Raw genomic sequence first — 60948 nt, forward strand, 5'->3', positions numbered from 1 at the left:
TTTGTTTTAAATGCTTAGTTTTGTTTGCAACTTGCTTCCTATTATCTATACTTGACTAGATCGTAAGTATCAAGGCAAATACAGTAGATATCTAGAAGGATTTACTTATAAGTACCACCAGACAAAAGTTTTTCACCTGTAATTTTCGGAGAATTTAAGCATGAAATAAACATGCTGCTTAGAGTTTTACGCATTTGAGTGACGGAGTATTGAACATAATTATTCCAAAATCGTGATTCGAATTTTTTATGGATATTGACACAAGTACAATTACTCGCTAATATCTTCATCTTAAACAGGTGACAAAGCAATATATAAAAGAAAGATAAAACTCACGCTAAGTTGATGTCCTTGAGATTCGAAAGTTATATTCCATGGTTCAAAACATAATTTTGTATATAGGCATTTTTACTGTCATTTGCGGAAATACCTACGCAATAAACGATCTTTCAACAAGTTTTTTCGTTTCATACAATTTAATAGACAAATGTGATTTCCTTTAAGCAGAATTGCGCCATCATTCCAGGTTAAACGATTTACAATGTTTGATAACCATCGAAATCAAAACATTAAGAAATTAGTCAATTCATGTTACAGTGAAATAATTTTGTCTTTGTTAAAATGAGTAAAAACCCATTGCACGCACAAGAAAAGTTAGTTTATATATTATACTTCAATATATTTAAATGACCGTAACTCATTAAAATGATTACAATCTTTGAAAAAGATTTGATTTAATTATCTTGATGAAATCTCAAGGTTTCCTTTCATAAAAATGTTGGTATAATGTCGTTTATTAAATGTTTGTATCATAATACCCTTTCATAAAGAAGTTGGTATAATGTCGTTTATAAAATGTTGGTATCATAATACCCTTTCATAAAGAAGTTGGTATAATGTCGTTTATAAAATGTTGGTATCATATTATCCTTTCATAAAGAAGTTGGTATAATGTCGTTTTTAAAATGTTGGTATCATATTACCCTTTCATAAAGAAGTTGGTATAATGTCGTTTATTGAATGTTGATATCGTAATACGCAATATCGTTTATAAAATGTTGGTATCATAAAACCCTTTCATAAAAATGTTGGTTTCTACTAAATGCCGTTTTTATACTGTACCAGTCACAATGATGTATTAAATTGCTTAAACTTAACTTAAAAAACTTTTCCAAACTTTGCACCATTTCTAAATTTTGAGAAAAAGTTATTTTATTTTAAAACGAAGTTAAAAATTTCCTGGGGGAAAAAAACGATATGTTTCTAATTTTATAATATTTTTTCTATAAATCAGAAGACAAACATTTATCCAAATTTTTTAAAAATGTATTCAGAAGTAATTATCATTTTATTATTTTTTTGGCCTATTGAATCTAATTATTTTCTTTTCTGTTTATCTTTGGCTTGGTCGCACAAATAAAAAAAAATAGTGTTGCTTATGTGCATGTAAAATTTGTGCAGTATAGATAAAAGAAAAACACTCGATTTTTCTTTTGAATAATACCACTTTAAAAAAAAAAAAAGAATTCAGAAGTGTTCAAACTTAAAATTATAAATTGGATTTATTTACCCACCAGCTGTACAGAGATTTAAACAACCAGCAAGTTCAAAGATTTAAACTTCAGTGGTTAAAAATGTTATACACGCATTGACTATCTTTGAAGCACTATAAAACCTAAAAACGTAAAGATCGCAAAGTTATGTTGCGGAACAATAAGTCAAAAATGTGATATCCCTCTGCAATATATTTACCTAAAAAATGTGTATACTAAATCTCATATTTTCGAAAGCTGTAAGACCAGTTTCGTCAAAGTTTTGAATTCTGCCTTACAGAATTACATAGTTTGACCCTGTAAAATAAATATAGATTAAAAACTAAAAAAAATATTAATTTAATTGAAATCAATGACTTACAGTTTTTAAAAATAATTTTTACATAAATTTGTCTGTAGTTAAACGAGTATTACAAATAGTTGTAGTTCTTATTTTTTAATTCGCAGAATTATTTTCATTGCCATATCGAAAAATGAAAAAGTAAAAATAACGTTAACGGGTCCAACTTTTCCCTAGTTTTCCAGACTGAAGCTACATTCAGGGTCTAAACTGTGCGTTTTTATGCCTGATGTCAAAGCTTTATGAATAGGTAACAGTAATATTAATTAGTATGTTAAAAATGGTTCTCCAGTTATAAAAATGATTAAATTTTTACTTCATTGTGTAAAAGTGTAAAAACCTTTTCATTATTAAATAAAAAAATATTAAGGAAGTGATATCTGACAAAATTACTTGAAGTTTTATTAATGTATATGTTTTTTTAATTTTTTTATGTTTTTTTTTAAACATTTAAAGTATTTTTTATTTCGTATTTTTCGTAGTAGCTTCATGGTTGTCATATTGGATATTCACTTGGTTGTTTTCCCCGATGCTATAGTTTAGTTTCTTCCTGCAGAAATAGGATATAATTTGTAAAAAGTTCCAGAAAAAAATACGTAAGAAGCGCCGGCTCTCTCAGAGCCGGTACTTTTTACTGTAAAACCCATTTTTACTGGAACCTGTGATTGAACAAAAACAATTTGATATTACTGACAGTAATATTAATTAAGACCAAAAATATTAAGTAAGTTCCGTTTTCTTTATTACTCTTTTTTGCCGGAGAGAATGGTTTCTGCATTGTATATCTGACAAAAATACATCAAGTTTAATTAAAATGCTAGCAATTTATGTTTTTTGTAAACATTTAACGTGCTTTTATTTCGTAATTTTAGTAGCAGCTTTATGGTTGCCTTAATTGACATTACTTAGTTGCTTTTTTTAGATATAGACATCTCAGATCAGAATATACACTGTAAATAGTTCCGGATAAAATTACGATAAAAAGAACAGGTACTCTGGGAGCCGGTACTTTTCACTGTAAAATTAATTTTTACTGGAAACTTTGACGGGAAAAAAATTGATATTGCTAACAATAATTTTTACAATAATAATTACCATAAAATTCCTGAATCACTCTCATTAAATAAATATGACCTTAAAAATTACTGTGCAATATTTTACGGTAAAAATGGATTTTATAATACAACCAAAGTGTTCGTACTTTATATTGAAATTTGATCGGGAATTTCTTACAGTGTAGTTGGTTTATTTAGCATAAAGAACATAATTTGTCGATTTTAAAAATAATTGCGATTGAAATTTTGGTTTAAATAAGCTTTTCTCCTGCATAACAAAGTCATCGGTAAATAAATCAAAATATTTTAATCATCTATGAGCTTATATAGAAAGCATTGTAATAAAACAATAGTAGGGGAAAATTGTCTGTTAACCATAGAATAAAATGAATTTAAAACTGGTTTAACCCAGCTTTATATCTCAGCTTAAAATGATTTTGCTATTTCTCTAGCTGTTGTAAGTACTTTTAGACATAGATATTACACAGAGTTAAATTTACCAAACATTAAATAATTTATTCTAAAACATATGAAAAAAATAATTACAATATTTTTCAATATTGTCCACTTTATATAAAGTATGCGATCAATTAAAATCAATACAATGAGCTAGAAAGCTAGAAAAGGTTCTGTAAAATAATGTGACCAGTCTCTTTACTGCGGTTTTCCGCACCAGCCTTGAAGTTGTTATATAATATCAATTGTATTGCGTTAAAAGTAATAGATATGAATCTCGTTGAATAACACTTAATTACCTTGTTAAATAATAGATAGTAATCATACGAAATGACTATCATTTATATAATATTGAGTAACACATAATAACTTCATTGAAAAATAGGCGATTGTATAATGCAAAACAAATATTTAAATAATTGTTTCCTTTGGAGAGATAAATGTTAAACAAAAATGAATAAAATGATTAAATGGATTAGACAAATAGTGATTAAAATGCATTCATAAAAATTAGAATTTATATGATTTAATTATATTTTTATGAATAAAAGAAACTGACTGAATAAAGGAAACTAACGAAATTTATAGTTCATTTGAAAAATTTCAAATAAATGTGTTACGAGATAGTATTAGCAGAACAGAAGTCTCTTTTAAATTTGTTTTCAAAATTTTAACATTTTATCACATTTTGTCAAATTTTAATTTTTTTTTTATTTCAAAATTTAATTCTTGAAACTTCAAAAGAAATAAGCAGATGAAATTAGAACATAATATCCTAACTATTATATTATCGTGAGATATTCCTTTTAAAATTATATTCAAAAATAAATTTCAAAAAAGTCTTTAAGACTGGTTCATAGTTACAATTTATATACGTAATATTGATAAAAAGAACCTATGTTATTTAACGCTTAGCAAGAAATACGTGCTTAAGGTGTAATTACATAGAACTGTCTTTAATATGATAATTAATACCCGTATCAATTCTTGATTTAATTTGAAACGAAGAGCTAAGTCGAAAAGTATATTAAGCGACAGCTTAAAAATAGTCTGATTTTTATATTTATGAACTCTGCGCTACATCAGCTCACAGTTCTACACCAGCCAAACTCTTGACCCTAGGCCCCTTTCTCGTAGCAACTTCAACGTAGCATCTGGCTTGAGCCAGCTACTTGTAGTACTAGCACAGCATTTCCTTTCAGTCGGCTCTGATTTATAATTTTGAACAGAGCTTATAAATTTATTTTAGATGTATTGCCATAGTATTAAACAAAATGAAATGATATCTTTGGTGCAAACGATTTTCCTTCGACAGATCAGGTAGCTGGTACATTGAGGAGAGTGCGAAACATAGGTTATTACCCTTAAACCTAAAAATCAAGAAGCATCGTATGTAGTAGGCAAGACAAGTAAAATAGTACTATAAAGAAAATACGTCAAGAAAGTCGATAATAGGGAAAATACGTCAAGAAAGACGATAATAGGGAAAATACGTAAAAACTTTGTGGGCTTTAATTTAACAGTACGAAAGAGAAAAAACATTCTGAATAACTGTAGATTTAATAATCAAATTTTCACGTCACTCAATCTTAATGGTTCGAATGCATGACCTCAAATACGTTAATTAATTAGTGCAGACAATGTGTTCAATTACCAAATCCTATATAAAAACGTACTTTCTCTTGATAGACATACCTTTTTTTTTTTTTTTTTGACGGATTCGGATTCTTTTTCTCGAAACATGGGAGTTAGCCTTAATTTGGGAAATATCGTCCCTATAGTTTGGTCAGGAGTTTTAGCGGCAATGCGCAAATTGCAGCCTTTATTTCTAAACCGAGCTGGTATCTATCGATAAAAAGTTGGCTGGGCTTCAAATCGCTATTAAACTCTCAATCGGAAAGTTCGAAAATCGGACCGTCGTAAAAAAATGGACCACCCTAAATAACTTTAGATTTAATAAACGGATCTTCACGTTCTAAGACTCATTATTAATTGTTCGAAAAAGTGGTCTCAAATATGCTAATTAATTAGAGCACACGATATTTTAAGTTCGATATTGTACTTTCTCTGAATAAACATATCTTTTTTTCGATGGCTTCGGATTTCGGACCCCCAAAATATGGGGGATAGCCGCAATCTGTGAAATATGATCCCCATTGTTTGATCAGGAGAGTGATCCTAAGTTTAGAAACTTCAATGTTAATTTTAATTCTTGCGTATTTTGCCATGTCTCGGAAACTTTCTAAGAAAATTGACACTTTTGCTCAGTTATAAAATACGTCTATCCAAAGATAAATTCCATGCAAAAAATAAATTTCAGTTATTTATTGCTTCATTAATTAACAGGCCAAAAAAAGTTTGAACTGTAAAGAATACAAAATTTACGTCATTTTAAAGTATGCAATTTTGCATGGAAAAATTTTCAAAAATAAATCGAATTGAGAGAAATCGGTTGATTTCTCTCAATTCGGTTGAATAGTTCCTAAAAAATTGAATTTTAAAGAAGTCGTATATTTGCTTCAGAAATTGAATTTTAAAAATACGACTTCTTTAAAAACCAATTTCTCAGGAACTATTCAACCAATTTTCCTTAAATTTTCAGTTTGCCATGTAAAATTGCATATATTAAAATGCCGTAAAAATTGTATACCTTACTTTTCAAAATGTTTTCGAGAGTTACTTAATAAAATAATAAATAACTAGGAGGCTTCGCCCCCTACTCGCTGGCGCTCACCGACCCCCGGAACTGCTTTCGCAGTTCATTTCGGATTGCTTCGCAATCTAATGCTCGCTTTGCTCGCTCATTGGATACGTTCTTAACGTCTAGTTTTTGTATACTTTTTTGAATATTGAAGTTCCGAAAACTTTTCACTGCAGAAAATTTTAAACCTGTACATTTCAATATTAATTTGAAATTGCAAACAGTTCACATATTTTTCTTAATCACACTATTTTAAATTTCAGTTGTTGAGAAAAGTAACTGTTGTAAGTTTTGTTTTAAAGTCTTTCCCACCAGAGGGCTAAAGCCATGTGTTGTAAAACAATATGAAATAGTAGTCTGCCACTGAACGCCGGATGTAAAGCTTTGATGAAGATAATTTTATATATTTAATTTTCTGAAGGGCGCCACCTTAATAATATGGAATTTGTAAAATAAATGTATGTATTTTTGATTGTCGACGAAGCCCATCATTTTGTCTTTTCATCAGTGTACTTTTCATCAGTGTGCAGAACAACTATAAGTTTTTTATTTCATCACAAAAATATAAAATGTATAAAAAACAAAGAAAAGAGTAAGAAAATTAGTATAGTCATAGAAAAAGTTAAAATTATAATATAGTATTTGTCAGTTAAAATAAAACTTTTTGTTTAAGTCATTGCTAGCAATTCAAATTTCTCTGAGGCAATTCCAAAGTATAAATTAAGGTAGTATTGTTAAGTTGAAACACAATATTTTTAGTTTTGATGTCAACAATACAATTCAATTTTTCACAAAAACGATTGTTTCCATTGCTAAGTTCATTGTCAACAATTCAAATTTTTCTGAGGCAACTCTTAACCTCTAAATATTATTTTATTATGTACACATTTCTGTCAGTATTCAACCACAAAATAACTTAAAGTCCTCACATTTAGCATGAAGTTGTAAAATGTAATGAAAGAGGGTCATAGCAATAATGAAAGTAGAAGTAAAGTTAGTACTGTAAAATTAAAACAATATTTTTAATCAATGAGCCAAGTTCTTCAAGAAGCAGTTGTAGAAGTAGGTTGTTTATTTAAAACTTTTTATAGAATTTCTTTAAGAACGCAATTGTTAATTTGGGCTTTTGGCGATACAACACTTATAGAATTGAAGGACTTGTTACGTCAAGCGCTCAGGCATCATAATTTTGATCTAGTTGCGCTTCTATGTCATTTTGATTTATGTTGCTAAGTTAACTTTCAAAAAATTCTATGGCTGGCAACAGCATTTTTATTTTTTAAGTTGTTTATTTTTATTTCTTTTAGAATTCGTTAATTTTTTAGCGAAATGTTTTTTAACCTAACAGAATTCTTTGCCGACTGTTTTCTCTATGAATGAAGAAAATAAAGTAAATATTTAACTATTGTGAAAAGAATCTTATTTAGTTGTACAAAGTACTTTAGCCAAAGTTTGGGAGCCACGTAAGAGAATTATATATATTAGATCAGAAACACATCATTAAAAGGCAGAATGCTTTGGAGTTTTCAAAACAAAGCAAACGTTGCCACCGGCGGAAAAGAAATGCAGCCAAAATTTGGGAGCCACGTAAGAGAATTATATATAATAGAATAGATTACTGAAATTTTTTGCATGGAATTATCTTTGGATAGACGAATTTTATAATTATGTGCAAAATTTCTTCAATTCGCTTAAAAAGTTTCTGAGAGATGACAAAATACGCAAAAAGTGAAATTAACATTAAGGGGTCCAAACTTTTGATCGCTTTCCAGACAAAAATATAGGGACTTTATTTCCCAGATTGCACTAACTATATTTTGGAGGTTAGAACTCTGAATACATCACAAACAAGATATGTTTACTCAAAGAAAGTTTTAGTCTTATTTCATAACTTAAAATATCGTCTGCACTAATTAATTAGCATATTTAAGGTCACCCGCTTGAACCATTAAGAATGAGTCCTAGAGCGTGAAGATCCGATTTTTAGATGAAAAGATATTTAGAATGGTCCATTTTTTTTGTGTGCACTGTAGGTACAAAGCGTTAACAAAAATGAAACGCCCTGAATAAACTTTACTCCTTCTAATCCTAGAGGATCTCTGCGCCAAAATGGTCCCAGTAGTTTACCAACAGGAAAGTAAAAAATGGCGAAATCAAGTTTCTTATCTCAGAAATATCACTGGCTACACTGCACAAGGCTTCCTTTTTCTGCCGAAACAATGAGGCCGACTTGTTTATTACCTCGACGTTCTACAACTCTATCTGGCTTCTGTACTGTAGTCGATCCTGTCTCAACCATGCTCTAGATTTCGTGAAGCTGGAATTAATAACACTCCTTTTAACTCCACAATTTGTAGAAAAATTTGTTAATGTTAAAGCTTCCAGCTCTTGACAACCTTGTTGTTTGAGGGATTCTGAAAACTGGATCACTTTCAACACTGGATGAACATCTTTTAATGAATGCCGTGAACAAATCTGTGTCTGCAATCTTCATTTTCTTCCTCGACGAAGGCATTTCTGAAGAAATAGCTGCAGCAAATTGATATGATAGAAGTCGAACTTCTTTCGGTGAAAGTTCTAAATAAATTTCAGACGCTTGCATTTATATATACATTGAACTAATTCACTTTATGTTCTATCACTGAAAATTCGACAATTTTTAATGTATCAAATAAAAAGATACTGCAATGATCCGTATTGCGTGGTTATTCTAGAATTATTTTTTGGCTAGTGTTCGGTAATGCCTTGATTCTTTCCAGCTATAATAATTGAAGTCCCGCAGTGAACTGATCGTTAAGACACGGTTCCCAGCAGATCACCGAAGTCAAGCATCACTGGCTACGGTCAGTGTGCGGGTGGGTGACCACTTGGATCAGTCTGCGTAGGGACCGAGGGTGTGCGGTATTGGTCCTCGTTAAACTGTGCTACCGTAAAGTGCTCGACTTCGCACGCAGGTCGTCGGGCTACCGAAGCGGGGGTGCCATCCCCTCCGCAGAGTATCAAAATTGTGATGGCATGTCTTCGGATCATCCTCCAGGGATGTTTCCCAGACCGTCGCCAATAACCCGTTGTGCAGCTCTAGTGCGACGTAAATTAACAACAACAACTATAATAATTGAAGTATTATTTAGCACAACGCTTCTAACAACTTTGTTAGCCTGACATTTTTTGCTTCAACCATCGCCACTTTGTTGTTTTCTTTGTAAGGGCTGGATTTCATAAGAATCTATTGCTTTGGAACAGATCAATTACGGAAAAAAATAGCTAAAGGTGCAGTCTTTCAAAAGTGTTGTCTGCTATTAGAGGCACAATAAAAAAATAATTGGTAGATAAAAAAAAATATTCATCTGCCTAAATATTCGTTTTTGAATTGTTATAATAGCCAAGACGTTAACATTCACTCACTATCAGCTTTAACAATAGAATACATTAGCAAATAATACTTAAGTTCCATGCGAACTCTATCAGCGAAGATACAAAACATGTGACAACCAAAACGTGTGATTTCCAGTCCCGTGTTCCCCTACTTAAATTTCTGTAGTGACATACACTCTTGAGTTGTAATCTTCGAGTAAATCTATAATACTTTAAAAAAGTCTCAATAATTCCGAGAAAAGGAGAAATTTTTGTAATACCTACAATTATTTAAAACAGGATTAGAAGACTAATAAATTACTACTAGCAATGTAGAGAAGACTCCTTTTCGTGCACAATATCTGTTTTACAAATATGTGTAGGTGATTGATATTAGATTTTGCATAGCGTTTTCTAAAGGTTAACGGTAAAATTAACCTTATTTTCTATCTCTCTTATACTTATTTGAAGCATTAACGAAATGTGGTAACACGAAAAACAAGTATTCACATCTATGACGAAATTTTTTACATTATTTTCATTTGTTCGTATCTGTTTAATTCAAAATTGTTTTCCTTATCAACGATTAAAAATTTAAGAAAAATTTATCAATTTCTTAGAAAGAAAAAAATATTTTAAAAAAGTCTTTCGACGCTCATAAAAAAATTAAGCTGTTTATAATTAGTTCTATTACTTTTCAAGATTCAAATTTTATTATTTTTCTTTTTCAGGTCAATTTCTTAGAAGAACACAGATGACTGGCGACTTTAAAAAAAGATTTCGAAGATAAAATTGTTGATGTTGTTTTCTATTCATTCATTTTCGCATTTAATTTATTGTTTATTCATTCAATACTATTAACTCATTCATTTTAATAGTACATAGTATAATACATAGTATAATACGTAGTAGTCATTATAGTACAGTGTATAGCATATAGTTTTTGACACATTCGAAGTTTAGTAAAAAATTATTCTATTTGTATTATTAAAATGTGTATAGAAATAGGCATAAGTGACGCAACTTAATGTCCTAGAGCAGTGATTCTCAACCAATGTGCCGCGGCACTTTTGTGTGCCGCCAAATTCTTAAATTGTGCCGCCTAATATTAGAAATGATACAAAAAAAAAAAAAATTTAATACTTTTTTTTATTACGAGTAAAGTCTAAATTAAAGAAAAGTGTGTGTGTGTATATATATATATATATATATACTTTTTATAATTTTTTCCAGGCTTTAAGCGCGTGAACATTTTGTCGGCGATTGTCTTGTCTCTGGCAATTAAAAAAATAATGAAATCAGTAGAAAATTTATTGACTATTAAAATTATTAATTAACAAAAGAAAGAAAGCTAAATATTAACTTTCAAACGGAAATAAAAGCTAATCATTAAAGCAAGCTACGCAATAATTAGTTATAAAAGCAAATTAACAAAGGATAACTAACAAAAAAATAAGCTAACAATTTGATAATTAGCAAAAAAAAAACTAGATGACAAGAAATCACAAAAAAATAACAGTTAATAACTATAGAAAACAAGTTAACAATTAATAACTAGCAAAAAAAATAAATAACTGTTACTAACTAATAAAAAATTAGTCGGAAGAAATAATTAATCTCTAAATAAATAAGCTTTTGTAGTACATATTATTTTATTTCACATTCAAAATTATTATCACAAACTATTTAACACAGTGTATTATAGGTTAGTAAACAACTCTTAAACTAATTTTCTTCATTGTGTGCCGTCAAATTTCGAAATCGTTAAAAGTGTGCCGGCACAAAAAAAAGGTTGAGAACCACTGTCCTAGAGACATACTTCATTCCTTTTCCCCTCTAATTGCTATAAATTTTCTAACTGTTCGTAAGTTTTAATATGTGCAATTGTATTCTAAAATATTAAACTAAAGTAAATAAATGATAATGAAATGGTAATAACCGAAAAAACTGAATGATAATAAAAACAATAAATTATAAACAGAAAGATAATAAAATTATTGTATGTTTAAGCAAATAAAATGACTAATGGTAAACTAAACTAAATATTGTAAACTGAAATAAAATATATGATATCATATATAAATATCATAAGACATAATGTCATATGACATACTATAATATACATAAATATCATATATCATATATTAATATTATAAAGGAAAAGAGAAAAGAGACATTAACGGAAAAATTAAGAAAAATAATTATAAGTTTCATTTATTGTAAAAAAATAAGTTAAAAAAATCATAAAATAGGTTAAAAATGTATTGGAAACATGGAAAAAAATATAAAAATTTATGAAAAAAGAAGACGAAGAATTATTAAACTAAAATATTTTTAAAAAATATTTAAAATTTTCAAAATATTTAAAAGAAATTAAAATACCGGAATCCAAAATATAAAAAAGGTATAATCTTGTCATCAGCGCAAACGATTATATCCGTAAAAAAGAGTGTTTTCTAATATTGCATTAATATAGTCAAAGCAAAATATATTAATACAACAATTGGGAAAGTTAAACGAAAGTAAAACATATTAAGTGAAATATGCAAAATAAAACATATAAAGCAAAAAATAGAAAATAAAATTCAAGGAAAATACTGAATAAAATATAAAGTGTAATATATAAAGCGTACTTACGCTTACCGACATCTTAAAAAAATGGTTTAAAATATTTTCTTATCAAGTTTACCAAATTAAAAAAATATGAAAATCGAAGCGTAAATAGAGTATACAGAGCTCATATTATGGAGCGTTCTTACTGAAGAACAGAAGCGCGTTTGGTTTATTAGTTACCTCAGTTAAGTCTGAAATTATCCTCCATTTAATCTTCAATTTTTATATTTTGTAATCTGGCAAACTTGTTACGAAAATTTTTTAAATCGTTTTCGAAAGATGCCGGTAAAATTATGTACATTTGAATTCGCTATTCACTTTATATATTTCATTTTGTATTTTATTCTGTATTTTACTTGTATTTCATTTTCTATTTTTTGCTGGATATGTTTTATCTGGTATTTTTTACTTTGTATGTTCTATCTTAGTTTCAGTTTTTTTGGGTGCTCCTCACACTATTGTGTAAATAAATGTTGCTATATTGATGCAATATTAGAAAGCACTCTTTATTACGGATATAATCGTGCGAGCTGATGACGAGATTATATCTTTCCCTAATTTCGTTTTCCTACTTTTTTAACACACACACACACACACACATATATATATATATATATATATATATATATATATATATATATATATATATATATATATATATATATATATATATATATATATATATATATATATATATATATATATATATATATATATATATATATATATATATATATATATATGGGTCATTCTCACGAAAACTGTCATTTTCAGTTCATAAAATCCCAAAAAAGTAAAGTGAATAAAAAGCTCTGAAACTTTTTATATGAATAGAAATATGTAATGGCATTATAAAGAAAGTATATATCCTATAAATTATACTTAATATTTAAATTAATTAATTTTTTAAATAATTAATTTATAATTAATTAATTTATAATAATTAATTGATTAATTTTATAAATAAATTAATTAATTTAATAAATTAATTTATTAATTTTTTAACATATTTTTCAAATTAATTAATAAGGAAATTAATTATTTTCACTATTTAAAAAGTGAGGGAATGATAACACATGTTTTTATCTAAGTTACATCGACCTAAAGTTTGAAAATGATAACATACTAAGTATATCTAATATTTATTATAATTTAGTCTTATATATTTAATAGTTTTTACAGGTTTGGGAAATAAAATTGGCTGGCACGATTGAACAAAAATTTTTTTTTATAATATACTCATCTTGAATCATTCCCTCACTTCAGCGTCATTCCCTCACTTTATACACTAGTGAGGGAATGACGTATTCAATAAAATTTAAAAATAGCAGTTAGGCCTAATTAATTTCTGAAGTCAATCACATACAATTATATTCATACAAGAAAACAACATATAATTATTCACTTTCTCGATGAAGTTGTATTTTATTTTACTCTAAAAAATGACATGAGGGAATGACAAATGTAAAAAATTTTACCTGGTTTGATTCATTCAAATTTATTCCACAGCAAAGCTTCTTTAAGTTGAAGATGGAAACATACTGCAATTTTGTTCTATGATGCCAGTTGTTAACTTCTGAAGTTTTTATTAAAATATTTTTATTCTAAGAAGATTGCAGGTGATAAGAACATTGTTGTGAGGGAATGACGCGAAACACTGGGCACAAAGTTTAAAATAGTGCTGTGTTAATATTTTTATCGGAAATTAAATTTAAAATTGATTTTCTGAATTCTATATTTCAGTATTCTGAAATAAAAAACACGAATTTGTAAAAAAAAAAAATTTTATTTCAGAAACAATTTTTTTCTTTTTTTAAATCAGCAGTGGGGACAAGTGAGGGAATGACATATTGGTATATTTTAATTACCTAAAATAAATAAAAAATGAAAATTGATAATTTTATTTTTATAATTTTGTTAGCTTGCATTCTGAAGAACACTTTCCCTGAATTTTCTTTCTTCGTAAGCTGTAAAACAAACATAAAATATACTGGGGACATGAAAATGGCTGTTTTTGTGAGAATGACCCATATATATATATATATATATATGTCCTGAACTTGTCGGACGATTTTTGGAACGCTCTGTAATTTTGAGATGATATCTAGCGGGGAAATTTAAATAGAAAAAATGAAAAATGCTTCTCCAGCTCTAAAAAGGGGCAAAAGACAAAATTTAGAACTTTTCGATTTTTTTTTTTAATAGCTAATGCTCTAGCTGTGAATCGAAGTCGCCAAATGCGATAAAATTGCAAATTTGGCAAATAAAATAGTGTTCTGTTAAAAGCATTGGCGAATGATTTTTCCACTGGAAAGAAAAATATATATTTAACATGATCCTCAAATTTACGTCAAAATTAATTTTTCTTAACTAATTAGTATTTTTTATTTGATTACAGTATTTCTGGCTAATAATTCGAAATCTGGCTAATAATTTATGAAGAATTCTGGCTTATAATTTATGAAGAATTATTCCAAAGATCTTAGAAAGGGGCAAAGGGCACGAATTTAGAACTTTAACCTTGGTGAATAGAAACAATACGTGACTTTATAATTTTGTGTAAACCTGCACGAAGTTCACTGGGTCTGAGAAGAGTAACTGCGAATCGACCTTCACCCTACTTCACAGTGCCGCAGGAAGTAAACACAAGGCTGTTGTTCTTCAGCTTAGTCAACATAACAAATGTATGCAAACAAAAAAAAAACCGCAGAAGGACAACACCTGATGAGCACATAGAAGATGTACAACACACCTTCATCTGATTCCATTATAACAACTTTTAAGATCTGTATTTTTTAGTTACGAAATCACAAGGTTGAAGTAATTATTCTGCAGTTCCTACTTTAAACTTGACAGTTAGTGGAATATTTTTTCATTTGAGTGAACCAAAATATTATTCTAATATACAATAAGCAGAATCATTATTTCATTTAAATAATGTACGGTTATAATAGTACGGTTTCGAATGAAATTCTTAACTAGAAAAATTAATTGGAAAATTTCGTTTTAAGGAAATATCAATACAGTCAAATTTTCATTTTAGTGGTATATTATCTGCATAATTTAGTGTGTATTAATAGTATCACTAAAAGTATATGATTACGAGCAGGAGAGGAGATTTTAATATTGAGTAGTGAAACCTTGCATACATATTCAAAACAATACGTTAAAATTTGCTCAACATCTTAGATAAACATCATTAACTAAGAGAAGAACGGAATAAGATAATGCTTAACACAACTAACTTTGTTTTCAAAGAATAAGCAGAACTACTCAAAATTAAAGAAAGAAATTCTAAAAGGATGAGTTCTAAGTCAATAAATGTTTGTGTGCCTAACTTAAAAGAAACTTTAATTTCAAAAATTAGATTAATAATTATGTTATTTTCGTAAAATTAAGATTAATGAGTCTCGCATCCTGTTTTCAATCATTTGCCAATGCTAACGACTTATCCACAACGACTTATTTCTAAGTTTTAAAACAAATGACGAAAAGTTTATAAAATCAGCATAATGCAAAAATGTTTAGATTCTACGCTTCAATAATTTTAAAATTAAGCTATAAAAAGCTACCATAATCAGTTAAGTTTCTTCTCATAACTTTAATGCTGTTTTACACTGTGAGGAGGCAGGGACAGCTTGGTTGGCAGGGCGCTGGACTTTGTTTTGTGAGAACGGGAGCTCGAATCCAGCCAGCTGAAGACTTACGGTGTAGTAATTGGTGACTGGTGTTAGCTAAATCTGTCGTGTCACAAAGTCCCCCATGTTCCCATAATCTGAATCCATCTCCATGATCCTTATTACGATCTGTGGATGAATGAATGACTGTATGAATGCAGAAATGTTTAGAATTTATACTTCAAGTAAGCCTCAATAATTATAAAATTAAACTATAAGGAACTACCATAATCTTTTAAGTCTGTCTCTTAACTATATTGCAATTTTACATTGTGTCAAAGCCCGCGATAGCCTGGTTGACAGGATACTGAACTCACGTTCGTGAAAACTGGAGTTTGAATCCAGTCGGCCGAAGACTCTCCGTGTTGGTAACTGGTGCGCGCTAAATCTGTCGGGTGACAAAGTCCTCCATGATCCCAATTACAATCTGTGGATGATTGAATGGATGTATGAATGGATCCGCTCTATAAACGGTTGTGGCATAAGTTGTATTTTCAGCCAGAGATGGCACCACTGGAAAACAAGAACAATCGCGCGCCCCAATGCCTTAATGGTGCACAACAACACTGGCTATTCTTCTCGGGGAATTAATCACTTTGAAATTACCATGCCGGTTTTAATAACACAATTTTATTGAGACAAACAACATGGAGAACTAAACTACTTAATACAGAAAACAAAAATTAATATTTACTTATCACGTGACTTTGTGCTGCCATCTATATTTCATTTTGAAAACTACTTTACACAGAAACACTGTGACAAAGCTTGATATGCATACCATTTTTCAAATAACAGCATCACTTGCCAACTGAATATATTTTGATATATTTTAATAAATTTACGTATTTTTAAAATACCCTATTTGATTCAACTATCTATTAAGTATATCAATAGTCAATAAGAAAATCCTTTAAACATATTTTTATTCAAAATAAAATTTTTTAACCATACTTAATATAAACACCATGTCCTAAGGTAAACCATAAATACTATTCATATTGAAACAATTATATATTATGTTTAAAAAGAAACAATAATATTCGTTATGGTTCAAATACGTAGAACAAAACTAATTACCTTTGATTCCATGAATCCAAAAGAAAGCTGTAATTATATTCTAAGGTTAAATATTCTTGAAAAAAATTTAAGTAATGTGCCTGAGTGTTCTTGAGCATCTCTTTCAAAGCCATTACTGTCATAATGCTTGTCTGCAAGGAACAAAGAGTTATGTGTTATGCAAGGGAATCACATCTAACCACTTTACATGTAAATATAATTAGTTCTTTCACTTACATTGCAGAGGATTTTTTTCCTTAAAATTTTTTTAATATAACACTTGAAAAGGGATTTAATATCAAAAGAATAAATGTGTCAACTATTTCAGTTAGTTATTTTAAAGAATAAAAATAAAATGAATGTTTAAAATATCTTTTTTAAAACTTTTGTACATTTCTTATTTTTTCTGTATCTTTTCCATAACAAAACGCAATGAAGTCTACATTAATTCTGCACAAAACAGTTTAACTGAATTAATGTAGGACTTTAATATTATGCTGATTTAAAACTCTTTATATCCCAAGTGAATACTTCGTTACTGAAATCATTTGTAATACTTTGCACAAGTCAAAGCTTTATTTGCAAAATAATCTTCATTTTAATATCAGATTTCATACTTTTAAGTGTTTTTTATTTTTTTTAATATTTTTTCAATTAAACTTTTGAAAAAATTAGCTAATTTTGCAATGTTCTTGCACTCAAAAATTTTCAGATGCAACTCCGAATTTACTACAACAGGTATAATTTCAAACAAAATAAAAACAAACAATCATTTCTGGAAAATAATTTCGAGATTGATTCTTTTTATCGTCTAAAATATAAAAACATTAACTTTATACTCATTAATAAATATTAATTATAATTTCAAATTACTTGAAGCACAAGATTCCAATTATCATTTTGTTTTAGATTTATATTAGTTAGAAAGTTACAAATAGCATTCGAAACATACGTTTTTGTATAACGTGTTTTATGTAAAAGACAACATCTGCTATCGACAACTTTTTTTTGTTAAATATTTAAAGTTTCAGTCTTAAAAAAAAATTTATATTGTTTTTTTTCATCAGAATATCAAATAATTGAAATAACATTACCTTATTTCCTTATATTAACAAAATAAATGCATAAATATAAACTATTTATAAGTAATAATTAATTTATAAAATAAAATAGGAGAAATAAAGTAAAAATTTATAACAAAAATTCTAGGAAATTTCAATTTTTCATAACAACATAGCTGAGTAGAAGTAATATAGCTGAGTCTTGTTCTCCAGAAATACGTAACTCATCTCCTGACACTGGTCAAACATTTGCATCATAGCTTCAAAAGCACAATTGTTCAGCAGACGGTCGCATTCCACTAATGTAATGACGCAATCAAAATGATCTAAAACCTCTTCAATCAGCCACGACAAGAAGACGCTCAAAATTCTAGTCAATTTAAAAATCTTCATCAACAGATCAAGATCATATCCGAACAACTAACTGAAATGAAGAGTCCTTGAAGTAGTCTCACTTACAGCGAAGTTCTAAAGAAACCACACTCACCTGCCCCCATCACCATCTCCACAGACGATGGCAATAATCCAGACGACATCATGAAAATCATCAATGACTCAAACGCAAAGCCAGTGGTGAAAAAAGTGTACAAATCAAAAAAACTAGTAGAGATAAAATTCCACAGCCAAGAAGAAAATGATAAACTGGCAAACAGCATACAAACAAACTCCAGTTCCGGGACAAACAACAATGACTCACTCCACTTATAATCCTAAACGTACTAGCACAATTTGAAGGAAAAGACATCGCCACCGTTCTCCAAAGAAATAGGGATTCACCAAACAACACTGATGTTATTCAATACGTGAAATCCATCCCTCACAAGAGAGCAACTGACAAACATCACGTAATAGCCAATGTATCTCACAAACTTGCAACTCATCTAGTTAAAACAGGAACCATCTTCATAGAGCTTAATAGATGTATCATCAAGAAAAGGATTCTTCTAAAAAGACGTTCCTGGTGTCAGGGACTCGATCACCAAACCAGCCAATCCTTAGCAGATTTAGCTACTTGTGCTAATTGTGGCAGTGAACATCATACTAATGATTGTAAATATGACCATCATCATTGCATCAATTTTTGACATTGCAACACATACTTTGGCACAAATTACAATCCTCATCATTCAGCTTACGCAGCAGATTGTCCCAGCTATCGACATGCTCTCTCACTCCTCAGATCAAACTCCATTGACACTTAAACTTATCCTCCTTTCGGAACATTGCCAAAATTACCGACTCTCTGATACTTTAAATTCAAACTTTTGTGTTCTCCCATGACTTTAAAAGAAAAAAAAAACTCATTTTTCTACCTACTCTAAATTATCACAGAGCTCATTTTATGCGTAACAAAATTTATCATCTACATCTTCTTAGAAAACTCCCCATGCTATTGTCTATTGCAATAACTGTCATTTCACTTTATAATGTTTTCCACCTGTATTGTTCAAATTACTTATTTCATATTGAACTTTATATTTTATAAACCATTTTTTTGTATGTATATATCAAAAATTTCAATAAAAACCTGCTTTCCGGACTCGTCCCTAGGCTGGGGTGGAGCCGGACCAGTAGCCAAGCTTTGGGCTACATGTTAAAGGGTCCATGACGACCTAGGAACATGTCCAAATCTTGGAGGAAGAAGAAAAAAGTCCCCTTGCCGCCAGACTAACCGTGGGAGGTTTCCTCTCCATGTAACGTAAATGAGAGTTAGTTCAATCAAAAAATCCTCCAAGAAGGGAAAATATCTCCCAATACCTGCTCCTGAAGTTCCTTTGTCTCCTGGATTGGGTTCAAAATTACATGGCTTTGGCGTTGAACAATGACAACCGTAAACTCATAATTGAGTCGGCTGTTCAACGACGGTTATAAAATAAAATATAAAATAAATTTGAGGTTTACGACTACTAATGTTCAACTCCGTAGCCTAGTAATTTTAAACCCAATCCAAAAGACTAGGGAACTCCTGGACCAAGTATTGAGAGAAATTTTATCGTCATGGAGGATTTTTTGATGACACTAACCCACATTTGCGTTACATGGAAGGAAAACCACGAAAAAAGCCCACGGTTAGCTTGACTGCAAGGGGACTCTAACCCATGATCAGTCTACCACTGAGGATATTTTAGATCAGCACTGTGGTTGGTGCAGAATTCGTATCTACCATTCCTCCCTGGAATTCGAACCCAGTCTACCTCATTGGAAGGTGAACGCTCTGTCACTTGAGCCATCACGGCTCTAAATACTCAAATTTCCGAATCGAAGTACATGATATGATAGTCATCTATCATACACAGGACCTATGCTAAGCATTCGCCAAACCTGGCCAAATGCGATAAAATTGTAAATTTGGGGAATAAAATCGTGTTTGGGTGAAAATAGTGGCGAATGATTTTTTCCACTTTCAAGAAAAATATATATATTTAACTTGATCCTCAAAATTGTTTCAAAATGAATTTTTCTAAACAAATCAATATTTTTAATTCGATTGCAGGAATTTTCCGCATAACCAATTAGAATTGGGTCAGAATAATGTAAGCCTGAAACAAATTACCTTGAAATTGTTTCCGATGGGAAAAAAACTGATCATAACAAATTGTTAAGATTTGCATTTTGCGAAGTTTTTCTAAAATTGGTGAATACTTTTGATATTTGGCTAATTTACTGGCTAATAATTTGAAGTCCTTAACACGAACCACCCTGGTACTTAAATTAAATAGGACCACACGAGCTTCGAAGCATACTCGGAGACACATAGGAGAACGTCGCATGACCCCCATCCCGAACATTCAAAGTTTTCTTTTCTTTTTTAAAAGGCTCATGGGTCAGCTGTATAAATTTAAATTATTTATTTGTTCCGCTACGAGTCTTTAAATAAAGACATTTTTCAGCATTAAAAATAACTTATGAATTGCTTCTTGTTGTTCGAATTCCTCAAATGTTCTAAAAATATAACTCAAAATTTTCTTACGCAAAATATTCTATTTACATGTAAAGATAAACCAGAAATTATGGTTTTCAAAATTATGGTTTTCAAAATTATAGTCCTAATTCCACACATTTAGCGAAGAATATAAAACTGATAGGTAAATTTAACCTAATAAATGGTTTTTATGCCATACTCTAAAGCAGTGATTCTCAACCTTTCTTTTGTGGCGGCACAATTTTAACGATTTCGAAATTTGCCGGCACACAATAATAAAAAATTAGTTTAAAAGTTGTTTACTTACCTATAATACACTGTGTTAAATAGTTAGTGATAATAATTTTGAATGTGAAATAAAATAATATGTACAACAAAAGCACGTTTATTAAGAGATAATTATTTCTTTCGACTAATTTTGTATTAGTTGGTAACAGTTATTTATTTTTTTGCTAGTTATTAATTGTTAACTTGTTTTCTATAGTTATTAACTGTTAGTTTTTCTACATTGCTATTTTTGTGTGATTTCTTGTTAACTAGTTTTTTTGCTAATTAATTGTTAGCATGTTTTTTTGTTAGTTATCCTTTGCTAATTCACTTTTATAACTATTAATTGCATAGCTTACTTTAATGATTAGCTTTTATTTCCGTTTGAAAATCATATTTAGTTTTCTTTCTTTTGTTAATTAATAATTTTAATGGTCATTAAATTTTCTACTTATTTCAACATTTTTTGAAATTGCCATGGACAATTTAAATTTAAATGCTTCCTTCTTATTTTAACTTATTTTGAGATTGTCAGAGACAAGACAATCGATGACAAAGATTTTCACGCTGTTAAAGCCCGGAAAAATTGTAAAAGTATATATATATATATATATATATATATATATATATATATATATATATATATATATATATATATATATATATATATATATATATATATATATATATATATATATATATATATATATATATATATATATATATATATATATATATATATATATATATATATGATATTATACATAATATACACTTTTCTTTAATTTAAACTTTACTCGTAATAAAAAAAGCATTTTAATTTTTATTGTATCATTTCTAATATTTGGCGACACATTTTAAAAATTTGGCGGCACACAAAAGTGCCGCGGCACAGTGGTTGAGAATCACTGCTCTAAAGTATCAAGATCATCAAATTTTATTTCATATTATAAAACCATATTTTATTGTAAATTTTACCAAAATCATAACTAAAACGCTTCGGTAAAGATTACCTAGCGTTTTGGTATTCTCATACAGTCAAAAACACGGTAAATTCTACCATGTTCTGGTATTTTTGACCATACTATTTTTTTTTTCTGTGCATATTCTTTCACTGAAAAAATACACAGTGCGCAAAGAAATAAGCGGCCCACACTTTTGATCAAATGATCGGATCTTCACGTTCTGGGACTTAATTTTAATGGCTCGTGGGGATGACCTCAAATATGCTAATCAATAAGCGCAATCAAAAATAAATATTTATTATTTTTTATTATTTTATTTAGTATTATTCGAAAAAATTTTGAATTGTAAAGTATAAATTTTTTTGCATCATTTTAAAGTGCATAATTTTACGTGGCAAAATACAAAATTCGATCGAAATCGTTAATAGTTCTCGAGCAAACGAATTTTAAATCCTCGAATGTTTTAAAATTCGATTTCTCATGAACTATTCGAAGTATTTCTCTAAAATTTTGAATTTTGCCACATAAAATTACAGTCTTTAATATGATGCAGAAAATTTTGTACCTAACAATTCAACTTTTTCTCGATTATATTAATATAAAATAATAAATATAATGATTATTTAGAAGAAAATTTTTTTTCTTCATGGAATTATCTTCGGACTAACGAATTTTATAATTGTGTCCAAAGAATTTTCAATTCGCTTAAAAAGTTCTCGAGATATAGCGAAATACTTAGAAAATCAAATTAACATTAAGAGATCCAAACTTGGGGACCATATTTCCCAGATTGCGTCTACCTACTATATTTTGGGGTCAGAAATTCGTCATGTCAAAGATCATGTTTATACAGAAATAATACGTTATTGTGTCTGATTTCGTAACTTAAAATATCGTCTGCACTAATTAGTTAACATTTCTGAAGTCACCCTCGTAAATCATGAAAATTGATACCTAGAATGTGAAGATCTGATCATTAGATCAAAAGTTATTCAGGGCGGTCCTTTTTTTGCTCACTGTACAAAGTATCATTGAATTAAGATGATTCATCTGTTAACTTGTTATATCACGATCATCAGTAAATTTAAATCAAGTGTAATATTAATAGTAACATTTAACAACACTTACTTTAATACACGTGTGTATAAACACGTGCATTAAGACATTTACGACAATTCTTAGAATTAAGGAGGATAATTTTGTTTTATTTTAATAACCTTTATTTTTAATTGCATGTATTGTGTGATTTATGTTTATGATTGATACAGAAAACTAAAATTCCCCTGGAAGTTGAGGAAAAAGCGTAAACGAGACTTATCAATAAGATTCAAGGCCAAACAATCACTACTTTCCTTTCCTTCAGTTGATGGCATTGTTTTCAATGAACTGACAACGGCTGATCTGGTTAGATAGATCTTTAATTTAATCTGACGTGATATAATGAATACTTCCATTAATTTAGAGTAATTGAGTGAATGAATACTTTCGTTTTCCTCTTCGCCCTGGCTAATAAACAAAACTTCCTTTTGAAGTAATTAAGATCAAAAGAAAACAGATGCTCAATTGCTTCTCCAATAAAGAATTCTCTGCGACAATTTAATTGTTCTAAAGATTTCGTGGGTGATACGATTCCTAGCAACGACATAATTTTGAAAAATAAGGGCCCACACTAAGCCACCTCGCCAATTGTGATAAAATCTTAAATTTGGCAAATAAAATTGTGTTTTGGTGAAAGTATTAGCGAATAATTTTTCCACCGGAAAGAAAAATAAATATTAAATCTATCCTTAAAATTACGTCAAAATGGATTTTTTCTAAACAAATGAGTATTTTCTATTCGATAACAGTAATTTTCGGTAGATGCGCCGCATAACCGATTAGAATTGGTTCCAAATAATATAAGTCAGAAACAAATTACCGTAAAATAGCTTTCTATGGGAAATAATTAATCACAAAAAAATTTTAAGATTTGCATTTATCGAAGACTTTAGAAAATTAGCGAATACTTTTGATATTAGGCTAATTTACTGGATAATGATATGAAATCCTTAGTACGGCTTCTGCTTATGTAAACAGTTTCATAAGTTTTCTTTGCTTAGGATTATTGTAAATACTTTAGTTCTGCGAGATTAATAATGAAATTTAATTTTTAAATTTATTTTTTACCTTTAAACGTCATCAAATTACAACGTACGAATTTCATGAAAATAGAATAAATTTATATTGAAAACGAGTAAAATACCATTGAAGTCAACGATATTCAAAATATATTGTTAGTAGTTACTGCATTTAATTAGTTGAAGCAATTTTAAAATAAATAGTAATTCAATTTTCTTTCTGCTTTCAAAACACAACTGTACTATTTCGATGGTTAAATAATTACAGTCAAATATTTCAATCAAGAAAAAAATATATCCTTTGTGATGTTAATAGTAACTAAGATATGAAGCATATGAAATCAAAAATGTTCACAAAAAAACCAATGACGTATTTAACTTATTCTTATTATTATTTGAATGTCATTTTTAGATATTAAACCTTGCTTTTGATTTTCTGATTTACTTCTTCTTGCTTTACTGAAAAGAAAACTAAAGGTCTTTGTATCTAAGAAATAGAGGTTTTAGATCAAAAAGTATGACGTAAATCGCATGAAAAAATAAAGCTTCATGGTAGATGCATTTGATGTGAACATAGAAGATTGACAACTGGAAAATAAAAGTTACGAGCATAATTCTACCCTGAAAACTTTCCTTGTTGTCCTTTGAACTTATGCAAACTTTACGCATGTCAAAGAAGCATTATTTCGTTCACCGTGAATTTGCATTTGTTTTTCTTTCTTTTTGTGTATTTTAAAAATGCAATCTTGATGAATGTCAAGTTCATGAATGTTAAGAAGAAAAGCTTCTTATTAAAGATCCGCGTTGCTGTCATTCACATGGGCAAAAGTATTCTATCTTTGCAAAATAATATATTGGCATGCATAATTGCATGATGTATTCTTAAATCGCATTTATTTATAGATAGTTACCTGTATCCTTGCGAGAATAGGAATTAAACTTTTTAAGCAACTAAATAAAACTCTATATTCTTATTTCCTGCAAAAACATTTTAAAATTGCCTAAAAAATTTTGTTCTGAAAGAACTGTACTGCTGGAAAAAAATATGCAACTTTGAAAGTGCCTTTAAATCAAAGTTAGCTTCAAATCTGTTTCACTTAAAAAAATTGCATCGGACTTATAGTAAAAGAACTTTTTTGTCGTCAACACTGCGCACGGGCAGCTTTTACTTCCAAGACAAAATAGTACCCATCGATCTGAAGCTAGGTAGGCTTCAAGCCGTCACTGGGAATTGAACCCCAGTTATTTGAAATGGCAGTTCAATGTATCACTAAAGTTTATCAAAAGCAATAATGATTTCATTTTAAAATGTTTTGTTTTCATCCAAAAAATTTTAAACAAAATTTTAAATTTTCAAAAAAATGGCAAAATTTTCGGGAACACTCGTGTTTCAGAAGCTAAGAACAATACAAGATTCAAAACGAAAAATTTTACATTTGTCATTGTTAAATGGGAGTAGGAGTAGCAAAATAGATGCATAATGCACCACTGCTCTTATAAACTAAATCGATGCAGGAAAAACAAATTAAAACACTAAAAGGTACTGAGAACAATTTTACGCTAAAGAACAAAAGCAAAACAAATTACGGTTAATAAGCCGACGCTTTTTTTTATTACCTTTCAAATGGGATGATGAAGCTGGTTTTAAACAAGGAACTAGAAGTGCTTCTGAAATTTTTATGTCAGCAATAAAATTAAGTACAAGCGCACTTGAAATAAAACCAGAACAACAGTCCAAAGCTTTTTCCATTTAAACAGATTATTTTGCCAAATTTAAAATAAATAAATAAATAATGTAAAATTTTAACAAAACAGAATTTTTCTTGAAATAGTTAAGTTCATGCAAAGTCAAGAAAAACAAACTTCTATTCAACATATTAGTATCTTTATTTTAAAGCACATTATTTAATTCCTTACTTTGCTTAAACTACGATAGCGAAATATTAATGTGAAAATAATTGTTTTGAAATAAATGTGCTTTTATTATCAACTAATTTTTTTCAATTGTAAAACTTTAAAAAAGAATTTAAAAAATGTTTTAAATCGTACAATATTAAGAGCCAAATTTTCAATATTACATTTTGAAAGTTTTTAAACGATAAACTTTTCAGTTGCAAATTATCAATCCACATTATGAATCAGAAAATAATCAGATTAGAATCTGATTTAATTAACTTTATTTTAACAGACAGTAATTTTATAATCAAATCATTTATGATTTTCTTTTTAACTCCTTAAGGGTAGGTGGTAGGGCATCCATCAATAATGGTAAAACTGACCTTTTTCGATGTACCTTTTCTAAGAAACTACTTATGATATCTCTTTGAAATTTTTTGGGGATATTTGAGATTATATCAGTTGTATGCTGTGATAATGATTAACAGGAACAGGTTAACAGGAACTCTTTTTGAGTTATGAAAGAATTTTGATGAAACATCTTAAAAAACTAAAAGTTCTCAATTCATAATTTTGTAAAAAATTTTCCGCTAAAGATATGTATTAACAGCTATCACATCATAAACATGTATGTTTGAACATGTTTATACAGTGTAACAATTATCACAGTGTAAACCGTAAACATGTTCTTTATATATTTCAGCACATTTTACACCAGATATCTGTAAAAAGGGGGGGAAAAGAAAAATAAAAGAAAAAAACGCGAATCTTTGACGTTTTATGGGTAGAGGGGAAGTTCAATTCCTGATCCTTAAGTTTTGTTTTATGCAACTTGGGTGGATAAAATCATTTTCTTACTGAAATATTTATTTATTTATAGCAATGAATTGATACAATGACTTTCTACACTGAACATACAACGATTCTAAAATCAAAGAGCATTAGTAATTTGAATTCAATAGATATAAGTGTAACTTTTAGTAAATTAAACTAGTAAATGAGCTTTAAGATCAGAAATCGCAAATAAAGTTTTGATGCTTCGCTACAATGCTATAGGCTTTATATGCTTATTTTTTATAGTTGAGATTCTGTATTCAAACATTCTGGGATTTTAACATGTCCTAGCCAGTATCTAATAACATTTTGTGCATACCGAATTTGCGGGACGAAAAAGGTTCAAGTTTTAATGTAGAAATGAAGACTTAGAATATTTTAAACTCAATGTAAAACTTGTTCTAATTAATTCAAATAATAGTTTTTTTTTTAAAAAAAAAAGTGTTATCAGATGTTGAACGTAACCGAAATAAATCTCAAATAAGAAATTGCATAGAAAAATCAGTGGAGTAAGAATCATAACTTTTCTCATTCAAACATTGTTGTTAACAGGAAAATAACCAGCACTGTCTTTTATTCATCTTGAAATAATACATCGATAGTATACTACTAAGTATCACGTGATTGCTGATTAATGAAAGCAGTAGTTTAAACTAATGTTAAAGGTTCAGGTTCGGTGCTATCTAGATCACCCTTTCTTTAAGATGCCTTTAAAAATATTGATTTTGAAAGAAGGTTTTATTTACCTATGAAAAGTTTCTCAACCTTTTTTGTTAGAAAAAAATATGTTTTTTAAGAAAGCATAATCTCTATCTATTATCTATTTACAGGAATTCAAAAACTGCAAAAGATAAATTAAAAGCGAAATAATCGTATGAAGATTTAGAAATATTAACAAAAATTCAAAATTTGACGAACTCCTGCGCGGTATACATAAAATTAAAATAAACTTAATAGCCTAATCCACTTACCCGGTGCCTTAAATGACATTATGAAGAGATTTTTTCACATTTTATTAGTTAAAAACATATGCTGTCTATACAAAATAATATACATAAATTATGTATGTACAGGGAGCAAAAAAAAAGCGAAACACCTTTTTCAACGCTTTACCTAATGATAGGATTCTCAATCTCAAAGGATCAATGAGGTTGTAATCTGGAAAATATGGTCCCAATAGTTTGGTCAGGCGGAGATCTTTCTAATCGAATGGAAACAATTCTGCACACAATTATAAAATCCGCTGAACCAAAGTAACCCCACACAAAATATAAATTTCAATAATTATTTATAATGTTTTATTATTTTATTTTATGGGAGTCGAAAATTTTCTTAATAGCAAATGTATACAGACTTTTATATCATTTAAATGAATGTAATTTTATGCGGCACAATACAAAATTTGAACGAAGTATGTCGAAAAATTCCTGATAATTAGAATTTTAAAGAAGTCAAATATTAAAATCATAATATTAAAATCTTTAAGATAATGTAAAAATTTTAACAGCTTGCAACTTAAAATTTGCACATCTTGCAATTTTAAATTTTTGTGACATTAAATAAATTAAATAAAAAAAAATATTTTTTGACTGGAACTATCTTTGGATAAACGAATTTTACAACTGTGTGTAAAAATATTCAATTCACTGAAAAAAGTCTCAAAATACAGCAAAAAATAAGCGTAAAGTAAAAATGAGCAAAAAGTAAAATTAACATCAAGGTTCTTAAGTTTGAACCACTCTCCTGGCCAAACTATGGGGAGCATAATTCCCCGATAGCCGCGACCCCTATATTTTGCGGTGAAGAATTCCAAATCCATCGAAAAAAAAGGCATGTTTATTTAAAGAAAGTATGTTTTTGTGTCTTATTTTTTAACTTAAAATACCATCTACACAAATTAATTTACATATTTGAGGTCAGCCCCTTACACTATTAAGATTGAGTCTTTGAATACGGAAAAATCAGATCATTAGATCGAAAGGTGTATTCAGGGTGTTTCTCTTATTTTTATTTATTTATTTACCTTATTTTAGTTACTTGTTTTTTGTTTTTTACACGCAGTGCAAAGATTTAAAAAATGCAAAAGATAATTTCAAAGGTCGATTAAGAAGGTAAAGGTCAAAATTATTCATAAGACGTCAGCACTTGACGCAACACTGCATGGATTATAAAACAAAAAAGAAATCAAAAACCCTATTCTTAATATTGTATTTTGTGTCATTTGTTTGTTAGCAGTTCTCAATAACAGCATGATATTCAAATATTAAATGATTATGAGTTCGCTGAGGAAAATATATTGGCATTGCTCAATATTTAACAATCATGTATGTAAATAAACCGATTAATCAAAAGATCGATGTCTAATTCAATCTTAACAGTAAGAAAGTCGCGTCATACAATTTAATTCAGACATCTTGTTTAAAGAAATTCATTATCTGTAATGAGCTCTCCATGAATCTGTGCATCATAGCTGAATCTATACAAACACCTTCGCTCGCTGATAATGGCTAGCTATAGGTAATACATTAGAAATTTTGAATCCTATTGTTATCATTCGAATTAGCTGTACTTTGACAAGACACAAGTTGGCTATTACATTTCTAGTTCCTCTACTTGATTACGCGATTAAGTTCAACTTGAACGATATATAGTACAACTTAACTTATTAAGGTTGAAGAAAACTGCAGTAAGGCTCAAGATATCGACGATAGTAGAGAGATTTTATATAACTTTTGCCTTGCGTTGACCATAACGCTGACCTCACTTTCTACTATAGCGATACTTCGATTTGGTAGGAGAAAAAATTTCCTTGCTTGCGCTTTAAAACTGAAACAGCGCAAGTGAGAAACCATAACTCGAAGCAAACTCTCACAATTATCATTCAAGATGTACCGATATTGCTAAGAGTGTAGGTTAGCTCATAAAGAGTGAAAGAAAATTAATTTTCTGAGTTAATAGGTAATTATTTATACAGCAAATAAAGAACGAATATTTTTACAATAATGAAGAAAGAATTGTAGCTTAAAAAACGACAAAATAGTTGTAAATTAAATGCATCAATATTCTTATGCATTTTATTAGGAAAGTTGTTTCATTTCGCTAACAAAATTCATGAATCTATTAATATAAATTTTTCTCGTTGGGAAAATGAAAGCAAACGTTTTGACAGTGCTGGTATAAATATATATTGATAAAATGGACGGGTATTTTCTATTAATGAAAAATCCAACTTTTATTGAAAATCAAATTGCAAAGTAATTTAAATAAAGAAATACCCTACATGTTAAGCATACGTCATAAATTTAAATGCAAGTATTTTGCTCAATTTTTTTTTTTTTTTTGATAAATAGATAAAAATTTATTTTTAAAAATTCTTAATAATATATTAAAAACGTTAATTTTCTTCAATAATAAATATATTATATTTACCTGATTAATAAATAAGTAAAATTATTTATATAACACAATTGTAGTGATTATTAATCATGCAATAAATATTATTATAATTAACAAATAAGAGGAAACAAAATAATTGATAGTATTTAGAAAATTCCATCTCAGTTCATTGTTTATGTCTAGTAAAAAACGTAAAATTTTCTATTGACGTCACTAGTTAAGGAAAGTCTTCTCAGGAACCGGACTATTCGATAAAAAAAATTGAGCTCTGCTCAACAATTAAATTGACGAAGTTGAAGTGTTCATGAACTTCTTGTCAAATTGGCAATGAAACGAACTTTGACAGGCCTTCATTTCCTGTTGTATAAGAATTTCGTATCACGGTATATCGTATTTAACTTACTATTTCTTCGATTCTAATTTCATCCTGTTCACGTTTGTATGGTAACGTGCTTTTTTAAATACGAAAAGTTTATTGCGAAAAAATGGCTTATTTTAGTTCTGTAGGAGGAAAGATTTTGTTTATTTAAAAATTATTTATTTTCATACATTAGAAAGTAAAAACAGCATGTCAATTATTATATTTTCAAGATCCTTGAAAGTGTATTTTTGTTGGAAAATTAGTATGACTTTAGAACTAAAAATATAAGTTTTCTGTTTATTTCGAACAAGTGTTTCTCTGTTTATTCTAACAACTGTCTTCGGAAAAGAGACACCAGAAATAATTGGCTGAATTTGCTGTTTATATTAATAAGCAACAGTTTAATAAATACAACTAATAATAATTTAATACGAGCAATATCAGTCCGAGGCAATATATTTCCGAATTAAGAAACATTTAAAATTTTGCAAACCTTGTCTTTGTTTTTTTTAACAAATTTATATAACAGGTTTCTAAGTTCCTCTGTGAAAGTATTAGTTTTATTATTTTTCATTGTGATATAATTACTTACTTCTTTAATTTTGAAATAAAGCCATGATTAAGCGTTGCTTAGATCATGTTTTAGACATAGAGAATTTTCCTTAAAAAATTCAAAGCATCAAAAAATTAAAATTTTTGATACTTTTAATTTATTCCAAAACAGTTTGGAATTTTAGTGTTTTAATTTTGTTGTTTTTTTTGTTTTCAAAATTAATTGAAATTCGCTTAAGAAACAGTTATAGCTGCATTTTTTAAATTAGCTGCTGGTTTGAAAGTAGAAGAGCTCACATAAACCATTTAAGACCTACATTTTGCACTCGGGCCACAGATTTTGCAATATTCAGCGCGCCAAAAAAATAAATAATAAAAATGGACCACCCTGAAAAGCTTTTAATCTAATGATCGGATCATCACGTTCTAGGACTCCGTCCTAACAGTTTAAGGAGGTGACCAAAAATATGCTAGTTAATTTGCGCAGACAATATTTTAAGTTACGAAATCAGACACGAAAACGTACTTTCTTTGAATAAGCATACCGGAAAATAATCATAAAAAGCTTGAAAAAATACAAAAGTTAACTTTTTGTTAGAAAGAAATGTAGCAGAAATACGGAAAACTATTATTATTAAATTTTAAAATTAAGAGATCATGGTTAATATATCAGCGAACTTAAAATGGCACGACTGTTCAACAACTATGATTAAAGGTTTTAGAAATTGAATAATAGAAAGATTCTTCGCTATACTGAAACACTTGCTACAAACGTTTTCAAAGCAATAACTTTTAAATAGAAAATATAGATGTATCTAAAATAGCATATACCTATTCATGAATTATTAGAGTTACGAATGAAAAATATATATAAAGTAATGGTACAAGTTATTTTTCTCGTCAGGTCTGTCTGCGGAAAAAACGACGATAATTGGTCTCATAACTAGTCATTAACCATGATTTCCTATGCCTTTGCAATGATCATAAGATAAACCCAAGATAGTTCTTATAAAGATTACCCAATACAGTGATCACGAGCCGTAGTGGCTATGGGGATAAAGCGCTTGCCTCCCAACGAGGTGACGCAGATGTTACGACATCAACAGAGAATTAGTTTAAATAATTGTTTTAAATCGTCTGCCAGCTCTTGTAAATAATAACTGCAACTCTGGCTGGTTGCTAGGCAACCCAAACGATTTTCCTTCTTTTTCCTGTTATTAATGTTTTGTAACTTCGCGATCGCAGCGAACTATAGGGGGCGTTGTTGCATGAGACGAATACCTGCGATTTCCATATGAACAGTCATTCAGCTACTCTGGAGACGTCTTTAATGTAGCGTATTGCATTGTAACGTTCCTTCTTTATTGTGGCTTATTAAAGTTTAAAAAAAAATGTTTGATATTCTTTTTTATGCAAGCGAAAACAAAATGGTATCTCTTTTTTTTTTTTGTTTGGAGAAGGAACATCCAAAATACATCGGAAAAATATTTGTAAATAAACAGAAAAAAATATGTATATTCTTATAAGAGTTAAAACCTAATGGCTAAGAAATAGTTTTACTAAATTTAATGATATAACATGAAAGGCGCATTTAAACTTTACATTCCATAGTTTTAAGAATCATATTACTTCAAAAATTAAAATGAACAAAAAGTAGGACATAACGCCTCATAATTTTATGTAATTTAAATTTGTAAACCAAGTTTTTTGACAACAGTTTATATCACAAACTTTTAAGTTTCAATAAAAATCATTATTTAGAAACTAAAAAACGTAAAATAAAGAATGCTTACGAAACAAAACAACAAAAAAAACGATTCTTTTTTGACGCCATTTTTTAGTGCTACGAAAATGCGTCTTTGGGATTTGCCAAAAACAAAACAAGATGCAATTTAATTTTTTCAGGAGCGAAATATTTTACCGAAAAAACGAAAATGTACCAATTCTCGTGCCATGAAACTTTATCTTAGTAAACGTACGTTTTGGAAAGGTTATTTCATTGAAATCTTATTTATTAGAGTTCATATGGTGAATCATCAGGTGAAAGAAAATAGAGTTTGTTTTGAATCTATGCATACATAGACCCATTTTCCACCGAAATCCGATTGACTACTTTGATTTTAAATAAAGTGTTTTATTTTATGATTTGTCGCAAAAATTTTAAGTGTAGATTGGCGGCACTTAAAGACCGCCAAATCTGTAGCTGCGTTGGCGTTAATACGTAAGTACCGAATTTTTATTCCATACTTTTCTGAATCATATTACTTCAAACGTTGGAATATACAAGAGGTATACATTAACACATAATGTTACACCATTTAATGTTTCAAATAAAATATCTTAACAGCAATTTTTATCAAAAAATTATAAACTAAAAAACGTAAAATAAAGAATTATTAGGATAAAAAACGATTTTAAAAATTCTTCATATTGAAATAAAAACTTTCATATTGTTTCTTTTTTTTATTCTTATAGTTCCAAATCAGACGTAAAAAACCATTCTGTAAAGAACGATCATCAAATGAGAAAAAGATTACGTGCAAGCAAAATTCTTTATCATAAAAATCGTAACACTCACCTGTTTTATAAATCCGCAGAATTCCTAATGAAATGTTCCTTGTTTGAAAATTTTATTTTCGAATGATATATACATAAATTATTCCTTCATTACTTTTAGATAGCATACCACACAGCAAAATTTTATAATTGTTAAGATCTCGATATGAATTTGAATATGTAGCTTAAAAACAGAATAGTTGAATTCTAGTTGAAAAATTATTCTTTCAAAACTATAAAATACTTACCAAGAAAACGATAAAAATTTATTAATAATCAGCACAAATGAAACTATTTCAAGTAGTACGGATGATTCTTTATTGTTGTTTTCCGAATTATATAGATACAGAAATATAGAAATATATACTATTCTATAAAGAAGAAGGATATTCTATAACTATTATACAGTTCTGTGTACGTTGTGAATTCATATTTATTCATTGGAATGACGAAAGTTGCTTTTATTTTAATTTGTTATGAATTGAAGACAGAAAAAATTATTTTACGGTAATACACACATCTGTAATAGCAAGTGATCATGAAATCAGATGTTATGTTGTTGGTAATAGAAAGGTAAAAATTATTGAGAAATTGTTCTTCAAATGCTTGGCGTATTCTGCTTCAATGTTTGGCATGTTCTGGTTAGTTTTTTCAAGTTTTTCTACCTTTTCCTTAGGGAAATTTTGCTGCTAAGAAAATGGCGTCCGCCATTGCCAAAGGTTATGATAAAACTAATTCCCGATATTTTCAGGCTCCCGCTAGAGGGCGTACTCAAGCGTTGCGATCGCGAATAGTCTGCGTATGTCATTGGAAATAAAAGAAGAAAATCGCTGTAAATCTAACAGCAGGTTGGAATCCCAGCGATAGCTCATTGATACGAGTTCTGCACCCAGCTCGCACAGACCACTGACGTAAAATATCCTCTGTCGTAGATGTATCATGGGTTCATGAGTCAACTAGGCGTCAGGCCCAAGGTTTTTGTGGTTTTCATCTCTATGTATCGCAAATGCGGGTTAGTTCTATCAAAAAGTCCTCCACGATGTCAAATTTCTCCCAATTATCCCAATCCAATCTAGGACTTACCTCGTCTTCTGAATTGGGTTCAAAATTACAAGGCTACGGAGTTGAACGTTGGTAGTCGTAAAGTCAGAATTGGGCCGGCTGTTCAACGACGGTTATAGAATGAAAAAGAAATATAGTGCCCATTGCAGGCTGTAATTAAGAGTACGCTGTAATTAAGAGTACGCTGTATATAACATTTTATTTGTTGTAAATATTTCAGTGCTTTATTTTTCAATTAAATAAAATATACTTGTGTTTGTGTCTCTTTTATTTTAATTTTTTTTTTTTAAATTCCAAGAAAATTTCATGAAAAGTTCTTTAAGTAGTAAGTTACGTAATTTACACTTTGAAATCATTTACTTTAATTTAGATGAGCAGCTACCTAAATTGAATAAAGATTTAGGAATTGAGTAACATTTATAAAGATTCAGAAAAGCGATTATATATTCTACGTCAACCTACATAATTGTCAGGAATAAAAGAAAAGTTAAATCATTTATGATTAAATTGAAATATTAGAAAAAGTAGAAGTTGACTAAAAATGTTTCATAAAAGCGGCCTAAAAAACACTTATCGGCATTATTTTCGTTTCTAGCTACTACATGATAATTTTTTACATTATGCAAATTACTTTCTCGAAAAGCATTTTCTATGAAGAGTTTTAAAAAGCAGATCTACCGTTATAAAGTCAGACCACTATTACAGAAATCTAAAATTCTGATGCAATGGCTCGTATCTAACAATGGTATAGTTATTGAAAATTGAGTGGAAATGATCCAAGGCGAGTAAATAGTAAAATTTTTCAACCTTTCATTACACATATGTCATCAATATTCCGACGTACTTCTTACAGAAGAAACTCATCGTTTAAAATGAAAACAGAAAGAGCCACCCTGCAAAAAATGATCAATAGAAATCAATAAAAAAAAATTTATTAATCTGTACCGGGAAATGGAACACTGATATCAGTAGAGTAGATCAGTACAATGGACTGGTCATGATATATTGATATCAGTAGAGTGGGTCAATACACTGTATTGGTCTATGTCAGTAGAATGGACTGGTCTCTACGTGGAAATGAAACACTGATATTAGTAGAATGGTTTGGTCAGTACGGGGAAATGGAACACTGATATCAGTCGAATGGACTGGTCTGTACGGGGAAATGGAACACTGATATCAGTAGAATGGACTGGTCTGTACGGGGAAATGGAACACTGATATCAGTAGAATGGACTGGTATGCACGGGGAAATGCAACACAGATATCAGTCGAATTTACTGGCCTGTACAAGGAAATGGAACACTGATATCAGTAGAATGGACTGGTCTGTACGGAGAAATGCAACACAGATATCAGTCGAATTTACTGGCCTGTACAAGGAAATGAGACTCTGACATCAGAAAAATGAACTGATCTGCATAAGTAACACAGACTGGTCTAAGTTAGGGAAAACAATATAGATGTAAGCATATTAGATAGGTTTAAACAGGAAAATGCAACATTGTTTTTCCTTTTTTATATGCAAGATTTAGTTGAATTGGTCATCTGCTTTGTATGCACCATGGTATAGTAAATTTTCTACTAGCTGCAGCCAGTGGAAAATTTACTATAAATTAATAAAATATAACAGGGCAGTATATAAAAAAAATACTTATTTAAAGTCTCTAAAAATGTTTTGAATATTTAAAGTTAAACACTGCTTAAGTGGAAGGAATAACAAATTATATTCCAAAAAACATACTTGGCAAACATTCACGCTTTTTAAAATTATTATAACTTTTTTAGACTGATACTGGGAAAATGGCGACTTAAATTAAGTTAGAAGAATGCATAAAAAAAATTTGATAAAAATTAAAAATAGCAAAAGTTAAGTAATCTCTTAACTAATTGGATTTTTGAATTAATTATTGCCTTGTACATAAAATTGCCAAATTAAGATTCTTCTTACAAATCCTTCAACCACGGAGCTTTAAGGGAAATGCATTTCCACACTTCTAATTTAACCAACACCTGGAGAACAGTTAAACAGGCGTGATTATAACTTTATTGAAATCCCTTCTGGAATGATACTTCAAGAGACGTAAGTAAGCTTTTCTTTTTTCTATCTATCATTAGCATTAAAAGTACTAAAAACGCTGGAAACTACATAAAAGACAGACATTTCTTTCGACAATTCATACTTTGTGAAGTTTCTTGTTTAAGCCAAGACACATTTTATGCTTTGGATATATTTCTTGAACGGTTTTTTTTTAAGCTTAAGGTAGTAATAGAGTGTAAATCTGCATTCTGCTAATATTTGATAGAATTCTTTTATATTATGGTAGAATTATTTTCCATCAACAATAAAAAAAAGTCAAACTATATCTAAGAAACAAAAACAAAAGAAAACCTTTCTCAAAACACTTATATTTAATAATTTTAACGTCACGTTTTCATTTGTAGTGTATTTGAGTTTGAAATTAATTTCTTTTAAGAACTTGTCAATTTAATTAATCAAATTCCAACAAAATAACTTAAACTTTACAGGGTTTTTTTTCACTCATATATTTTAGCACCCTAAAAATAATGACAACTAATATACTACCTTATATTAATATAAAAAATATTCAATACATACAAAGAGCAACAATTAAAAGAATAGTAATATTTTTAGCTTTTCTGTATGAATGATAATTATTATTGCAGTTTGAGGCTTCTAAAAAGTAAACTTGTGGACTTAAATGTTAACTTGTGAACCGAAAATGTAAATTTAGGACTTAATTTGAAATATGAAAATTTGATTAAAATGAATCGAGGCATTTTATATTATACCGAAATAACCATTATATCGAGAATAAAAGAACGTTGGACATTCAGGACATTTATAGATCAACAGGGCATTATTGATTTTACTGTAATTAAAATATCCAATGGATATATCGATATTAATTTATGATTATGATTTATCCTTACATTATTTTAAACGGTTAGAGCGCTTTACAATTCTAGGCCTAAATTTTAAAATTAGTCAAAGTTAATCAAAAATGAAAAAAGCAAGAATCAATAATCAAAAATAAATGCTTAAGTGCCTTAAAAATAGTTTTATGAATTAGGAGATTTTTAAAATCTTGACAAACCAACAACTGTGAAAACTCAGACTCGGAAGGTGCAATTTATTTGCTATTGATTAATTTTTTTACAGTCTCTGATACCTGTTTTATGAAACAAAAGATGGTTTTACGACTGAAATAAAAGTTAACAGTGGCGTTCCTTTCGTTAAAACTGGCTTTGGTAAGTTATCTCATACTTCAAGCAGTATTTTATACATACGGTACTTGTAAGGCTCAGGTGCCTTTGTGTAAATTTCCGGTATTGTAAAATAAATATGGGGCGAATGGATATGACCTCATTCAGATGATCGTAGAGATACTTCTGACATATTGAATTATCAAAAGAAATTAAAACACAAGAACTCTCAAGGAAATCTCGCGAAATAATAAAAGAAAAGAAAAAAATATTTCTCAAATCTAAATTAAATTAAATTTATACTGGAAGCAGTAGAAGCTTAAAACTTCAGAATTTAAAAGCTGATAAAAAAAAACAATGATCTTCGTAGCCTTGTAATTTTGAACTCAATCTAGAAGACAAGGAACCTTCTGGATCAAATATTGATAGAAATTTGCCTTCGTGGAGGACTTTTTAATGAAACTAAACCGCTTTTGCGTTACATGGTGAGGAAAACCACGAAAACCTCCCACGGTTAGCCTAACTGCAGGGGAACTCTAACCCATGCTCCGTCTACCAATGAGAACACTTTGCGTCAACAGTGAGGTCGGTGCGAGTCGGGTGCGTAATTCGTATCACCCAGTCATCGCTGAAATTCTAACCAGGTTCCCCTCATTAGAAGGCGAACGTTCTATCGCCTGAGTCACCACCGCTCGTGTTTCTTTATTTGCATTTAAGCAATAAAATGCGGTAAGTAAATTTATTTAGTTCCAAATCTAACAACAAACATATTCGCTCACTGCGTATCAAAGTCCCCTTGAATATTTTCGACATATTCATTCTTTTAAAGAATCGTCAACATTCGAAAAATATTTGTTGCACAGTACAACTTCTCGAAAATTCTAATTGTCAGCTATTTCAACATCCAAAATACTAAATAATCAAGATGAGAGGTTTTGAATATCATTAGCAGCTAAAAAAGTGCTTTCTTTTCTCTTTTTATCTTTTACAATGGAAGAAATAATAAGGTAAAAGAGAGAGTGCTGCCAAAATGCTTCAGGGTTCCAAACGTGACTGTGGTTGTTTTCAGTTCGCCCACCATCCCACTTACTTTTTATTCCTTACATGTGACTTAAACACGTTATTAAACATGTGAGGATTGTACAGAAAGGCGACAAAGATCAAGATACTTCCTTTTGATTGTTTATTATTTGGCATGCATTTATAATGTGATAAGATTTTGAACTTTAATTGCTAAAATTATTACCTACTATGGTACAGTAGTGCTTAATTTCGTTAAACACCTTACATTAATACAATTTATATGTACTGAGAATAAAATTGTGCTGTGATAGTTAAAGAATACAAAATATTTAATTCTAAATTGACAAAACTATCTTTGAAAGAAACGCGCTTAAAAGCAGCAGAATTTTCAAAAGAAAGAATAAATATAGCAATAGAGAAAACGAAGGAAATAAAAATATGACCACCGAAGCCGACGTCTTCAGGGGGTACCGGCCTCGGAAGTCATAAAACAAAACCTTTTCTATTGAGAGAGAGGCAAAATTAATTGAAATTTAATTAAAAAATTTAATATTGCCTCTCTCTCAATAGAAAAGATTTTGTTTTATGACTTCCGAGGCCTGTACCCCCTGAAGACGTCGGCTTCGGTGGTCATATTTTTATTTTTATTTCCTTCGTTTTCTTTATTGTTATATTGAGCTGTGATAGAAAAAAAAAGTTTATTTTTCTTCTCCAAATTTTGATATAACATACATTAGCCTAAAAACAAAATACGGATCATCCTTAACTTTGATTAGAACTCTAATATGGTCGTATTTTAGGTTTTCAAAATTCTTTTTCCATAATTAATGAACAATTATTGAAGGACGTCGAACACATTGTTTTAAACATACTCTATATCAATTGCTTTTTTTTTTTTCTCACAAAAAATGTATTTTTTTCTTAATAGCACTGTTTATGTTTATCAATAGCGAACCGATTTCATAGATTTAGTTGATTATTAATAACTTTCATAATATACCAATATTTAGCCTTTGAAACCAAAGGTGTAATAATTACAATATTATACCTTTGAATAAGATGGTTGCAGTAATCAGTAAAATACAGGCTCAATATTCAATCAAAAGGTCAAAGATCTCACCTTTTATATTTCTTTTTGGTCCCTTTTTATTCGTAACTAATCATACGAAGTTATTAGCAACCTTCGAAAGGAAGATCCTACGAACCATCTTTGGCGCTATCCTCGATAACAACAACTGGAGAAAAGGATATAATTTTGAAATATATAAGAACTTTAATAGTGATGATATCATTAAATCTATTAAACTAAGTAGAATGAGATGGGCCGAGCATGTAGTGAGAATGAGCCCAGAACGAACAGCATTAAGAATCATTAATGCAACCCCCTCCAATAAAAGGCCAAGAGGAAGGCCCAAAAAGAGATGGAAAGACAGTGTGGATGAGGATTTTGCCATCCTAAAAGTAAAGAACTGGAAATCAATTGCTGGGAGAAGGGCAGAATGGGAAAAGCTTCTGAGGAAGGCCCAGGCTCACAAAGGCTGTCGTGCCAATGCTGATGAATCATGCGAATCGAAAATTATTTGCCATGAATTTTTGGTTACGATTATATTAATTGCATTAATTGAAATAACGATTTCCAATTGTATTGTTTAAATTGATAATAATAATTTTTTTTTAGAATTGATACGAAATTTTTAAAGCAATGCTAGTACAGTAAAGATGGATTAAAAATAATCAAAACCCGGACTTCGAGAAAAAAAAACGAGACACATTGTTCAGTATTTATTAAGATTTAAATATTTTATAACTTATAACTCAAAGCGACTTTCGATTATCAATATTATAAATGATGATTGTTGTTGCCATTACTTTCTCATGAACTTATTTTAGGAAAAAAAACAAATTTTACAATTGTGTACAAAATTGTTTCGACACTACCTGTAAATTACATTTTTATTTACCTTTTCAGAACAATGGTATTCAGAGAGAAAAAAAGTTCCAGATGGCACAAAAGGGAAAGCAATGTCAATTCAATTTCATTTAAGATTAATAGACTTTCGTTGAAAGATAAGTTTTAGCCCGGAGCGAAAAAAAACTAAACATGTGAGGTAAAAAAAAATAATAATAATAATGAAATAATTGAAAGTGCTGAAGGCAAAAAGTGCAACCTTTCTTAAGACCTTGCATTAGTTCAAAATCTTCTTGAATTTTCAAAACTCTTTCTACTGACGTCAGTAAATGTAGTAACAACAGTTTATTTGGTCGAGGGGGGAGTCAGCATTTTCTTAAGATAAAAGAAATTAATAAATGATAGGAAATCACAGGTGAGTGCTGCTGACCTGTGAAAAAAATCAAGAAAAAGAAAGTTTCGAGACAAGTTCTCGAAGGGTAAGAAGACACAAAAAGATAGATCTTGTTTTTGAAAAAGATAGTTCAAGTAGAAAATACTTTAAAAAATTCCTACTAGAGACTTTTCATGAGTTTATAGTGCTGATTCCGTAACCTTGAACTTATAGGTATTTCCCTTTACTATGTGGTTGATAAGAAATCTGTTGTGTTTCTATAACTGAATAAATTAAGCCAAAACATATATAAATGTATTATCTGCGGTTTAAGGAACAAAAATAAAGTAACTTAAAAAATAAATAAATTTGAAACACGTTTTCTTGAGGCTTGCGGTTTCTGCATATTTCAGAACTCAATGAAGCTGGTTTTCTTTAACTAATTAAAAATTATTGTCACGTGGTGTCGACGTAAAGCAGTGTTTCCCAAACTTATGACTTTTGTGTACCCTTCGTAACGCTATGTACCACTAATAAGAAAATGAACGTATTTTTTACCATAAAAAATTGCAATAAAGTTAAAAATCACAACTGACTGTTGATACCACTAATTATTAACTGTTAACTATACAAAAAATAGCCAATAGAAAAATACATAATCATAAATTTTTATGGCTAGCTTTATTTTTAAATAAAAAATTTTGAAATTTTCGCTTGTTGCAAGATATTTCGCATAAGAACACGTACCCCCGCTAAACTGTTCCCGTACCCCTGAGAGTACGCGTACCACACTTTGGGAAACACTGACGTAAAGAAATACTCAGTCTACATATTTTGTTAAACAGAACTATGTTGAAATTAGTTTTTACATTTAGCAAAATTGATTCTCTACTTTTCACATGCTTTATTTTACTCTAAAGTAAATATTTAAAATAAAAAATTAGAAATAATTAAATTTCACTATTTATAAAATTGTTCAATCAAGATATTAAGTCTTTTTGTCATTTCAAATTATATTGCTTTTAAGCAAAATAAATTACATCTAATTACTTTTCGAATTGCAAGATATTCTACAAAATTAGAGCGTATTATCAAATTCCTTATCGAAATATGAATTCAGATGAACGAACATAAATTAAAATCAAACATTCTTAGAAACATATTTTTTATATATATTCACGTGGTTTTCTTTTTCTTTTATCTTTGATGTATGTTTAAAAAAGCAACTAATACATCAATAGCGAAGTTTTTAAATATTATTTTCTTTTCCCCATAACCTTCGAACTCAATTGAAGTATAACATTAGCTAAAATTCTTCGCTTTAAATTATTATCATCTTTTTAATGAAAGTCTAATGTAAGTGTACGTATAAAAAAAATTAAATAAATTACTTAAAATATATCTCAAAAAATTACGAATAGCAAAAAAGTTCAGAACCTGTGTTATTGATTACAATACGGATAAATTATTATGAATTTATTGTTTTATATTTTCTGCAATCGAAAATCTTCTTTGACATTTAAGATACGTTAACATAAAGGCTTGTATTTAATAACACATTGACGTCATTTTTTCTTGGAAATAGAATGCAAATCATCTGGCAGTAACATTTTAAACTTTTACTCGCAATTAGATCCTGAAACTTCTAAAATCATTTCCATCTGCCAGAAGTTGAATAAATTCCAAGCATATAATCAAAATCCATCTTTGGTTCTTTTATATTCAACATCAGATGATACTTAAATGGACAAAAATGAACGTTTCCATTAACTTGGCTTTCTTGTGGAGACATCCGTTCCACGTTATTTCCCACAAGCCTACGTCATATCCTCTATTCACCGGCTTTATTCTATCATTGGCCAGACGAACGCGCCATATCGTGCGATGCTATAATATGATGTCATTCCACCACCAGTTTTTAGTTCTTTTTTTTTTTTTCTCAAAATGTTTTTTTTCTTCTTTTTACAATTTATTAGACGGTGCTCTTTATATTTATTCAGTGATATGTTTTAAAATAGAAATAAGTACTTTTTTCGGGCGTAATTCTTACTATCTAGACGACTTGTCTTTACAGAATGCTGCATACTCAAGCATTTTTAAATTATTATGGGAAGAAAATATTAATTTTGAATGACAGAAAAATAATTTTAATAATCTTATTTTCGTTCGAGAATTTTAATCTTAACTGAAAGTTTTACTTAAATTAATCTAAACATTTACTATTTTTTTAAATCGTATTAAAAATATTTTTAATTAAAAATTCAATTACTTAATATTCTGAATAACTAATATGTTTATAATTGTTTTCACTGTCAAAACATCATTAACAACGAATTTAAGTTGTTATTGTATAGAAAATGGTTAAGAATTTTAGGCATCCTTAAAATATCATAGAATATTAGTTATTAGTTATGGGTTACAAATGAACGAAAATTAAAAATTATTTTCGAAAATTTCCGTATTAGATACAAAATAGTTTTTATTAATACCTAATTCAAATTCTCATTGCATGTAGAATATTTAATTTTATACATTGAATGTAAAATATTTCTCCAAGACTTCGTTCAAAATTCCATTACTACTAATATTATAATTACTTTCAAAATATAATTCGTCACTGCTTAAATGACAGTATATGAGAAAGTTAACTTTTCTGAATTTTCGTGCTTTAATTTTAAGTGAAAATATTTTTAAAATATTATAGATTTTTTCTAAATTTTACCTTAGTTTCAATTGCTTAAAAATTATCTCGGAATGACAGTGACTTAATTTTATACACTATAATTTGATAATTCTTTATGTTATAATTTGATAATTATTAATAATATTTAATTTGACGATTATTAATGCAGCAATTTAATTTAATTTTATACGTTGAATGTAAAATATTTTATCGAACGGTTCGTTCGAAATTCCATTACTACTAATATAATTATTACTTTCAAAATATATTTTGTCGCTTCCTAAATGTCAGTATATGAGAAAGTTTAATTTTCTGAATTTTCCTGTTTTAAAATTTTTTTTTTATTAAAACCTTTTAGATTATTTTCTAAATTTTACCTTTGTTTGAAATGCTCAAAAATCAGCTAGGAATTACTGAAATTTAATTTTCCTTTTAAAAGAATGGTAAAAAAAAATGTTTCTGGATTCCATCAAAGCAGCAATCGACAGAACTTAAAGCTCATGACAAAGCAATAAAAAGAATTATTAAATAATCTGCTATATCAGAAAAAATAGAAAAAAATTGATGTCTTATACTTCAAAATATTTACTAATGAATATGTTAATTATTGATAAAATGTAGTTAAGTTAGTTTGAATAACCCTAAACTATAAAGTTTTGATTTATAATAATTATAAAGTTACGAAAATTTTCATAAAGGTTTTTTTTTTCCTAATGCTGATAACGAAATTAAGTTATATTAATTTATTTAACTAACGCTGTCTATAACACAGAAAAAAAATAGGTTTAAAGATGAATATGAAATAAAGCAATTTCGTCCTTTATTTATATTTTAAGCTTATTGGAAATAATCACTTACTATGGTCAGGTAGGGTGAAGCTAATTCACTATAAGATAGAGCATTAGACACTTTCCAAAGCTAACACACGAGTACACGATGCCCCCACTTAAAGCTTGGGGGGGGGCAATTTTTACGCTAAATAAAACAAATAGTTTGGGGGGGGGGAATTTAGACGAGAGAATTTTTTTTTTTGTAATTGCATAAATAAAAGAAGCAAGGTAGCACTATTTCGAACAAGCTAACATGGAAGGGGGAAGTTAGCAAATTTTTTTTTTTTTGGGAGGGGGATAAATGCGCCCAAGAGCTTGGGGGGGATGGGGGCCACTGGTTCTGAGTATGATTTGAGCTTTCTCTGTTATGATTACATATTTACTACAATGAGCAACAAGACTGAAGTACTCAAAGTACCACGCAAGTCATAAATAATAATTTGTGATTTTTAATTAATTTACTTAATTAAATAAAATCACTTTCGAAATAAAATTGATAAAAAAATGCCTCTATTTAAGGTTTGCCCACGCACAGTGTGCAAAATAAAAAACGGACCACCCTTAATAACTTTCGATCTAATGATGGGATCTTCACGTTTGTTTTAGGAGTCTTTCTTAATAATAAATTTTTTTAAACATCACTTTAAAGTATGTAATTTAACATGGCAAAATACAAAATTTTAGCAAAATCGGTTTAATAGTTCCTGAGAAGTCGATTTTTAAAGAAATCGTTAATTTAAAATTTGATTTCTCAGGCACTATTCACCCGATTTCGAGTAATTATATATATAATTTAAAAAAATTAAAAAATTGTGTACCTTACAATTCAAAATTTTTTCGGCTTCGAATTCAAAATTATTTCAATAAAATAATAAAAAATTATAACTATATACTAATGTTCATTTTTTGCCTAGTAATCTTTGGATGAACGCATTTTATAACAGCATGCAAAATTTTTTCAATTTGCTTAAAAAGTTCTCAAGGCGAAATACGCAAGAAGTAAAATTAACATTAAAGGGTCAAAACTTTGGACCGCTCTCCTGACTTAACTATGGGGACCAATGGCGTACGCAAGGGGGGGGGGGTTTAGGGGTTTGAACACCCCCTTGAGCTCAGACAAAATGGCAAAAATAAAAATTTTAGTAGAAATTATGCGGGTATTATTTTTTAAGACTATATATTTTTATTTGCCTTATGCCTACCTTTTTTTCTAACGGTATTTCTCAGAATACTAAAAAAAAAACATTTACTATAATAGGGTTGTACTTTTGAAACCAAATTCACGTGATACTGTTATGGACTGATTCCTCTCTGTTCTGCCAGTCGCGATAGTTTTCAACGACTGGCTGTCATTCGTGAGGTCTTTACGCGATGATTGTGAAATATTAGACGTTCTATCGTCTTTGAGACAATTCGAGAATTTTGGAGATGCGGTGAAAAATTATATAAAAGGGGGAACGGAGAACAATGTAAGTTTTTCTGTTGTACAGAAATGTGATACTTCCGTTGAAGAAAACGTTTCTAGCATAGCAAAATCTGATGAATGTGAAAGTGGCCCTCAAAGTGTTACTTCCCACCCATATGACATTGGACTTTTTTCAGAAGATATTACATTATGTTCTTAAACTTAAAAAATCAAATGAAAATTTAACTAAACAATGTTGTCTAAATGAAAAGTCAAAACTGTCTAAATTAAGGAAATAATAGTGCTTTATTACATACTCGAGTTTCTTTTAGTAGCTTCAGAAAATTATGAACACCCCCCTTGAAAAAATTCTGCGTACGCCACTGATGGGGACCATATTCCCTAAATTGCGGCTACCCCCTAAATTTTGGGGTCAGAATTCTGAATCCATCGAAAAACAGGCATGTTTATTCAGAGAAAGTCCGTATTTCTGTTTGATTTCGTAACTTAAAATATCGTCTACACTTATTAATTAGCGTATTTGAGTTCACCCTCTCGAGCCATTAAGATTAAGTCCTAGATCGTGAAGATCCAATCATTAGATCAAAAGTTATTCAGGGTGGTCTGTTTTTATTTTGCGCTCTGTACAAGTGCAATCCTTCGTTTCAAATTTATTATGAAAGTAATTTAGCAAACTGCTTAAATACAATATATATTCCATGCAAAATCTGATTACATCTCAATACAGTTATCTGTGTATTTGTGATAAATTTACTCATTATTTCTATAAAAAAAATCATAAAAATATTTTTTTTTCAAAAATAAAAATGAATATTATCATTTACCAGAGCAAAATAAACCAATTTTTTTCACATATATTTTCTACTAAAAATGATCATTATTTATAACAACAACAAAAAAAAATCATTTCCGGCGAGTGGTATTTTGGGTACTTTTCACACAACTAAAATACTGATTTTTAAAAAAAAGTTTGTGTGGTGTAAAAAATAAGCGTTATTTATCATATCGAACAACGTTGCTCATTGCACGAAGTATAAAAAATTATTCGGTATGAATAAAAAAATAACTTAAATAAATAACATTTTCTCACTAATTGATTTTAAGACATAATTATACTTTTTCTTAATTATATTTCATTTAATCTGAAAATAATGATAGTATTTAAGCACACATTTAAAAAGAAGCATTTAACACAATTCAAAATTAAAAAAATAAAATAAAATAAAACCTAAATAGACGGTAATTAGTCTTTCAATCAGTCTAAGTAGAAAAAAAAGCATAAGTCTTTCATTTGAAACCAAACTATTACAACGATAAGTTGTAAAACAATGACAAATTAATGTAATGAAATAACAAATAATTATGTCAAAGAAAAGTAAATAAACAGTGTCATCTCTTATCATTTATCAAATATATTCCATGCCAATCATATCTCTTACATTTCCACGATTATACTGTGTCACAAGGATAATGAAATTTTCTAAGTCTGTCTGCATAACAATAAAGTGACATTATTTATTTTAGGTGACGTTGAGCGTGCGTAACACGACAATGCTTTTTCTGCTGGAGCTGAATGATTTTGATTCATATTTACACAAACATTTTTTTTTACTGGATTTCGGAGAAACTGAATGAATCGATAAGGTCATCATACCATACGCTCTATTAAATATTTTGAGAATGAAAACCGTTGCAAGTAGTTTTGTTAGTGACTAACTGTCGCAATATTTTTATTCCCTAGATCAAATCAACAATAAAAAAATTTATTCGAGTACTTTTTTTATAACCGTCATAGAACAGCCGACCGAATTTTCAGCTTACGACAACCAATATTTAACTCCGTAGCCTTATTATTTTGAACCCAATCCAAAAGACAAGGGAACTCCTTCAACAAGTAATTGGGAGAAAATTGCCATCGCGGTTTAGTTTTTTGTTGGAACTAACCCGCATTTGCGTTACATGGAGATGAAAACCACGAAAATCTTTCATGGTTAGTCTTACGGCAAGGGGACTCTAACCCAAGATCCATCTATCACTGAGGATATTTTACGTCAGCACAGCGGTCAGCGCAAGCCGGATACGGATATCGAATCAACCAGCCATCGCCGGGATTCGAACCCGGGTCATGTCAGTGGGAGGCGAGTGCTCTATCCCCTGAACCACCGCTGCTCTTATTTGAATACTTGTTGTAAGAATTTATTTAGCAACCATATTTAAATTAACAACTAATTATAGCTAAACTATTTAACTGATTATTAACCGTTGACGGGATGGTCTGAGTCAATTAGTTGTTTTAGGTCAATTAAATGTCAATCAATTAATTGTCAATTAATTGTTATTTTAATTGCCCAATAAATTATGGTGAACATAAGTAGCATATGTAAATGCTTATAGGAATATATTTAAACTATTATATTATTAATAAAGGTAGTAATTATTAATACATAAATGAATTAACTATTATCAACAAACTAAATTTAAACTATTAATAATTCATTTTTTCGACACTATCGATAAGAATTGATACCAGTTGAAGTTATCGAATGGTAGTATCAATACTATCGAAAAGAAGTATCCATAAAATCGAAAGGAAGTAAGAATACTTTTTAATTGTCACTACAATATCATTCTAAAACAGTGGTCACCAACTGGCTGCCCGCGGGCCGCATCCGGCCCGAGAAGTCTTTTTTTTGTGACCAGCGAACTAAAATATATTAGTTGTCACTTTTTTGCGGACAATTTTCGTGAAAAATTTATATGAGTTTAAAATACTTTTCTTTCGTTAAAAAAAAATTGATTTCTTAGTTTCTGTGAAATTTAACCTACCAACGGTGCTAAAAAAATTTTTTTCTCAGGTTTTGCATCCAAGAAAATATTTATTATTAATTATAATTCAATACTTTTGTTTTGAACAACTTGATAAAAATCTGACAGTAATATTTAGTGTTCCTTCAAACATAAAAGAGTCCTATATAAAATTTTGACGAAGTTGTGGCCCGCCATTTGAATGGTGTTTTTAATTGTGGCCCCCGGCCTCATGTAAGTTAGAAACCCCTGTTCTAGAAGTATTTACAAACAAAATAAAAAGATGGTCCTTGAATAAAGCCTAGAGTGCAATAAAATAATAGTATAATGTTTATATTAGAAGGGTATCTAAAAACATTCACTCTTAAGATACTGATCTGAGTTTTGCATCTCAGCTGGATCAACAACTTATTTATTATTCGTAAACGTGATTCGAGTTAAAAAAAAATTCACTTTCATTGTGTACGCTGGCTAATGAGAAAAACATTGGAAGGCGTGGTGTTATAAATAAAAGGGAAGATAACTACGCTACGTTGAGCACATGATTTTTTTAATGATCCATTAATTACATTTGAGAAGGTTAAAAAAATATTTATATGCAGTATTCAAAATTTTAAAATCAAATTTGATATTTTTTTTAATATCATTTAAAATAATTCATAAATATTCCTGATCCATTGTAATTTTTAACACTTAAAACGAGTACTAAAATACACCGAAGAGCCATTACATTATGACCACCTTACTAATAACATGTAGGACCACCTTTAGCCCTCAAAACTGCTAGCACCCGCCGTAGCATTGATTCCACAGGGTGCTGATAGGTAGTCTGAGGTATCTGGTACCATGCGCTCACCAACTGGTCCTGCAATTCCCTAACATTGAGGGGGTAGCGTGGCAGCACGGATTTGGTTGTCCAAGTAGGACCACAAATGCTCTATTGGTCAGGTGAATTTGGGGGCCTAGACATGACTTGAAAGTCACTGGAATGTTCCTCGATGATTCGATCCTAATGACATGGTGCATTATCCTGTTGGTAAACACCATCCCCCGCAGGAAAAACTGTTGCCACGAATGGGAGAACCTGGTCTGCAACTATGTTCAAGTAGCTTACAGACGTCAGGGATTGTTCTATGAGGATTATGGGTCCTAATGTGCCCCATGAAAACACTGTTCCTGGACGAGAAACCATGAAAACCTGGGCGAGCCCATTGTTATAGATGAAGGTGGTCATAATGTAATGGCTCTTCGGTGTATTACTTATTGTTATAAATGTGTTGAGTTCATACAAAATGAAATGTTAAGGCAAACCGGGGGAAAATGTACTTTTTTTATGTGTATTTTCTGCATGCATCTTTAATTAAAGTCACTATATTGGGGTGGACAAAATAATGGATGCATTTTTTTTTTTCATATTTCTTAAGAAATACTTAAAGAATCATTTATAATTTCAGAAGTGTTTAGATCGTGCGAATTCTCTCACTTATCAATGAAGTTTAAAGCTTTTCGAAGTTTGAGGGCCCGGTAGTAAATTACAAATGGAAAATAGTGTTTTTAAACAACCTATACCAAAAAAATAAAATAATAATAATAATAAATAAATAAAAGATGAAACAATAAATTTGTAACCTGTAGCAAACATTTTGTTTATTACATGAAATAATTGCACAAAATTTCGTAAGCCAAGTTTAGGTATTTATGGTAATATGGCCACTTTTATGCAACAAAAACTAATTTTTTTGTCTTACGGTTTTAGCAATAACATTGAAAATATTCAATAAAATTAAACAAAATTTTTTGAGTGATTTAAAATTAAATACAAAATTTTTGTTTCGAAATTACAAAAACTTTGTTGAACCATGGTCATACAACCAAAAATTCATGATGAGTTTATTTTTTTAGTTTTACTAAAATTATTTTATAATTTCTTGATAATATAATCATTTTGAGGAATTACAATTTTTTTTTAATATGTAGCTGTCACTAACGTAAAGGGGAAATTAAGTTTAAATGTCAGACTGATTTAAATATTAGGCATCGAAATAATTTAATGTACTTGTCAAAAAAGTATTTCGTAAATTTTTCTAAATATCCATTTATGACTGATATATTTTAGTATCAAATGTGAGTGCAGAGAAATTTATTCATAAAAAAACTTGCGTGAAATTATGATTTCTAATTTACTCTTTGACATGGAATCACCTGTTAACAACTTAATAGTTTTTTTTTCAATTTCTTTTTTTAAAAATAACATTATTTATAAGTTATAAAAATTCCTCTTTGATAGGTATTTTGGAGTAATTAAAAAAATACCTACCAAATTAAAATTAACTTAATTTTAAATATTAAATTTCTATTTCCGTTCCTTTCTCAGTTGTATTTGTATTGTGTAATTTGTATATTGCGTAGATTGATCGTGTGTCATTGTTTACTTATGTGATCATTGTATATTGATATTGTGACTGAAGATGCATTATCATGCATCAAGTTACAGTTTTAAATGTAAAAATATCAGTGTATTCCGTTGTAAACACAAGTTTTACATTTTTATCAATTTTATTCTTTTTTAATTTAAAAACATTAGTAATAAATATGTGATTTATTTAATTACTTCAACTTAAGTGCACCCATTTCTGATACTAAAAAAATTAAACAATTATATGTTTTATATTTCTGCGTTTTTCTAGAATACATTTTACTTTTATTTATATTTTTATAATAATAAAAGAAGAGAGAGAAGCATTTTGAAAATATTATTTTCAGCATAATAGATATAACAAAAAGAAAAACTACTGAATTTACATTAAAAAAATTTACGATAAAACTCACAGAAATATGAAAGATTTCGCGTTATTTTGCATAGGGAAACGCGTATAGATGGAATACGCATCTGAAAACTTAAAATAAAAAATTTTTAAACACCGTTTTTGGCAACTTTTCAAAACTTCCCCCTATTTACTTATAAATTTAATAAATTGCATATAATGTATCTGTCGTTGCATATACAATTTATTGATTTGTAATTCTAATTTTTGACAATAAACTCGTAATTGTCGAGTCATTTTTTGTTAATTACACCACCATTTGCATTAAAAAAAAAACGCAATTCAACGATTAACTTCATAAATGCTATTGAAGAAGCTATAGATTCCGCTGTCAGCAATCACTTTCAGATTCTTTTATTGATAAAATTATTTAAAGTTTTAGTGAACGAGCATAGAATATTGTTAAAACAATTACGTTCCATTTTACTTATTATGTGATGGATGATAATTCAAAATAATAAAAAAATGTGAAAGAGTTTTTAAAACAATCACAACGGTGTGCCTTCCAATTGAATACCGCTTTTATCAGCGAACGTATATTAGCCATTAAACAATTTAAAAAGTCATTACAATGTCCATCCATTCATCCTAAACGTCCAGAATAAAACAGATAAATTATTCTATACATTCCAGTTCACCCTAATCATCCCATTACTTTTACGCAGATTCCTTGTCTACGTTTGTTTATACATACTTTCCTCTTCAGTGAAAGTTTTACTCTAAACGCTGAACTAAAGAGCTACACTTATCTTGATGATACGATTCTTATCATAAATGTTGGGAGTTCATTAACTATTGAAGCGGGCGTTTGTGAACAATAGTCATATTACTTACGTTTAAAACGTAGCTTGGTATATCGAACGGACATCTTTCTTGTTATCATAAAACAGGCTATGACCCCGGACATTTTTTTTTAAAGTTCACACGCGACCACAATTGCACGCGACGTTATCATTTTCTTGATTATATCGACGCAAAATACACATAACTCCATGATTTCGGAATAACCACTATGGTTGAAACGCCTTATTGTTGAGGAAACAAACTTAAAGATGAAATGGAATATACCAGAACAACGAATCTTGGATTTTCCAAAAACGATAATAAGAAAAAAGATAGACTTGTTTCTGAGGCTGGAGAAAAACAAACCCGTTAATTGGACTTAAACAAAAGAAAAATGACAAAGTAGAAAGAACTGGGGGGTGACATCGTGATTCCATGAATGAAAGTAGTTACGTCAAAACTCGAGAGGACAACAAGCTTGAAACCAGTTGTTAATTGTAAATATATACTTCTTTCTTACCAGAAATTTCTATGTCTATGTTTTGACTCCGTTCAGATAATTTTTTTTTTCAATTACCGACGAGTAAAGAATAGTCACGTGAATAGCTGGTTTTATCCATGTCTTATAATTAAGGGAATATTCAGGAAAACATCAGCTTAATGACTTCAAAACAGCTAAATTATTTATTTCAAAAAATTATTTCCACAATTTTCTGTCGCTGTTTTTGAAAACAATCATTAAACAAGTATATCGATTAAGCAAAATAATGGACATGAACTTAAATAAATATATGAAGCATATTCATACAAGACCTAAAATATGGAGGGGGAGAGTTAAGGAAATTACATGAGGGCCCATGACACTAGAATGCCCCGGAAAAGCATATCTCCAATTCTGCAAAGGAAGTTTCAAACTATATAATTTTAATAAAATTAAAACATTATACTCAGAACAAACCTAACTTTTTAGCATTGTTTCCAGTACGATACGTAATGTTTCATCCCAATAAAATAATGCGAATTAATGTTTTATAAAATCATGTCTAAAAGAAGAGGTAAGAAACAACTACAAATTTTGTTTATAACTATAGTAGTAATTCGAACACGATTTTTTTTAAAATTTGTATAATTAAAAGCGCAAAAAATTAACTTTTTAAATTTTAAACATTTTCTTTTTAGAAAAAGGACTTTCATTATTCAGAGATATAATAGATCGTTCTTTTTGGCAAAATGCGAACTTTCAGAGTCCAACGTTTTTCTTTTAACAATTAGCATATCTTTTTTTCCTTTTGATCAACAACTTGAGCAGATTAAAGAGTGTATTCAAGCATTTTAGTTATTGAAAACAGCAAAAAAAAATATTTGTCAATGATTATGAGTTAATGCTATTATCTATAACAGTGTTTACCAACTGGCGGGCCGCATCGAAGCCTTTTTTGTGGCCCGCGAACTGAAATATATTAGTTGTCCTTTTTCTGCGGACAATTTTCGTAAAAAATCTATATGGGTTTAAAATACTTTTCTTTTGTTTACAAAAACCCTAATTTCTCCGTTTCTGTGAAATTTAACATACCATCGGTGCAAAGAAATTTTTTTTCAGGTTATGCATCCAAGAAAATACTTATTCAAATACAAAAATAATCGCGTTACAAAATAATACTTTTGTTTTGTACAACTTGATAAAAATCTGATAGTAATATTTAATGTTCCTTCAAAGATAAAGAGTCCTAATAAAATTTTGATAAAGTTTCAACCCGCCATTTGACTGGTATTTTTAATTGCGGCCCCGGACCTCATGTAAGTTGGAAACCCCTGATCTATAATAATTAAATGAAGAGTTTGTCTTTTTGTCCGCGTCTCTCTTCTCTGCGTCAAGAACTGCTTGTTCTATCATTCTGAAATTTGGATAGCGACTGAAAGGCAAATTTAGGCCCCGATCCTAAATTTTGATGAAATTTTTAATTAGTTCGTTCTGTAGAGCCATATGAAAAATGGCATTTTCTCATTGGCTGAGAACTCGCCTTTGATAAAAATTTTCTTTCTTTCAAATTTTCTATAGGTAACATCAACGATAGATAGCTTATAGCTCTCATAAAAAAAAAAAAGTTTTTTGCACGTTCTTTAATATTTAATTATTTTTTATTCCTTATGTCAGTTTAAGTAAATGATCAGCATGAACATGATAGCACAGGCAGATTACTAATATTCTATAGGTAGCATTAATGATAGATAGCTTATAGCTCTCATAAAAAAAAGAAGTTTTTTGCACGTTCTTAAATATTTAATTATTTTTTATTCCTTATGTCAGTTAAACTCAATGATCAGCATGAACATGATAGCACAGGCAGATTACTTCACCAAATAAATATTTTTAAAGTTATTTAAAACCCATTAACCTAAGGATTTTAAAATTTTTATGTTTATAATTATTCTTATAAGACATGAATCTATAAAACTAAATAATTTAAAATCAACAGTAATTGGGAAAAAAAGTTATTTATTGTAAGGCTAAATTAATGGAAAAATAGTTGTTGTTGTTGCTTATCCTCATATATCTGACATTAGTCAGATCTGTTAAATTTGAATTGAAAACATTACAGAAATGTATTGTGGTCTAGATTATACTATATTTATTTAACAGATAGGAGAAAAGATGCCGTCACCGGCATAGCAAAAATGTAAACAAAAAAACTTGCAACAACCGTTGCCAACAACAGTATCGCTAGATAAAAACCAATGTTGCCATCACAAAAAAAGTGATTCGAAAAATAACATTGTTAAAAGGCATGTATTTCAACACTCCTCCTTGCCTGTAACACTGTACTATACACTACATTTTAAAATATTCAGAGTATGAAGAAAAACAGGATAAATTAGTCATTAAGTCTAATAAGTCACAGCATAATTAAAGTTGATCAAAGTTCTCTTTGGTACTTGTTTTGTAAAGAGGTCTGCCACATTTTCCTTCGTCGGGATATATTGGAAAGCGATCTGCCCACTGCTCACCAAGTCTCGAAGAAAAAAATACTTGATGTCGATGTGTTTGCACCTATCAGATGTTATCTGGTTTTTAGCCAGAAACATTGCTCCTTGGTTGTCCACAAATACATCTTGAGGAATAGACACTAACTTATAACATATTTCCTTCAGGAGATTGTTCATCCACAACACCTCTTTCGCTACGTGACACATTGCAACGTACTCTGCCTCAGTTGAGGATAAGGCAGTTGTAGGTTGTTTTTTGCTGGACCATGAGACAGGTGCACCAGCAAGTATTATAAGATAACCACTGTATGACTTGCGATCAGTTCTATCTCCCCCCCAGTCAGCATCAGAATACACTAATAGTGGCTTACCAGTTTTCTTATATTTTAGTTTTCTGTGCATGGTTCCCTTCAGGTATCTAAGGATATGTTTCACACCCCTCCAGTGTTCCTCTGTGTGTTTTTCATTGAACTCGCTCATATATGTGGTGGAAAAGGTCATGTCTGGTCGAGTTCCACAAGTTCAATACAAAAGGCTTCCAATACACTGGCGGAAAGGAATCCCCAAGCTTCTTTCTTTAATTTGTTCCCATTTCTGTTCATCAACTGTATTGAATTTTAAGTTTGGGTCTAATGGTGTAGCTGCAGGCTTTGCTTCAGACATTTTAAATGTTTCCAGGATTTCAGACACATAAGCTGTTTGATCTAAAGTATATGATCCATCATCTTCCTTCAGAATTTGCATGGATAAGATTTGGCTTGCTGGTCCAAGATCCTTGGCAACAAATTTTTTTTTTAATCTTTCCCTTAAAATTGTCTATCTCTTCAATACGACCAATTATCAGGAGGTCATCAACATATACTCCAACTACAATTTGTTTTTGATGGCAGAAATAAATACAAGGATCTGCTACTGCTCGCTTGAGTCCACAATCGATCAGAAAATCATTTAAACAGTTGTTCCATGCACGCCCGGATTGCTTTAATCCATAAATGCTTTTCTTTAGGTGACACACCAGGTGCTCCTTTCCTTTTTCAACACATCCTTCTGGTTGGGACATGTATAACTCTTCTTCTAAAATTCCGTTAAGGTATGCTGCTGTAATGTCCATCTGGTGAATTTCTTGATTTCTTTCTGCGGCTATGGCAATCAATAATCTTATGGACTTCAGTTTAATAACCGGTGAGAAAGTATCTTGAAAATCCACACCACATACCTGAAGATATCCCTTAGCAACTAACCTGGCTTTGAATTTCACTCGTTTTCCACTTTCATCTTTCTTCTTGCAAAATAACCACCCAAATGGTATTACCTTAAAACCTGGTGGCCTGCTGGTGAGTTCCCAAGTTTGAGCTTGTGTCAGATTTTCAATTTCTTTATTCATGGCTTCCTGCCATTGTTCGGCTTCTGCTGACTGCAGGGCTTCTTTAGCCGTAACTGGATTTCTATACTCTGATTTTTCCAATTCCTTTGCATTATATAGGTAATAGTCTTGCAAATGTTTTGGAGGTTTAACAACTCTTCTATCATTTGTTTGTGTATGATAGTCACATTTAGTAATACTCAGCTCATTATCTTTTTCTTGCTGATTGGGGTTTGAGTGATGTATGTGTTCTGGTGTAAGTCCATCAAGCTCCACTGAATTTGATTTTTCTTCACTCTCTTGAACATGTATATTTGAATCAGCTATATCATCACATTTCAACTCATCAGTGAATACATTTGATTCTTGATATTCATGATCCTCAGCTGGCTTATTTCCGACCTTTTCCTCATCATTCTCCATCAGTAGTATGTTTTCTTCTATTTCATCTTCAATATGAAGAACAACATTGTTTTCTTTCAGATCCTTCATTGGATGCTTGTTCTTATACGGAAAGGTATTTTCTTCAAAGGTGACATCTCGACTGATCAGAATTTTTTCGTTTTTCAGATCCCATAGTCTGTAACCTTTAGTACCTTCTGGGTAACCTAGCATGACACATTCAATAGCCTTTGGGTCAAATTTAGAGTGTCTTGAAAATGATCGTACATGGCTCCAAGCCCTACATCCGAAAATTCTAAGATGTTTTGTTTGAACTTCTTTCCCTAACCATCTTTGTTCTGGAATTTTTCCTGCTATTGAATTAGAAGGACACTTGTTTAGCAAGTAGGTTGCTGTTGAAAGTGCTTCTGCCCAAAATTTTTTATCTAAACCGGATTCTATTAGTAAACATCTAGCAGTGTTGATCAATGTTTGGCCTTTTCTTTCTGAAATTCCATTTTGTTGTGGAGATTCAGGCACGGTCAATTGTCTCTGTATACCATGTTGAATGAGATACTTGTCAAAACTGTGATTTTTATACTCACCACCATTGTCACTTCTTAAGATCTTTATTTTCTTATTTTGAACATTCTCAGCAATTTGCTTGTATTCATCAAATTTTTGCAGCACTTCATTCTTTGTCCTCATGAGGTATGTAGAAGTGTATCGAGAGAAATCATCGGTGAAAGTAACAAAGTAGTTAGCTCCGCCTATGGATGGTGGTGTGATTTTTCCGACAACGTCTGTGTGTATAATCTCGAGAACTTCTTTCGCCTTGATTTCAGCTGTCTTTGGGAATTTTTTTCGCTTCATCTTGCCTTGTACACACACACTGCACAAGAGATCTGATGCGTTCTGTAATTTCAAGTCCTCATCTACAGGGAATTGTCCTTTAGTAGAGTTATAATTTGGGTGTCCAAGTCTACGATGCCAAAGTTCTTCACTTTTGTTTCTTGCAACATAAGCAGTGGCTTGCTTTTCTTTCACTATATACAGTCTTCCTCTTCTCTTGGCTGTCAGAATTGTTAATCTATCCTTCTCCATTACCTTAGCTTCTCCATTGGAAAATTCAACAATAAACCCATGTTCTTCAATTCGCCCAATTGAAAGTAGATTTCCTCCCAAATCTGGTACATATAGAACATTTAGAAGAGTAACAGTCTTTCCTGGGTCTCCAGGCAATCTAATTATGATATCACCTATTCCTGTTACACAAATTTTTTCAGTATTTGCAACTTCCACAGTTGAGGAGTAAGCCTTAAAGTTTACATATCTTCCACGATCTGATGTCATATGCTCAGTAGCACCACTATCAAGGATCCAAATACCTGATTTGTCTTCAGCATCATTCATAGCAGAAAATGCCCAATCAGTTTTTATATCAACTGCTGTTTTGGCAACGACTCGATCATGCTTCCGTGCTTCATCACAATCTTTAGATTTATGGCCCCATTCGCCACAGCTAAAACACCTGACAGTTTTCTTCCAATTTGAAGCTGTTTCATTGTTTCTTTTCGTTGCCCATTTCTTCACAGTGTTTGTCTGCATCGGTCTTTTTTGAGTGTAGTTTTTTGTGTGAAGTGCACGTTCTTCCTGCTCTTCAGCAATGGGCACATTTCTATGTATTCTTTTTTCTTCGACTAAGAGTCTAGACTTCACAATGGTTGTTGTCAAGTTATCTTCGTCCTTTTCTAAGTTCAGGATTAAGCTTTCATATGATTTTGGCAGGCCTATTAACATGACAAGGGCAACTTCTCTGTCGGTGAAAGCGTAACCACCACTCGACAATTTTCGGTGTATTTCAATCAATCTTGTCAAATATGATTGAATTGCTTCACCTGGCTTCAAGGAAATGTTGAAGAAATCCTTCATCAGCTGCAAAACATGCAGCAATCCAAATTTACTGTGCATATCTTTCAACACAACCCATGCGTCCCTTGCCTTGGCGCAGTCGCCGATATCATCCAAAAACGTGTCTTCTACTATCAAAAACATTAGGGTTAATGCCTCGTCATTCTTTTTTGTTTCACTTTCGGACATCTCTGTAAGGCCGTAGCCGGGTTCCACTGCCTCCCAGCATTTCTTCTGCACCATCAGTGCGCGAGCACGTATTGCCCATGCATGGTAATTCTCACCATTTAACTTCTTCAATTTGTAATCTTCCATGGTGACGATTTGTGCTATTCTACTGCCTATCTTCTTACATCCGAATTTCTAATGTTTACTTACACAGAGCTTCGTGCTGATAACGTGTTAAATTTGAATTGAAAACATTACAGAAATGTATTGTGGTCTAGATTATACTATATTTATTTAACAGATAGGGGAAAAGATGCCGTTACCGGCATAGCAAAAATGTAAACAAAAAAACTTGCAACAACCGTTGCCAACAACAGTATCGCTAGATAAAAACCAATGTTGCCATCACAAAAAAAGTGATTCGAAAAATAACATTGTTAAAAGGCATGTATTTCAACAAGATCAACTCCAAAAAGTTGTTGATAGCCAGAAAGTCGATGTCAAGAAGGGAATCGGAAGTTTAGTCCGCCCTGGATAGTCCGACACAATCAAGTATATGCTTCGGTGAGGCTGGGTGGACACAGCATTTTTTACAAGTCGGGTAAATGCTTGTGCCACTTTCGAATGTTAGACATTTTAGGTGACCAGTTGAGAATCTGGCCAAGGCAGTCTGGGAGCTTCGATCGCAATTGATTCCCAGAAGGGTGCCAGAAGATGTTGCGGCGTACCATTGGTGGGTAGGTGGAGTTTGCTAGATTGATTTTTTTCTATATTTTTCATTGCAGTATAGTTCCTGATAAGTAATAGATGACCCGATGGGCATATCTTCCTCACTGCCCTCTTTGGCCAATCTATCTGTTATCTCGTTACCACCAATATTAACATGTGATGGAATCCATTGAAGATGTGCGTCATGGTGATGAGAAATCTTTTTCATCTTGATCAAGATAGATATACTAGTTTCATCGCTTGCAGGAATGCTTTGAAGGGTTGCATGAATGCTTGCAGGATTGCTTCGGAAAAATAGTACTAATTCGTATTGGAGAAAAGCAAAAAATCGTTTACTATTTTTGATGCCAATGTTGCTTAATTGCATTTGGTAATATGTTTGAATAGAAATAAAAGAAAAATAAGGTATATTCTAAAAATCAAAATAAACGGGGAAAAGGTACTTTTAATTTCTTTTCGGGGAACTGTGAAAAATCGAAATTGACTCCAATGAGGCTTATTTAATTTTCTTAGTTATTCGGGCCTATTTAATAATCACAGCGCGCCAGGAAAAAAGAAAAAAAAAACGGACTACCCTGAATAACATTTGATCTAATAATCTGATTTTCACATTCTCGGAATCAATCTTAATGGCTCGAGTGGATGACCTCAAATGTACGAATTAATAAGTGCAGACGATATTTTAAGTTACAAAATCAGACAAAAAAACGAACTTTCTCTGAATAAAC

General features: G+C 30.0%; 1 long non-coding RNA gene and 1 pseudogene across 1 annotated transcript; both read right to left on the reverse strand.

Annotated features, from left to right (window-relative positions):
* Window positions 1–14452: 14452 nt before the first annotated feature.
* LOC139425381 (uncharacterized) lies at window positions 14453–52959 on the reverse strand. Its single transcript, XR_015433294.1, has 3 exons — window positions 52735–52959; window positions 16830–16960; window positions 14453–15878 (listed from the first exon to the last, which is right to left on the reverse strand). It is a non-coding gene; the product is annotated as an uncharacterized LOC139425381 (long non-coding RNA).
* A 2610-nt stretch (window positions 52960–55569) lies between these two features.
* On the reverse strand, window positions 55570–56169 carry LOC147816390 (uncharacterized; annotated as a pseudogene).
* Window positions 56170–60948: the final 4779 nt, after the last annotated feature.

This window comes from Parasteatoda tepidariorum, chromosome 1 (assembly GCF_982258835.1).
Source record: "Parasteatoda tepidariorum strain Cologne lab strain chromosome 1, Ptep-v5.0, whole genome shotgun sequence".
Lineage (NCBI taxonomy): Eukaryota > Metazoa > Arthropoda > Arachnida > Araneae > Theridiidae > Parasteatoda > Parasteatoda tepidariorum.